Below are 72,089 nucleotides of genomic sequence, written 5' to 3'. Positions count from 1 at the left end.
CCCTTCAATATGCTTATCGAGGAAACAGGTCTGTGGATGATGCAGTCAACATGGGATTGCATCATATCCTGCAACATCTGGATTGACCAGTTACATATGCAAGGATCCTGTTTGTCGACATCAGTTCGGCTTTCAACGCCATTATCCCAGCTATACTCCAGACTAAACTACACCAGCTCTCTGTTCCCACATCTATCTGTCAGTGGATTACAAGCTTTCTGAAAGGAAAGGCAGCAGCTTTTGAGACAGGGGAAATTTTGCTCCAGCTCTCCCCACTACTCTTCTCACTCTACACCAATGAATGCATCACCAAGGACCCCTCTGTAAAGCTCTTGAAGTTTGCAGACGACACCACTGGCATCGGCCTCATCCGAGATGATGTGAGTCTGCATGCAGAAGGGATGTTGAACAGGCTGTCTGGTGCAGTAATTGTGGACTTTAGGAGGAACACCCCAACACTGAACCCCCCTCACCATTCTAAACAGCACTGTGGCGGCAGTGGAGTCATTAGGTTCCTGGGCACTACCATCTCACAGGACCTGAAGTGGGAGACTCACATTGACTCCTTTGTGAAAAAGGCCTAGCAGAGGTTGTACTTCCTTCGCCAGTTGAGGAAGTTCAACCTGCCACAGGCACTGCTGATCCAGTTCTACTCAGCACTCATTGAGTCTGTCCTCTGCACTTCAATAACTGTTTGGTTTTGTTCAGCTACGAAATCAGATATCAGAAGACTACAAAGGAAAGTTGGTTGCCCCCTGCCCCCCGTCAAGATCTATACACTTCCAGAGTGAGGAAAAAGGCTGGGAAAATCCCCCACTCACCCTGCCCACTACCTTTTTGAACTGTTGCCTTCTGGCCGACGCTTCAGAGCTCTGAGCACCAGAACCATCAGGCACAAGAACAGTTTTTTTCCCTCAGGCTATCGATCTCATGAACAGTTAAAACTGTCCCATTGAGCAATAATTATGTGCAATTCTTATTGTGTATTCTATATTTTATTTTCAATTAAAAAACAATTATTACATTTTTTATTTTTTTTTATTAATATCTAAGTCTTGTTGCTGTTTTGTTTTGTTGTGCTTTGGAAGCCCCTGTCACCAAGACAAATTCCTTCTATTTGTAAACATACTTGACAATAAAGCTGATTCTGATTCTGATTATTTATGAAAAATTATTGTCAGCCAAATTTTATAAACGTGACAGTTCACTTTAACTGAACTGGGTTTGGTTCACTTAAAACGTACTATATGTGAAACCACCCTAAGTTAATATAAGGTTGTGGAAACAACAAGTAGAATAATAATAATAATATATTATATATGTATAGCTATACATATAGTTATGTTGTTTAAAATAGTTAGATGAAGAAAGTTTCACACAGCACGACACTGATGACAATGCTTAAAATTTCATGTAAATTTCCCACATAACTTTGTCTAAACGTTTATTTTAAAAAAAAAATCAATGAAAACAAAGATGGTCAGAATATGTACACCGGGAAAACGCCCGTTTGGTTTCAGAAGTCAACCCAATTCGCAGATGAATCACTCTTTTGAGTCCGTTCTTAATACTGGATCGGCTTAGCAAAATAGACTGACCGGTTTGCGATTCAGCACTGAATATATTCCTGACAAACTGATTACTCAGGGAAAGACAACATTGTGCATGTGGTTCGTTAGCATGCACACAAATCCGTATTTTATGTAGGCCTACAGTAGTGTAGTATTAGGTTCTATATGGTAGTATTACATTATACAACAGAGCAAGTAGCACCTTATTTTTATTTTTGACAGGAATGAAAACGAGGTTGTTGGGGATACACTTACAGTCTCTTCAATGGTACACACAGTATCAAGCGCTTTAAAGCTCCTAGATCACATAAAATGTTTCCACAATTTTCTGGAAATATATTTTTTCAATGTTTTGTAACATTTTAAACACCAGTACAACCCATTGAAGAGACTGCAAGTTTACCCCTCACAGCTTCGTTTTAATAATCAAACCTTAAAGATGGTGCTACTGTGTGAATAAGGCCAAAGGTCATACCCCCCAGAGATTTTCAATACACTGTTAACATTCTCAGTGTTTTTAAAATTGGAGAGAGTGTAACGGTCAACTAGCGTGTTACGACATTTAGTCACCTTTTGCGTATACCATTCAAACAAATATAGAGAGCTGTAAACTGACACCTACCTGTCGCAAAATTGTCCCTGTTTTCTCTTATAAAACAGCCATTTTATCATAGTAAACTCCACAGATAGTTCCTTTAAGCATTATTTATTGTAAAACGTGTTGAAGATTTGTGGACAGGCAGTCAGTTTATTAAATAGTGAGCTGTTTTGTCATAAAAGCAGTTTATTCAGCATAATGAAGCATCTCCTCCATAGACATCAATTAAAAAAAAAACAGCCTCTCGTCTCCTCTTCAGTGTACCTCCCATTGAATGTCTATGCAGCCGCTGGTATTGCTGTTTCAGGCTAAGCGTGCAATCTCACCTGTGTAGAAGCGTTCTGATGCCCCCTAGGAGATTTGTTCATTAACGAACGTGTTTTGAACTAATCTTTTAAGTGAACGAATTGTATCAGTTGTGAATGACTTGATGTTTTTAATGAATCATTTGAATTATTGACTCATAACACATAAGGAACTTATATGTTGCCATCTACTGGCATAAGATGTAATCTGCAGAAATGGTGACTGAACGAATCCTTTAGTTAAACTGGTTTTAAAAGACTTGATTCACTGTGATTAATCAAAATCCACAATACATTAGTCTAAAACACTGTTCTCGCACCCCCACATGTTGAAAACCCCTGCTTTTGAGCACACAAAAAGATCACTGATTACATGAATATTTATCTACAATCTTTTGAAACATAACCTGAAAATGCATTATATAGTTTTGGAGCCATAAAAAAAAGATCTTCATTTTGTTCAACATCTGCATGTGCAGCTTCTAAACAACAGCAGGTGTACTGCTTCTGTAGGCATTTTCCCACCAAGAGTATTAAAGTAATACACAAGAACATGTAAAGTGCCATAGTATGACATGTGTGCATGAGTGTGTGTGTGTGTGTGTGTGTGTGTGTGTGTGTGTGTGTGTGTGTGTGTGTGTGTGTGTGTGTGTGTGAGTGTGTGTGTGTCCAGGTATTCCCTACATTGTGGGGACCAAATATCCCAACAAGGATAGTCAAACCTGACATTTTTGACTTTGTGGGGACAATCAGTCGGTCCCCATGAGGAAAACAGCTTGTAAATCATAATAACGCGTGAGAAAATGTAAAAATGCAGAACATTTTCCCTGATTGTTAGGTTTAGGGGTAGGGGTAGGGTTAGGGTTAGGGGATATAATACAAAGTTTGTACAATATAAAGAGTCCATATAAAACATGAAAACCCAATGTGCGTGCATGTATGCATGCGTGTGTTCGTGCGAGTGTGTTTGTATGCAAACAGATTTGGGGTATGTTTTCCTGTTATCTGATTTGCATATAAGGGCAAGGTGATATATTCATGGCTGCACAACAATCCTATATCCTACAGGGCTTTAGTAATTGTATATAGTCAATTCAATCATGCAGTTTTTAGGACTTCTGGCTTTATTTATAGCAAATAGAGACTGATCAAAGCTTGTCATCAACCTTTATTAAACACTGCAGCTGTAAATTCACCCATAACAGTTACATTATGTTGATAAAAGTTGTTATGAACACCCTCAGACTTTTCTCAGGGTGAGAGTTTTTCAGTCACATGGTTTTGGAAATTGCATGACAGTATTGATTATTATGAGCAGCAGTATTTTGCTTTCAGTGGAATCTTGGTGTAGTTACAAACACAATAAGTGGAATGAATGAATGAATGAAACAGATTACAGGATTTATGGTGCACTGACATTTGTTCTACCATTCGTTTGCTACTTGAAAAACCAGATAAAGCTGCTATAAAACAAACATGAAGAACTACTACAGGGATGCAATGAAAAACAGTGGTACAACAGTTTACATTGACATTATTTAATACATTAGGTATCACGAAATAACAATGAACAATAACTGTTTCAGCATTTATTAATCTTGTTATTGTTAATTCATGAATATACTATTGATTGCTGTTAGTTCATGTTAGTTCATAATGCATTATGGTCAATGATATGATGCTCATTATATTCATCAGATCTATGAAGTTATTCAAAAATTTGACACACAAAACAATTACTTGAATTCACCCCTTCCATGATAAACATGTGTTCAGTTACTGAGTTCAAAGTCACATTTGACTTTTGTGATTTTAAAGTAAATAAAATGTCATGTGATGGAACTGTCCGGAGACAGTAAAAAACTCATTCTCATTGAAAGCTGAAATTCTTGAAAAAAAAAAAAGAAAAAAGAAATGTAGTAAAAGTAGTGCATAATAATCTTTTATTAATATAACAAAACAAAAAAAAACCATTAAAACAATTTTGCTAAAATATTACTAATATTTGAAAAACTTTTGCCTACCAAATCAAAGTCATGTGGTCAACTAAGGTGTAGGTTACTAAACAACATAAAACAGAGAGGACCCTTTAAACTCTCAACACCGAGATCACGATGGCAGCAGGAGAGAGCTTGAAATGGCGAGTTTGAGCTTGCTCGTACAGTATGTCAGTCTGGCTTTACATTGCTAATCGAAAGATCCTCTTGCTGGCTGTTAAGATAATGAAAGTTCCATCAGAGCAAATCAGTGGGTATTGTGCTCATTTGACAGGGACGGCTATGACCCTCCGTATTTATTAAACAAATTATGTGTTTGAATAGAGAGATATAAATCTGAATTGACGCACAGCTCCAAGCACTGCTGAATGTTATTATTCCTACCTCATGTGTGCAAAAGTGACAGGTCTGCCTTACAGGTGTTTGGCTTTAGATTGCATTCTGGTCGGTTCAGTTCATCTGCAGCTGACTATAAATCATATAAAATACATGTACATGATAAACTGCAACTACACACAAAATAAAGTTTCAAGAGCATCTTTTTACAACTAGTTTATGTTTTGATTGCTCAACTGCTTGTTAGACATCTTTAGTGTGAACTCTGACTGGTTTTATATATATGGCTGGCTAGCGCCTTGCATTGCAGCTCTGCGGCCATTGGTGTGTGAATGTGAGAGTGAATTTGTGTGTGAATGGGTGATTGGGACACAGTGTAAAGTGCTTTGGTAACCTGTAAAGTTAAAAAAGTGCCACATAAGTGCAGACCATTTACCAATTATACAATTATGTTTTTAAGCCAGATATATGTGTTACCGGACGTTATATTTTTAGCAAGACACGTAAATCACTTATAGCACTTCCTACACAAAATTATTCTGCCATTCCATCTGACTTTGAGAGACTGCCCTTTATTGTCAAATATGGAGTAAATAGATGTTACTCTTTATTTTTTATCGCTGACTCAGTCAGTTTACTTTTATCGCTGACTCAGTCAATTTAACTGGCTCACAACACATAAAAGGGGTCTTTTGTCACAACCTGCTGCTGCAAACCTCTTTAATGTCACTGTCAAAAATGAAAAGATCTAGCTGCTGTTTGACAACTGTGCTGCTCTACTCTTTTGTGTAGAACACCATGAACACAATCGGAGTGATACAAACAGTAACGTGTTTGAGTGCTAATGGTGTGAGACATCAGTGCTCTTGGAATGTCTCTCGTCCAATCAGATTCGAGGACCGGAACTAACTGTTGTATAAATGTATATAAACAAACACATATACAATGTCCAGAGCTGTTAAGCTCCAAAAAGGACAAAAAAGCACCATAAACATAGTCCATTTAGCTAATGCACATTCCAATGTCTTTTGAGGCCATACAATATTTTTGAGTGAGGAACAGACTAAAATTTATGTAGTTTTTAAATTTTTAGAGTCCTGATCTTTTATGAGACAGGCAAACCCAGTGTGACACATCTTGATGCATTCAGGTACAATATGCAGAAATGCAAAAGAAATTAGGGACATCTGGGAGGCGAATTAGCGATAATCACACATTTCTGAATGGAAACGGCTTTAGGGCAGATTTATTTTGCGCTAAACCAAATAAAAAGTTAAAATATTGGAGGAGCGAGGGAGGAGGAGAAGAGGCAGATGGTGCGGGGTAGGGGAGAGAGGGGACAGAACCAGGCACAGTGCAGCATGCCCAGGCAATACAATCAAACTCCCAGCAGACCTGCTGAGTCTGTCATACAACATGTATCTCTCTCTCTCTCTCTCTCTCTCTCTCTCTCTCTCTCTTTCAAATCTCAATCTCTCCCTAAATATTACCCCTTTAATAATCTGTTTTTGTGCACATCTGGATTCTTCAATTAGGAAAATTTCTGTCCCATAAAATGATTTTACAGAAACTAAAATGATTTTTCATTCTTACAGATGATCAAATCAAAAATGTATTTAACTTCATGATTTTTACCCCATGGTCAAAATTTAAAGATTTTTTTATAAGTAATTATAAAGTTCATTGAATTAAAGGTGTTATGTTAGCAGATCCGAAGCTTATCCAATTTTTTCTCCAAAAATACAATGTAGAAAAACCACACCATCACATATAATATCAAAAATCATTTAAAAGTTAATCAAAACTCTGATCAGATCTCTAAGACATGTGAAAAATGTTTTAACATAGATTTCAAGTGGTCAAGTCCCTACTTTTGAATTATTGCAATAACTACAATAACCAGTCTTGGGTGTAGTACTTCTGAAATGTATTCTGGTACTTATTACAAATTAGACAACAAAAATAGTAATCAGTTATGTAATTTTAGGTAATCTAATCTGATTACTTTTTTAATTACCTCTTGCATGTTTTGAAAATCGAATTTCTGACATTCCTTAAAATAAGGGCTGAATATAAGGTCACTTCAACTGCAATGATAGCTGTGAATCATAACTTCTGTTGCCTGTAGCAGTGAGTTGCATTATCAACATTTGTGAGTTTTGTGCTGCATATTAGGCTTAAAGACAAACTTTATTCACCAACTACATATAGAAAGCACAAGTAATTTTTCTTGGTGCAGGTATACATAAAGTAAAGTAGGTGACATGTACAATACAATACACTATAAAGAATGTGCTTCATATGGTAAGATCTACATTAATGCAGTTGAAGTCAAAATACTATTTAATATGACTGAAATCCTGACTACATTAGGCTCCGCCAACGAAAGTCATTTTAAGGGTCGGACCAGGTAGAACAGCTCCCTCCTTAAGGTAACAATTGCAGCCGTTCACTTTTTATAGTGACATATAAGCACTGAAATTACTTTTCCAGGATTTGTTGACAGAACTGAAAACTGGTTTAGCCTGCAGTCTGCAGATCATGGATTTGCATTGTAAATCTGTAATGGCATCCTGTTGTGGAGGTGTATATACTGTATGTTTTATAATTGATTAGATCTCCTAAATCCCATAATCCAATACCTTTCACAATGACCATCTTATACAATGTTTTACTTGTTTATTGACAGATGATCTCCATCATTATTTTTTATTTAAATTTGTATGACATTTAAAGCACACTGTCCTCTCAGCCATCCTTACTGCATAAAATATGTACAGCTCCATTTAAACTTAATGAAATATCCATATTTCTCTGATATAAGGGAACATTAAATCAAGAAAGTGCTAAATCAAAGGTTATGTTAAAGATTTTGGCTCTGCTTGTGGCAATGCAGTTCAGCTGCAGATAGTCTGAATGAGAAAAAGAGTTCAGATAAGGTTAAGTGGTCGTGTTATTCTCATTTAGAACAAAGACCTTATTGAGAACGAATTTGATCTTTACACTGACAGTAGCAAAAATAAAGACTACTTTGTGCGAAACAAACAGATAACAGAGAATGCAAAGCGCTACTCAGATATCTTTCGATAAGCCTGTGGCCATGAACTACACCCCCACTCACCCAACACATACAGTACACATACTATTTAGGGAAGAGTAAGCTGTATCTTCACTAAAATGTTCATGAGTGTGTATGTAGTTTGGTGGGAATACAATTCTTAAACATTACAGCTCTATTTCAGAACACAATAAAGTTCTTTAAATCTAAAAATTTGATTCTGGTAATGCCTGAATTATTTATGGCAGAATTTTTCAACTGGGAGGTCGTGATCTGAAATTGGGTAGCAGGTTCTGACAGAATGGACAGCTAGGTACAGTATGTGCAAATAATAAAATGCTAACCAAATAATCAGACAAAGTTAGCAAAATAAGTAAGTTCAAGTATCAAATTTTGAAATGGAAAAACACATTTGTTGCTGAAAATGGCATTTGTATGGCCTCAAAAGATATGGAATGTGCACAAGTCAAATGGACCTAGGTTTATGGTGCTTTTTTTGTCCAAACCAACCAGTATTTTGTGCTGTGTTTTGTCACCACATGATGTCCAATGTAAAATCTGTGACCTGAGGCAAAACCAGTTGAGAATCACTGATCTAGAATGTAGAGGTCTCCTTACAGGTAGATATGGGGAATAAATGAAGGACACTAGTTTACTATAAGATTACTATGCTTGCTATTCCATTCTGTTTCCATGATGACAGCTGCTATGGATGTATATTGTGAAACAGCAAATGTTTACACAAAGTTGTACTATAAGAACAGACAAATGGGCACCTACAGAAATGTTATCAGGGCATATGGAATGTTAAAACAGAGTATTGCAAAGATTTCCCCTTTTACAGTGGATATTTTCTTCAACCTTTCACCCAGTCCATACTTCAACTGTAGAGCATTTTCCTTTATCACAGTATCAGTTTTCCTCTTAGGCTTTGCCTCAGCAAGTCTGCTTGTGCAGGCAAATGCATTCGCTGCAATTGCTCAACAATGCTTGAGGCACAGCTTAGAACTGGCAAAGTCTGAGCTTTCACAGGCTTTGGAGTTGTCTTGCTCATACCACCCTAGGTGCATTTGAATTGAACCCAAAACATCAACAGGAATAACTGACTGATTGATGTCAACTGCCCCACCACAAATAAGGATTTTGTTAAACTGTAATACTAGTTTTCAAGGTTGGGCACTTGGTCCGAATGAACTTTCGTGATGGGTAAGGAGCCAGGAAATAACAAACACAAGTTATCACCAAATATGTTTTATTTTATATTGTCTGTGTTGCATATGCTATATTTAATATTATCAGTTATACATTTATATTTCAAGCAGGTCTAAATAAATAAGTGCATATAAAATAAATGCAAGTCTAATCCATTTATATTACTCAGAACTTATTCAAATACAGATAATTGAAAAAAAGAAAAGTGTGACAAAAGATTTTAAAATACAATATATTTGAAAAGCACACAGTGACAAATATTTAACTCTTTACTGTACATTCATGTTCCTTCTGTTAAGGGATTGGGGCTCATTAATGACTAATAATTTATTTATAAATACAAAATATAAGGGTTATAACAACATGCTTAAAAAGGGTGACTTTCATGCAAAAGTGAGTAAAAAGAAAAGGATTTTTATCTCAAATGTTATAAATGCTTAATATCAATTATTCAACATTAGTAAGCCATGGACATAAGTAATTAATATAAACACAAAGTGGACTGTAGCAAAATGACATAATCGCTCACCCTCTTTTTGATCCTATTAAAATAGTCTGTTTTGATACATTGGGATATAAATAATGAATTTGGGCATTTTATGTTTCTGATTGATATGAAGTAGGAATAAGTATATCAATGAAGCATTTATAACAGGCAAGTTAAAATGATAACTAGTTGGCAAGTATTGGATGAAAGTTAACTTATTTTTTTGCATGATTTATTATGCATTTGTAAATTACTTATTAGTCATTAATGAACCCCTTTATAAATCCTTTACAAAGGATATAATCTAAAGTGTTACTGACAAATATCTTGGGTAACACTTTACAATAAGGTTCTGTTCGTTAACATTAGTTAATGCACTATGAACTAATATGAACAAACAATGAACAATATATTTTTACAGCATTTATTAATGTTAATGTTAGTTAAAAAAAATACAATTGTTCATTGTTATGTTTGTTCATAGTGAATTAACTAATGTTAACTAATGCAACTTTTGATGTTAAAAAGGTATTATGTTGTAACTGACATTAACTTTGGTAAATTATAAACATAAATGTAAGATTAGAAAAAATAAGATTAGTATATGCTGAACATTATTGTTCATTGTTGGATGATGTTAACTAATGTTGTTAACTTATGTCAACAAATGGAACCTTATTGTAAAGTTTTACCACATCTTGTTTGTTAATTGTTCAGTAATGGTATTTCAAATCATGATCTATGCGCAGTTCTTCAGAATAAGACTTTGTTAATAATTTCATCTAAGTTTATTGTATATCATTTATATTTGTATATTTATTAGGGCTGTCAATTTAACGCGTTAATAACGTGCGATTAATTTTACAAAAAATAACGCGTTAAAAAAATTAACGTAATTAATTGCAATGCTTTCCTGAGAAATACCTGAGAAATGAAACAAGCTTGTAGTACCACCTGTTTACTCCAGAGGGCAGTAAGTTAAACTTCAGCTGTATGAGCAACACACAGTTTATACAGTGAAGAAAACACTTCGGCAGACAACAACACAAGCATACGTTACGTTCTTGCGTTCAAAACACTTGAAGGAGCGCAAATCCGAATTAAGGGATCTCAAGATATGTTTAAAGATTGAGTATTAAACTATATTGAACTTGAAACATTGACCTAAACGTTTTATTTTTATGACGCAACACACCAGTGACGCGACACAAACATGTCTGACGCAGGTCGTATGGTCTTTACCTCACAAATATTTAATTACCAACAAGGTTAAGGAGGTGTCCTTTAAACTGTTACACCGTTTTTACCCAGTCAATCTTTATTTAAGAAACATGCTCCCTGAAATAGATCCAGTTTGCTGTAATGCTGTAGATTAATCTGCCCCTCACCTTTTTTGGGAATGTGTCCACACTGTAGTATTTTGGAGAAAAATACTACGTACCTCTATTTTAACTAGTTTTTCTTTGCTTTATATAGATGTTTTATTTGGTTTCCACAGTTTTGATCATTTAAAAAGTGAATATTTTCTGATTAATCTGTTTATTTTTCTTGCCAAGTTTTTAATACTTAAGTGTAAATTTATGTCTAATAAAGCCCCTATTTGCACTTTTTTGTAAAGACTTGAAATATTATTTAAATACTCTTTGTACCTCCAACAACTCCAAAGCATTGAAAACCATTGCACTATGTAATGAATATAATGTCTTGGCATTATTGTAAAATATATCTATAGTATTGTGTACTATGTGGCTTGTTTAAAAAAAAATAAATAAAGTCTGACGCAGGTGTAAATTGACGGGTCCTTAAACAAGCCCTCATAATAAATCTCCAACTGATTGACAAATTCACTTGTGAAATGGATTGCTGTGAACTGTGTGCCAATGATTGACTTATGATCAATAATATGGTAGTAAACAATACATTGTATTATAAACCGCTTTTTGTATTGTCTTATCAATGATTAACTCTTCTGCTACAAGAATGTAAAGCATTTTAATTATCTGAATATTTTTTTATTTATATTTATTTATATTTTATTATATATATAAATATTTTTTTTATATTTAAAGATAACTATGTATAATTATTTAATCATTATATATTGAATTATTGTTATATGAGGGGCTTTCTCAGCAAATATTTGTATATGTGATTACTCGTGATTAATTAATCGGGACATCATGTAATTAATTCGATTAAAAATTTGTATCGATTGACAGCCCTAATATTTATATATTATGTTTTATTTGTAGTGACATTAACAAAGATGCACATAGTAACTTTAGTATCCAGGGTCACTAATGCAGTATAATTTTCCCAAAAGAACATGTTTTCAGGCTATTTAGGTTCCTTAAAGTAATCTAAGGTCAGATCAAGCAAGAGAAACATGGAAGAACTCAAATAGCATGCTTTGAAAATACCAAATCCAGGGCAGAAATGTAAATCATGCATATTGAAAACTTGCCCTAAGGCCTACACACAGGAGTGACCTTTCTCTTGTGAGTTTTCAGGATTTATGTTTGGAAATACTGACTATTGGCATTTCAAATTTTCAACAATATTTCACAAGCAGCACATAAGTCTCTTGCAAGCTGTGGCCCCATTCAGATGACATATTGTACATATTGTGCAGCTTTTCATCTGTTGAGAAGGAGATGTGGCAATATAGTGTTGATACAAAACAATCATGATAGCTTCTCGTCTGAAATGGCAAAAACTGTGTGACTTGGTGTGTTTCTTCTGTTAAGTGTCCTTGGTGTAATGCTGAAACTGGCCCATTAAAGGCATCTATACATCCTGGCAGCGATTATATTTTAAAGCAACACTGGCAAGCCAACAGATTGCTTGTCAGGGGAAGCAGCATATTATGTTATTATAGCATTGCCATGCATGAGTTCTCCTATAGAATGCATGGCAGAGAGAAACCTTCATTCATTCCTGTACATACAGGATGCATCTGTGCTAGTTATCGGGTAACATTATCACCCTGGGAGATGTGCGAATTGTTCAGGACAATTTGACGGTTATAGAGAGAGAGAGAGAGAGAGAGAGAGAGAGAGAGAGAAATGCTGGCTATTTGCCCTTTTTCACTCAACCTTTCAGTGTTTTAAACAATTTACAGCTGAATGATAGGCCGTGGTGCAAAAGACCACAGTGTGTAAATAACAGATTGATAATGGACCATATCTTGGGCTTTACCATTGGTCTATGTGTTTCTCAAACACAGAAATATTTGGACATATAGCCTATAAAAGTGCATGTTGTTTGGTTTTTTTGTTGTTGTTTTGTTTTGTTTTTTGAGGGATTCTGAATGTCATTTCTATACTGCATATTTACCTAAACACACAAACCAGACAAAATGGAAAATCTATCTTTTTGTTGCAAATGTTTTCCATAAAGCATGTTCAAACATTACATATCATACTCATCCAAATTATATTGCAATCTCCTTAATACATTTCTCTTGATCTTTGCGATCAAAATGCAAGAGGGGAGAAATTTGGACCAAACTGTCTACAAGTTTGCATAGAGAAGATGTGAAATGTTAGATTAATTATTCTTTTGTGAAAACCTGCTGCCTTTGCATGAGCTGTACAACTTATGATCACGTAAAAAGCCATCATGTCATCATAGCATGATCACTCGACTGCATAAAACACGTTCTGCAAATCTGTGTAGACCCAGATCTGTGTGTTTTTCAACTGTAGCTGTCGCACATATATTTCTCAATATGAGGTGAGAAAAATCAAAGCCAAAGAAAGGAATGTGCTCACTCACACACAATATAAGGTGTACTTATGTGCCAGGCTTGATGGTACAAGATGTCAGGTCTGTATTGCCACATCCAGTACAGTCTATGAACACCTATCTCAAAACATGTGTGCAGCAATCTTTTCACAGAACATTTCGACAACGCATTTGATCATCTTACAGACAGAACCTTCTCCCGTTAGATATACAAACCATATCTCAAAGCTTCTCTGTACCTATGAGAATCAAAGAGGGCACACGCTGTTAAACATTTCTGTGATCAGTGTTACTATTTAAGGAAATTCAGAGAGAATCTACTATGAAAAGGGAATGTTGTCAAAATAGTAATCTGAGCTGGTTCAAATGAGAAAAAAAAGTCAATTTAATTCAAGTTGTGTTAATTTTATATGTACAAAATGCTTTTTACAATACATACAGTTGCATATAATTACAGAAGTTAAACATATTATAAGACATAAATATATAAACCATATAATGTCAACATGGAAATTTCAGTTACTTACTCAACAAATTTCATTCAAAAATATTTACTCAACAAAATGAAAAGACTATAGTTTCAAATTGTCAAAATAGTGTCATATACTGTATGCAAAATAAACAAAGTCAATTCTCTTGATGTGAGGTGTCAAACTGCTAAAGTATTTGACCTCTGAGCCCACTGACAAATCTACAGGGAGTATGTAATTTAAAAAGTTGGATTTTCCCTACACTGTTTAGTTATTGAATGAACTGAATGAACAATGGTGTGTTTGAAGAGTAAATTGTACCCCTAAGATCTAGACATTAGGAGTTGATTTAGCACATATGGGGTGGCATTTACCTGCAGGCACATGCAGAGAGATTAAAGGTGACTCATGCAGTATCATCATATGGCCTGTGAATACAAGTGTCCTTTGAAATAAAACCTGAACTTGCACTCTTTCATTATTTGTAACAGTAGTACACAAATGATTTTGAAATAAAATTTCCTAAACTGTAGTTTCTCTATTGTATAATGGACTTATTCACAGACAGGTTTGGGAGGGTTATTTTTCAAACGTGTTCCAATACAGATTACAGAATACATGCTGTAAAATGTAATTTGTAACATATTCTGTTAGATTACTTAAGGTCAGTAATGTAATTTAAATACTTTGGATTACTTCTTCAGCACTGGTTGATTATTTTCACTTCTTTCTACAATAAAAAAATCTGCCAGTACCGTAAAACAAAATACACATGATAAAAATACATTCTCTGAACAAAGCCTAAATATCTTATGCAGTGTTGCTTCTAAAACACCTTGTGCCTTGGTCATGGAATTCCCTTCAGAACACATTACATCCTAATCACTTTGTTACCTTGGGTGGATTCAATATAAAAAATTGTATTACTGAAGATTGCAATTGCTATGCATAAACTGGATTCTGTAATTGTAGTCCATTGTTATCATTAATGTGTCTTATTTTTGTCTACTGTCTGTTTCCGGTGTGTTGATCTTTTAACTCATTTACCTTGTATGGTGTGCTTTCTTGGCCAGGTCTACCTCGAAAAAGAGATCTCAAGGGAGTTCTTGGTTAAATAAAGGTTAATAAATAATAAAGCAAATGTATATTGTTTCAAGCATTTTTAGATATATTTTTACATAAAAACTATAAAACAAAAAAAATGTATATTGATAAATGTTTTTAACGGAATAGACTATACAGTGGCAACAAAAATTATGTGAATTTATGTGTTACTTTTTCTACAGTATTGTGAATGTTAAATGGGATGTGTTCAATAAAGACATGAAAGATTATAATTGTGTGTGTGTTGTTAGTTTAAGCACATTGTGTTTGTCTATAATTGTGACTTTGATGAAGATGAGATCACATTTTATGAACAATTAATGCAGAAAAACAGCTAATTCTAAAAGGTCCACATACTTTTTCTGGCCACGGTATATTTAAGGAAACAAATGACAACAAAATGCAAAGCAAACTCTTCAGTAATCAAAATACTTTTTGAATGTAACTGTATTTTGATTACCAACTATTTTAAATGTAACTGTAGTGGAATAGAGTTACTAATATTTTGTATTTTAAATACATAATCCAATACGTTACTTCCCAACCCTGTTCACAGCATGGTATACAGTTTCTCCCATTCAACTTGTCAGTTTTTACATGTGTGACCATCTTTGTGCGCATATCTGATTGAATGTATTTGTTTGTGGTTTAGGAATTTTAAGTACTTATTTTGATATCTGAATTTTGCTTACAGGCCAAGTGTAACCTTGCATTGTCCACAGCAAGACTCTGAAGCAGATACAACATCTCCATCTTGTGGCCACAATAATGACAACTACAAAGGAAGACATCAAATCATCCATCCCCCCGTTGAGCAAAACTGAATTTCAGCTTTACTTTAAACCAACACTTTTTATGTATTTAAATGACAATCCACTGATAAATTAAATAAAGTCACCAACTCCACTCAAATTCTATAGGCTTATTTTAATGTAAAATTTAATTTAATTAAATTACAAATGTAATTTAATTTACAGACATCTAACTTGTGCTTATTTTATATTATTTACTCAAAATAATCCACATTAAAATGAACATGGAATTCTAAAATTTCTGAAAATTCTTACTACAACAATAGTAAAATTATTTACTATTATTATTATTATTATAAAATTTAGCTACACTAAAAAAAAAATAATTATATTTGGCTGAGCTTGATTTAATCAGGGACAGTAGTTCCACATATTTGAAATGAGTCTTATTAAATTAAAACTCAGATTGAATTGGTCCTCCACCTAGGGTCAAGCTCCACTCTTCAACATGATGATGACCCCCAAAACCACAACAGAACAGAAATTCTTCTAAATCTCAACATAGCAAAACATTAAATACTAACAAGTCTTCTCCTTTATATTAATCTTGCATAAAGACATATTAAATAAACACTTTATTGCAACAATTACTTTCCCTTTCGAGTCCCATGCAAAACATACAGGGAACTAGAAATCCTCTGCCCAGTTTCAGTTAACTAAATAAATATGAATGGCTCTGGCAAATCTGGCAAGACCATTTGTTGTTGAATCAAATCAATTTCAGTTTCTTGGTTACATGAATGTTTTGAGTAATATGAACAAGGGAGGATTGAGTAAAGCTGTGTTCGTGTGTGCGTGTGCGTGTGTACCTAATTGCATTTTTACAACTAAGTGATAAGGTCCCACATGAGATGTGGTCTACTTATTTTGATTGAGATATTTAGATTTTTTTCCAAGTAATTGGATTCAGAGTACAAATGGTAAAGGATTCCAATACTTGGAAGTGCATTCAAGGCAAAGACTCAACTGAGTTGAATTGTGCATTCAAGAGAACTTCTTTGAAGTGTTGTGAGATCAGTAAAGATCATCTACAAGAAGACAAATTTTTAAAAAGCTTCAAGATTTGTTTACAGAGCAAGAAAGAAACAGATCAGAAAGGCCATATAGAGGCTGATTTGATAACAACAACCACACCCTAAAACAAGCCACATCTTTCAGTCTGTTTTGCTAAACACTTTCAAAAGCTCTGGCCCAAGTGGCAAAAGGTGCTGTATATATATATATATATATATATATATATATATATATATATATATATATAAAATTATTATTTTATTTTTTTCAGTATATCTGGCAAAATACTAAAATAAATCACCCATCCTCCCATCCATTAAAAAATAGCAGCCCATAGATATGACAGTGTCCATTTATGTGTAATAAGTTTATATAGAAATATTAGAAGAGAAACTCAAAGCAGTAATTCAAGCAAACAATGCTTCAATAATTTTTTCTGCATACATTTTTAATTAATATTAATGCTGCAAGCAATAAGTAAATATAACTAGGAAAGATTGATCTAAATTGTCTTTTCAGTCTATTCTTAAATTATAGATACATTTACATTTATGCATTTGGCAGACGCTTTTATCCAAAGTGACTTACAGTGCAGTTATTACAGGGACAATCCCCCCGGAGCAACCTGGAGTTAAGTGCCTTACTCAAGGGCCCAACAGTGGCATCTTGGTGGTGCTGGGGCTTGAACCCCCAAACTTCTGGTCAGTAACCCTGAGCCACAACCACTGAGCCACCACTGCCCCATTGATGATTATGATGAGGATATAATACTAATAATAATAATAATAATAACAATTACAAAAACAACAACAACAATAATAATAGTAGTAGTAGTAGTAGTAATATATTTTCTTCATTAAAGGAATATTCCGGGTTCAATACAAGTTAAGCTCAGTCGACAGCATTTGTGGTCATAATGTTGATTACCACAAAAAATTATTTGACTCGTCCCTCCTTAAAAAAAAAAAAAAAAAAAAAAGGCAAAACATCTAGGTCACTTCTGGAGGGTTTAAAGGCAGAAATGTGCAGCTTGTAATTTTATAAAAGCACTTACATTAATTATTCTGTTAAACCTCATGTTATTTGAGCTGTAATGTTCAATATCCTCATTTTTACAATCACTTCAGGGTTTTAATGTTTGTTAACATTACAACATCATGGCTACAAAGCTGTAAATTTGGCCCCATTCACTTCCATCGCAAATGCCTCACTGGAACACAGATTTTTGCTTTTTCCAAAGAAAAGGTGGTGCGAAGTAAAAATTGTTTTTGAAATAATATTCTGCCAAACATTCTGTCGACTGAGAACCCGGAAGACTCCTTGAGTTCGTTTTTGCCGATGAGCTGATGACATTCCTCCTGCCTTTAGAGGTCGCTGTCAAGCTGTTTAACGTAGTATTGTTTTTTTGTTTTTTAAATGCGCAAAGAATCCAGGCACAAACGCTTATTTAAATACCACAACACACCCACATGACATGACGACACATACTGGATAGATTCAAGAGTGCTTGTGAAACGAAACATTTATTTGTCTTCATTGCTCTTAGATAATTACCTCGCAATTCTGTTTGGGGCCATTCAATCGTGCTGTGCAGTTTTCATATAGTAACTGTGATTTTGTTATGCGCTCTAGTTAACCCAATCAAAAGTTACACTTCGTGTTTTGACAATATACAGTGCAAAATGAAAAGTCACATTTCCTTCTTCATTACTCTGTTCGCTGCATACTATGTTTTCCAGGAAGCCTCGTGCAACTCGCACAGCAGAAACGGCTGGAAATTAACCAAGGTAAGTGACGAATGTGAAATTATGTGAAACACTCATATAATATTATATTATATCATATAATATTATATTATATTATATATATATATATATATATATATATATATATATATATATATATATATATATATATATATATATATATATATATATTAGTATTTTCATTGTTATTTTTTAATTCATTTCTATTGTCGTCAAGGTGCTGGGATTTTCTTGGGCAAACTGCGGAAAGTCAGATGACCCCGCAACCATGAAGACTCTTAATTTGTCCCCAGACCCCATTCCTATTCCAGGATATTTAACAGCAGAAGCATCAGGCACCACATCAGTAGAGCTTACCTCTCCTCTTTCTGTAAGTTAAGAAAATTATCATGATTCTAGAAGGCTTGCGCACATTTTGATCTATCCTCCTACAGTTTAGTTCTCTGTAGAACAAGGAAGGTGAAGAGGTTGTCACAATTCAGTAGATTTGAAAAGAGCAATTGTAGGTCATATCTATTTGATTTATTGTAATTAAACAACTCTGGCAACCTTTATTTATTAATGAGTTATTAAAACAAAGAATAATAATAATAATAGTGCAAAAAAACAACAATATCAAAAATCCCAGAAGGCTATAGTAATCAATAGAGGCTATAGCTGCTATACCTTGTACTCTGAACCTCTGAATTGAGTTGTACACCAGGGAATGTGTGACCTAGTTTAAACCTTAACAGACTGGTGGTGTCATAAATGTTTTTTTTTGTTTGTTTTTTTTATTGCTTCAACTTATGGTGGGACGTTGTGACTATCACAAGTGACACTAAACCTGTTGACTACATATTAACTATTTCACTAAACAAATGGCTGTACCATCATAAGGAATATGTTTATCACTGTGACTTAGTGTGAGATGTTGTCGTTGATTTCAGGTGAATGTAACACTGGAAAGAGAAGTTGCTGGTGTGTGGGTAAAAATACCTTGTATAGATGAACTAGGAAGTTGTCATTACCCAAATGTATGCGACTTGCTCGATGAACTCATCCCTCCAGGACAAGACTGCCCTGAGCCTCTGCAAACATATGGCCTGCCCTGCCACTGTCCATTCAAAGCTGTAAGTATGCCCAAATTCATGAGCTTTAACTGAACATCCATGTATTTATTACAAACCTTTCATAAAGAACTAGGCTGTATATAGGTTAAATTTGGGATTGAAATGTTTGGTAGCTGTTGTGTATATTTAATCATTTCTTTGACACAAAAATTGCCATACCAAGCTCTTTCGTGCATTTTATCTTTATTTATATCCATAATATGTATCTCTTTTTCCCCCCCAGGGTGATTACTCTTTGCCATCATCAGGTTTTAACATACCAGAAGTTGAATTGCCTAGCTGGCTGACCAACGGCGATTACAAAGTTCAGGGCATTTTAGGAAACTCTGAAAAAGAACTGGGTTGCATTAAAGTCAGCTTCTCATTACATTCCTCCTTACACAAGTAACACTATGAAAGGGAGAGACCTAGCACCCTTTTATAGCACAGTGAGCTTTTCCTGGCTTTTGGGTGGCTCTTAGAAAGAAAATAGGAGATACAAATATTTTTTTAATCATTAATTATTGGTTGATTAATTAATAGGAATTTACTCATTCTTATTTGAATGTTTTATCAAGTTTTAACTTCTGCATTTGTTCTCCTTGATGCACTAATGCATCAGTGATTTTAATGAAGCTGAGATGTTTGTGAATCAGTTTTCATTAAAAAATAATTTTCCTGCTCATGTCTGTTCTTGGTAGACATTAAAAAAAGTTTACAGCTGTTGTCTGTAGGGTACAACGGGGTTAAAGGCACACGCACCTTAAGTAAAAATCACTTTTTTTTTTACCTGATCAAAAAGTGTATCAAGGTGGGGAAAATTTTTAAATAATATAATTTTTTTTTTTTTTTTTATGAAAAATTGATGGAGCCATAATTTGTGTGAATAAATAAAAGGTTGTTTTGATTCAAATTATTATTATTGTTTTTCAAAGGAGGCGAGGGAAACTTTTACCCCACACTTAATTAAAAAATAAGGCTGTGTAAATATAGGGTTATTAGTGGTAGGGCAACATTTTTCAATTTAGTTCAAATGTGATAATTTCCGGTATTCTCATTAGCTACATACATTTGCAACATAAAATTCTTAAATATTAAACTTTAGACATTGCACACAATGATCATTGATTAGGAATATTTTGCTGTGTGTAGTGATAAACAGGTATTAAATAAAGCACTGTTGCAGTTTTTGTTGCTGTTAAGTTTTTCATATCAAAGATGCCTTTTTGTGGGGGGACTACCATTTCAAATTGGTTCCTTATATGCTTTTCACTTAAATATATCTGGTAAGAGTAAGCTTTGGTGTAAGTCGCCATTTTAAGATGAAAAACATTTATTATAATATGGTCCGTTGTAAAACGGCCTTGGTATAATATTACTTCTAGTACCCTATTATTAATTTTATTATTACAATCTCTTTTTTCATAGGAGGTCGCTATTTTTCCACTATAACGTAATTGTATTATTATTATTACTGAATGCGGAAAGAATAGTGGAAAAACCCGTTTAAATACCACGACACACAGTTGTTCCTCAGTGTTTGTAAAACGTTGATTCGTCTTCACTGCTCGTGGACGATTATCTTGGTTGCAAGTGCCATTGAAAGTTAAGTGCTTTGAAGTATATGGCCTACTTTTAGTGTTTATATATAGCCTACACCATACACCGTGAAAAATGAAAAGCTGCATTACCCTGTTTATGGCTTTGTTCGCTGCAAATATGTTTTGGAAAGGAGACTCGCACAGCATGAAAAGCTCTAAATTGACCAAGGTAGGCCCTGAGTGACAAAAGTGAAATACTGGGATCTTAATAGGGTGTTAATAGAATTTATTTTGCATAAATGTCTTTGAATGATCATGTGTTCATTTCTGTCACCATCCAGTTGCGGGGGTTTTCTTGGGAAAACTGCGGAAAGCCAGATGACCCTGCATTTTTGAAGACTCTGCATTTGTACCCGGATCCAATTCCTTCTCCAGGATATTTATTAGCAAGTGCATCGGGTTCCTTATTAACAGATCTGACCGTACCTCTTTCAGTAAGTTGACACATGTTGTGATCACATGACCTATCTGGCCTACATGATACAATCACATCATTATCTACCTTGTGTTGAACCACATCCATTCTCGTGACCTAGCTTTTACAGACTGCTGGTAGGCTAGGATGTCTTGTGACAAGTTTGACACTATGCATTGTTCACATCAATAAGCCAAAACAACTGAGATATACATAAACAGATGTCCTTAATATACCAAAAGGCTTTAAGTTTTTAAAGCACATTTTCACACTAATTTTATTAGCTCTAAAAATCTATTAAAAAAATCTAACCATTTGACAGCACACCAATTTTAAAATACTCAGAAAATATCCTCTTTATGACACAAGACTCTGTTTGGGGAATACATATTTTAGATGTTTTATAAAACAATTCAGAGGCGTTTCTAGAGACTCTGGGGGCCCCAGGCAGAAGGGACCTGCTGACCCCCCAACAAACAACCATCCCCATAAGGCGCATTAAGCATTAATCCATGCACATAGATGAGAGCACAATTGCATTTGGTCATGCAAGCACAGTCCACAAACACCAAATGGTTAAGATCTGTATGAAATAATTCACAAACAGCTAATGGCAACAACAACACTTTAGCTTATGTTAACATTTTGTTTACTGTAACATTTTTACAAGAAAATTCAATGAGATATATAAAATAACTAGGTTAGTATGTTCTGTCGAAACTGTCACAGTAACAGATATAATATCTTCCAAATATGCATTAGTAACATCTTTGGAAGATATTATATCTGTTACTGTGACAGTTTCGACAGAACAAGCTAACCTAGTCTACTGACAAAGTAACTGTTGTTAGCATCGTTGTTGTTAGCAATTGACAACCAAATCATTATGCTGCTAATGGGATAAATAAAATGCTTGGTATAACTAACTTATTCTATGCAAGGTTCTGTATACACACCACAGCCATTGGCAAAAAAGAACATAGCTTATGTTAACATTTTATACACTTGTAAAAACAAATGAACAGAGATATACTAGCTATGTTTTATGCATCACACGTTTCTAGACAGAGTAAGCCAGTCTACTGATTAACTAGCTGTTGTTACAATTGAACTGACAAATGACAACCACATTTTCTGATGCTTGGTGGGACAAATTACACCCCTTGACATTACTCCTTCATTCAGTGTAACCGATTCTCACTTACCAGTGTACTTTTATTCCTCCTCTTGCTTTCGTTTCCTTTTAATATATGGAGGCCCAAACCTGCAATTTATTTTTTTATTTATGTGTTCATTTATGTTTTATATTTATTTATTCCCACATATATTTATTTCATTTATATATTCCCATATATATTTATTTATTTATACATTTATTTATTTTTACTTTTCTGTGTGCAACATGGAAATGAGGGAGGCAGTCCTTGAGTAGCTCCAGCGCATCATTGGTTGAGAGCTCAATAGTACTTATCACTAGTACTAAGTACTAAGCAAATAAGATTGACGTCCCACCTCAGCACTCACTGACTCGCACAGATTTAGAATATGCAGGGAAACATTTGCCGAGAGTCTAACAATCCAGGATGTGCTTCGATATTCATACCGGCCTACAGCTCTCCTAAACAATAATCACCTCTACTCTAAATTAAACATAGTCATTTGATGCATGGTTATCGACTTAATTCGCCAAGTTGCGCAACTCTCTAAATATATGTGAAGCGTCAGCTATAGATTTTTTAGTTATAGATTTGTATCTTCTTTTTTTTTAATTGCAGAACTTGCATACATACTTAAACTATCAGGGAAATGAAGCATGGTTGTATCTTTTACAATGAACAGTCATAACAACAGAAAACAATATTATGGATTTGCGGACATCAAAATATGAAGTTATATACACAGAAAAAAAAAGAAAAGCATAAGGTTAAATCATATAATTTATGAAACTTGCTCATTTTGTGGTTTTGTTGAAGAAACAGCTCCCCATTTATTTTGTGATTGTAGTATAACCAGTAAATCTTGGATTGACTTAAGCTCTTATGTTTTTAGCCCCGCAAATAGCTATAATTTACACGATATGGCTATGACCTAACATCACATCAATACAAGTCAAGAGTAATCGAGCACACGCTTCAATCTACGATAAACCAATGGTGAGCAGGACCCGCCCACATAATTATCATACAAGAGACAGAAATGTAAGAATAAATATAAGAATGAATACATGTTGGAATATTTAAATATGGAAATAAATACAGATGGGAATAATTAAATATAAAAATAGATGAATGCATAAATAAATAATAATAAATAAAAAATGAAAGAATAAAAAAAGTTTTAAAGAATACAAATAAAAAGAGAAAATAATAAATAACATTAATTAAAAACTAATTATATTTGTTTTATCAAGACATTTATTCCTTTATTTATTTTCTTATTATTACATTTATTTATTTATTATTTTTGCAGGTTTTGTCCTCCATATTAATATGCCTGGACGGGTAAATCCGCTTCATGGTCCGTCTCTGAAACTACGAAACTTTTGACAGCAAGCTCGTAGCATGGCGGCCCCTTTAGGGGGGTTCCGGACGTGTCATTGCAGTGTCTTGTACCATCAAAGAATTTCAGGGGGTTCCATGTTGTCGTTGCTGTGGTCCAATGTAATCAGCCGTCCTTCAGGGGGCCCCCTTCCAGCTCGCCGCTCCAGGCAATTGCCTGGTTTGCCTACCCCGTTGCAACGTCTCTGGCTGTGTCTCGTTTGGTAGGCTGCGTCCTCCTGAGGTTGCATTTGTCCTATGTCATCAAGGCTGTCTCGTTTCATTTTTTTTTCTTCCTTTTGTCTTATTTTTTTATCTATTGTAAATTATTTTATTTATATGCACTTACATTTTACAATTGTTAACCTTTTTTGCATTCCCAATAAAAATAAAAAATAAAAAAGTGAAATGAGACAGCCTGTATGATGTATGCGGCCAACAAATGCGACCTCCGGAGAATGCATCCTTCCAAACTGGAATAAACTTTACATTACAATTTATTTTAATAAAATATAGATTCCCAAACATTGTCTCGTGTCATAAAAATTATTAAACATTGGTGTGTTGTCAAATTCAAATGGTTAAATTGTTTAATAGATTTATAGAGCTAATAAAATTAGTATGACAAAAAAGGCTACCCGTTTTGAAATTTAAGCCTTGTGGTCTAGTAAGGACATCATTTCTCAGTTGTTTTGGCTTCATGATGTGAACAATGCAGAGTGATAAATTGGTTTTATTCAGAATATCAAACAAATGTTAAACATAAAACCAACTTTACCACACGCATCACAAATGACTGTTAAACTGTACGACCAAGTTTCAGCAATTTCAACCGTGCTCTGTATTTTCATAGGACTCCTTTTGATGAAATTATTTATTGCAGGTGAACATTACAGTGGAAAGAGAAGTTGATGGTGTGTGGGTAAAAATACCATGCAAAGATGATCTAGGAAGTTGTCATTATCCTAATATCTGTAAGCTGCTCGATCAACTCTTTCCTCCAAGACAGTGCCCTGACCCTTTGCAAAAATATTGCCTGCCTTGCCATTGTCCCTTCAAAAAAGTAAGTGTCCTGATTAACTTGCTTTTAATAAACATCCATGTGTTTATTACACACAACTGCACTCTCAGAAAAAAAGATACAGTAAAGCTTCAAAGCCTTCTCTGGGGTACCCTTGTTTTGAGTAATAGACATTTGTACTCTTAAAGAGAGAATATTTACGTTTTTTTCTTCATAGAGGAACAAAATATATAAATGTACCTTTAAAGGTACACAATAGGTCATTATGTTACAATTAGTGTATGTACCCAAAACGAGTAATACATTTTAACTACAGCTACTAAAATGTCCACTTGAAGGGACCACCCCAGTAACTGCCCTTTTACATTTAAATGTTGGTCTTTTTTTTCTGAGAGTGTGCCAGAAACACAACATTATGGCATCTTTGCAGTATCTGGTTCAGATTTTGTACTGAAATGTTAGTGCTTGCATAGTTTAATCATGTCTTATTTTCTTCACCAAAAATTGCTTGGTCTAGCTCGTCATATTCTTTTTAATCTTTGTCTTTAATATTAAATCCATACCATCTCCTTTTGTCATAGGATGACTACGATTTGCCATCGTCGGCTATGTACATACCAAATTTTGAACTGCCTGACAGGATGACCAATTACAGAGTACAAGGCATTTTAAGAAGCTCTGGAAAAGAACTGGGATGCCTTAAAGTCAGTCTCTCAATAGCGTCCATGCTATACAATCAACACTGAAGCAAAGCTAAAGTGGTTGCTCTTTGATAGTAAGGTGCTCTTTTCCTGGCTTTTGGAAGAGAAAGAAAAACATTTGAGAAAATGTTGCTTCATTAAAAAAAAGGAAGAAGTTGATTAATCTACGGGAATTTATTACGGGGTTTTTATTTCACAATTAATTATCAGTCGTTGTGTGCATATTTCCTTTAAAGAGATTATTCACACAAAAAGGAGAATTCTCATCATTTTCTCACAAGAATTTCTTTCTTCTGCTGAACACAGATTAAGGTTTTAAGAAGAATATCTCAGCTCTGTATGTCCTCAAAATGCAAGTGAATGGGTACCAAGATTTTGAAGCTACAAAAAGCACATAAAGGCAGGATTAAAGTAATCCATAACTCCAGTGGTTAAATTCATGTTTTCAGAAGCGAAATGAGAGGAGTGGGTGAGGAACAGGTCAATATTTAAGTCCTTTTTACTATAATTTCTCCTCCCTGGTGATATGCATGAAGAATGTGAATTAAAATAACAAAAGAAGAACAATGTAAAAGTGGAGATTTATAGTAAACGTGTATATATATATATATTGATCTGTTTCTCACCTACACCTATCATATCGCTTCTGAAGATATGGATTTGACCACTGGAATCATATGGATTCCTTTTTTTGTTTGTTATTTCCTTTATGTCCTTTATCCAAACGCTTTTATCCAAAGCGACTTACAGTACACATATTACTTAGGATAATCCCCCCGGAGCAATCTGGAGTTAAGTGCTTTGCTCAAGGACACAATGGTGGTGGCTGTGGGGATCGAACCAGCAACCTTCTGATTAACAGTTATGTGCTTTAGCCCACTACGCCAACACCACACCACACCGCATAAGTATCTACAGAGTTGAAATATTCTCCTAACAATCTTTGTTTGTGTTCAGCAGAATAAAGTAAGTCATACACATCTGGGATGGCATATAATGGCAGTAAATAATGAGGGAATTTAAATTTTTAACAAAGAAGCTATTTACTGAATTTGCTGTCATGGTGATTTATACATTATATCCTTGATTAATAAAAGTATTTATTTGCCTAAAAGGTGCTGGGTTTATTCTGAATCCGTTTAAAGTGAATTTTATTACCATGTTTGTTCTTAATAAACATTCATATAATTAACAGTGGTTTTGAAACTGGCTCTGTGTTTTCAGTTCAGTGAAAGGAACACTGGTGTAAGGTGCAGTTTTCAATCCACACACTAGGTGGTATCAAATGCATCTTTTGTTGTCATTGCATTTAGAAGTGTCTTAAGGACAAGTTGGCAGATTCATTGTGAAATTAATTTGCAACAGTGTCTTGCACATTTTATGGGCTAAGAGGATTAAATGCTGTAAAGAGAAGATCTGTATATTTTGTATTCTTACAGGATTCCATTATATGGTCCGTTGTAAAGTATAAGCCAGTTTTTTGTTATCCTGTCAACATTGTTTGCATTCCTGATTTTTAGACTGTCTTTAAAAAGTTGTACAGTCCTAAATCCAGATGTCCAAGTGGAATGCCAACCAGAACAGACTTCCACAGAGAGCTAGACTAGCCATGTTCTTCATTTTTACTGACTGCTAAACACAGATCTACTGTCACTTGTAGACATAAAATTGCAGTGTATTTCCTGGCTTTACTAGGATGGTGGTCATTAGGATGCATCGTATTTATGAAGTTTAGAACTCTCAAAAGTATATAAGCAGCAATGTGTATTATTCTGCATATCATTTTTGCATTAACAATGTTAATTAAACCTAACCTGATACTGAAACTGAACCTTGCTAGATCGTTAACTCTCAGTATAACTTCTAAGTTTAATTTCACCCAACCTCCAGCTTTCTGAGGCCTTAAGGCTTACAGTGCCTGGGGTCGGAGGGGGAGTAATGGAAAGAATTTTATCTCCTGGCTGACTGTGAGGTTGTGTCTGTTTTTGTTTTTTTAAGAGCTGTATGGCACAAAGCATGTTCATTACGCTTTGTGGCATAGACTCCCTAGTACAGTTCATCTGCCATGGAAATATTTGCATACAGCAACACTCTGGAAAAAGGAAAATATATGTAAAATTTAGCTCAAATGATTTACACTCCAGAAAAGGATAGGTAATGACCAAAAACAATCAAACTTTGTTTAATTAGTTCAAGATATTCAAGTATTTCTTCTTATAATTTATTATAATACATTATATACGTAATAAATTACATTTTATAGCATTTCTGTGCCTTACAAACAATATATTTGAGGAAACCTAAATAAATCTACTCCTAAACCTGTTAAAATCAACCTCTTAGTCACAAAATACAAATCTTGTTTAAGTCATTATTTTCTCAAAACTGCATTTCAATACCATTTAAACTTTGCGCTATGGATGAGATGTGTCCTAAAGAGTGTTAAAGAAAATAAGCTACATTTACTTTTCTCTCTTAAAATCATGACCTCATATGTGATAAGCCTGTTAACTTTGGCAAATCCTGTTAAATACAAACATACTGTTTTATGAGATAGCAGTATTTTGTCTAGCAGATGGCTCTCACTGTTATTGATATAGTGGTAGAGTCCATGCAGCTGTCTGTCAATGGAAAGTTTGTCATCACATACACTTCTCAGCAACAACTGCTCTATCGTTTTTAAGACGGATTACTCTGCTATAAATAGATGGGGTTTTGACAAAAAATGAAAGTCTCAAATTACCCAGAGGAACCAAAGTCAATGTATCACATTAGTGCTAATATATACCAAACAAGAGAGCTAAGAGGCCAAAAATGAACAGAGTATCTCTGACATACTACTGTATATACACCAGTGAATGTGATTAGCTCAGATATGATGGTTTATGTTTTGTCCATTGAAAAGTTGGCAGTACTTTATATTATAATATGATGGGCTGTTTCTTACTAAATTCACATTCAGGTTTAACTAATTTCTCATCGAATTGACACAGTCAGTAATAGCAAGCATTTGTGTGAAGTTACCATGCCTTGTTATGTTTACATTCAGCATGTGGATCCTCGCACCTCACGACTGTGCCATGGTTCACTACTGTTTTAACAGTTTCTCTAAACAGAATTCCTCTAAAGCAATGAGGTGACACTTCGGCCACTTATAAAGTAGCAAGACAGTATATATATAGTTATATATACATTTTATGATTATGTATCTGTGCACCTCAGATGACAACAAAATTATATTTAGGAACCTCCCTGTTGTAGATCAGGTCCCTGGTTGCTCGGGGCCTTAAGATTGAATCGACTCTGAATGAAAATAAAAGTTTATCACGCATTCTCAGTGTGGAATTACGAGGTACAAATATGCATCGAAACACCTATATACTTAGGCTAAAGGGTACTTGTTTACTTTTTCAAATAACAAATAACAATATTTAATAAAATACTATGTCCATTGCCCAAAACACTTTAAAAGTTGTAGCCTGATGTGTATCAATTCGTATTAGCCTATGTACTGTATAGAAGCCAGATCCCGGCACTGAATAAAAGAGGCAATTATGACTTAATATATCACAATCGTGAGATAGAAAGTCACAATGTAAAGTGCCTTTATATCTCACAATTCTGACTTTATTTCTCAAAATTGTGACTTTGTTTCTCGCAATTGTGAGAAATAAATTTGCAATTGCAAGAAATAGTGAAAATTACGAAATATAAAGTCTCAATTCCAAGAAATATAGTTGCAATTTTGAGAAATAAACTCAGGATTGTGAGATGTAAATTCAAAAATTAATACATAAAAAATAGGGACAAAATAATAACAGAAGGTTGTTTTGATTACACTTATTAATAATCTAAAAAAACATGTAAAGGTGACAAGATAGACTTTCACCCCTCACTTGGGGTAAAAGGCCCCCACGTTTGGGGTAAAATGGGGTTTTCTGTAATGTTATAGTTATGTTGTGTAAATATAGGGGTCAAATTGTGTCAAGCAAATGCATTTGACACAGCAAGATGACTTTTTTGAGTAACAAATTAAGATAGTTACCTTTACACAATAACCACTTCAGAACAGGGTTAGCCCTTTTAGTTAAAATTTCAATCACATTTGGCATTTCATGACATCTCAAGTAGGCTATGCTTTAAACATATTAATCTCAATTGTGATTGGATTAGTGAAGTTGAGCCCACTTTGAAGATTTTTCATAACAAATATATTTGCCACAATTAAGAAAAGTAGGCCTACATTTAAGTAACACAATTATCCCCTGTAACAGGGGGGCTTTCCCCCTAACATTAGGCTATTTCCTTTCACTTATTGGACAGTTACTAAGAATAAAGTTGTGCCCTTAAATGTGGCAACTTTATTGGTACATTAATGTAAAAGCTGTTTGCATTTAGGCTATGTTCAAGGAAGTTGCGGTTTACAGCAATATACGCATCTGTGCACGGATACACCAAGTTTCCGTGAACTCCGCGTAAATTGTTCATGTAAATGTTGACTGCGTTTTTGAAACGCCTCCTGACGCTGAAGTTCCCGCCCCTCTCCTCCTGGCCTATTCGAATAGATCCGTGGGAGCTGAATATTTGAACGGGTGGAGGCAGCCAAAAAGTTAGGTGATCTGCTGCTGCTACTACTACTACTACTACAGTACCGAATCAGGGGTTAGAATATAGAGGCAAGGCAGAGGAGCATGGGTTGTCACAACAGCAAGGTTTGTGGCCAGATCTCCCGGGAAAAGGTAAGTAATGCTTCGAAAAGCTTATTCAGTATGTTCACAAATAATACAAAGTTACAATGAGACCTGTACCCGCTTTTGAGACGTTTGAAATGTCTTAGTGCAAATACACCACGTGTCAAATGTATCTTTATTATGGGAGCTACTGTTGTTTTGTTCTCTGAAATCACTTGTTACTTCCTCCCTAATGCGTTAGTCGATGTGAAAACTCTTGTGTTACTTTCACGATACACGTTTTTAATTAGAAACAGATCAGGGTTCAGCATATGATATCTGCTGTATTATAAATGTGCTTCTGGCATCCGTTATGATAATGAAAGGAAGTTGTATCCTACGTTTCTGTTGTGTTATAATTGTATGTATATCCCTGTTTATAATCGTTCCGCATTTGTATAATAGAAGAGCCGTTAGAACGTCAGCATAACGTTACATTTAAATGTAAAAGTTTAAATGAGCGGGAGAAATCAACACATTCATTGTGCCCCTTTAAATTTACAATAAAATCTGGCTCTGCTAAAGGCAGGGTCAAGCTTTCATAAGCCCAGATTGTTGAAGGATTTAGACTCAATTTGATGGACACAGGGTCCCAAGTTTCACACTGCATGTTTTAATGTGACCCATAAACAGGCCCACACCAGACAGAATTCGTTTGGTCCTGTTAATCATAGCTGTGTGTTAGTATACTTGGCATGGACAATTGGAGAAGTGTGAAAAGTCTCTGAAGACTAAACAGAGAAAGCTTTACACTCACAATTACAGCTCTATTGGAGTTGCATCAAAAGCGCTTTACCACATGACGGTGAAATGTAATAAAACCAAGTGTTGATTAAAGTTTCAGAACGTTTGGTTCTCGGCCATAGAGAGCCAGCACATGAAGTGATTTTGTGGATTAAGCTGCATTATGTGATGAAAGAAGTTTCTGCCTTGGCTTTGTATTCATTATTAAGTAACCCTACTCTGTAGCCTGCAATATCGTTTCCATGAATATTAGAATATTTGTAGATGTTTTCATCCTTAGATTGTCATGTTTATATTATATTACACATGAGTGACATTCGACAACCAAAAGCAGCTTTGGTTGATTTATGGGTCCCACAATGACATGGTAGAGTACATGTCTTCCTGTCACTTTATACTGTTTGCATGTCATAAAACATTGTTTTGATGACAAATGGCAAGACATCTCAAGTCATTGACAAGGAGGATTTGACTTGGTTGAACGTTCTTCTGTAATTCTTGATTGAGGGTGTCGGCTTGAATTGAAATAATAATCAATTGCTGATCTTCTAACCTGAAATGCAAACAAAAGATGTAGTTTTTGCTCTCAGAGGAGAGACATATTGCACTCTGAGTGTCTAATGCGGTGCTTGATAAATCTTAAATTCACACTGGAGTGGCTCATTCTTTACTCCGTATGGATTTATGAAAGTGTTCTCGTTCCTGACTTTCAGCGCTTGTTAAAACTATTCATTTGAAATAATGTGTATTTTAACTAGTGTTGGGTTCGAGTCCACCTTCGTCGAGTCTGAGTGTTTAAATAATGGAGTCCGAGTCCAAAAGGGGCCAAGTTGGACTCAAGTTCGAGTCCATAACAGGCCGAGTCCAAATGAAACCGTTCATGTATCTGAATTAAAATTGTAACCGTAAATTTAACATCAATATTTTAAGCTCATTTTAAACTTCACAACTAAGAAAAACAGTTTGTCAATCCAAATGTAACAAAAACACCCCTGTTGCATTTCATATATACATTTAAGATCAGTATCCTGCTGAACAGACTTCAAAATGGTTTCAGAATGAAAGTATGCTTTAGGTCTATGGAGACAAAACTGTCCTTCAACTAGGGCTTCACATTTAATCGATTTTATAATCACGAGTGCCACGATTACGTAATCGTTAAAAGTGGCGATTACAAATGTCAACTTGCGTTCTGTTTAGAGAATGTTACGTTGTGAGAGGCGAATCACGGGCCTGTAAGTGGTTCATTGACTGATAATCCACTGCTGCATGTTTTACATTTCATATCATGTCATGTTCATTTCGTGAACGTGTGCTGATTAAGAATTATCCAACAACTTGCAAAGGGTTGATTAGAATCTAGCATTAGTACCGAAAGGAAAAGCATCATCTATGGTGTGGAATTATTTTGGATTCACTAGCGATGATGTCAAGCAGCGCGTTATACTGTGTATGTTATGTCGAACAACTGTTTCTGCAACATCATGCAACACCACAAATGTATTCAACCATCTAAAATTTAACCACAGTGTGCAATACCAGGAGTGTCTTAGCATGAAGGAAAAAAGCACCAAGTCACGCGAGAACTTTTACACAGAAACCCATCACGGAATAATTTTTTAGTGCTTCCCCGTACCTGGCATGTTCCTAAAGGCAAATGGAGATAACTGAAGCGATAACCTATTTCATTGCAAAAGACACTGCGCCAATTAATACAGTTTACAATGCAGGGTTTATAAAGCTCATAAACACACTGGAAAAGAGATATGTCATCCCCTCCCACAGTCATTTTTCTCAAGTTGCGCTACCTTCACTTTATTCAAAATACCGGGAAGGCATGCAGATCTGCAAAAAAATAGTGTTCTATTCCACCACGACTGATTTATGGTAGAGTAGAACTATGGAACCATTTATCAGCTTAACAGTTAATTACATCGATGACGAGTTTCAAATGAAAAGCAGATGCTTGCAAACGTCCTATTTTCCACAAGATCACACTGGGGATGTGATTGCGATTGCTCATGGATTGAAAGAGATGCTTGCTGCCTGGGGTTTAAAGGAGGAGCAACAAGTCTGCATCACTACAGACAATGCAGGAAATATAGTGAATTCTGTTGCTATTAATAAATGGACCAGACTCCAGTGTTTTGGGCACAGGCTGCACCTAGCAATTGGTGAGTTGCCTGCTATTACTTAAGAATATTATAATTTTTATCCAATAAATGTACACATACTATTATTATGCCCTTATGTACTTGTCTAACAGTCCAGGGTATTTCAACTCCTGTCCTGGGGACACCACCCTCCAACAAATTTTTAGATGACTCACTAATTAAAACACCTGATTCAACTCAGCTTTTTAGTGTTAAATAGTGAGACGTCTAAGACGTTCTGGGAGGGGGCAGGACTGGATTTGAAAAACCATGATATAGGCAATAATAGTGTTATTGTTTGACAGCAATGCTATGTAAGCCCATAAATTGCAATGATAATGCATTTAGTGATAGAACAGTAGCATGAAACAACTTCAGTATAACTCCTGTGTATTGTAATGATGTTATTTGATGATTAAACTATCACTATAAACATGTTTTTGCAACTATAATATAAATGTTACTGTAATTTGAAATTTTGTCTGTTTAATTGTAAATAAAGTATATAGCTTCGTGAATGTTTTTAGAAAACGCTTTGAAAGATGGACGAATTGACCGTGCACTGAATATGTGCAAAAAGGTTGTGGGGTGCTTCTCCTGTAGCTGGAGATGAAGGAGGGCCTTGTCCGAGGCCCAGAAAGAGCTTATGTTACCTGAGCACAAACTCAAGAGGGAATGTCCAACAAGGTGGGGATCAAAACAAGCAATGATTGCCAGGGTGCTGGAACAACAGAGTGCCATTTCTTGTGATCTGTCCATGGACAAAAAAGTCAGACACCTTGAGGCAGACAACAACTCCCTTTCTCCTCTTGCTGAATTCACTGATGCTCTTTCAGGAGAGCAATATGTAAATGTATCATATGTGAGGCCTGTTCTTCACTTGTTCAACAATACAATCTTGGCAGAGAAGGAGGGAGAAACAGAACTCTCAAAATGCATCAAGAGGGAGATCCTGGACTACCTGAATAAGTAGGATGATCCAATGACAGAAGGGGTACTTGACATGGCTTCTGTTGTTGATCCCAGATTCAAGCTTAAGTATGTCAATGAAGACAGAGTTGAAGCTGTCAAGATTAGTTTGAGAACTGAAATGGCATCAATATCTACAGTCATGTAGGTAATTATAATTGTAGGTTGGGTGTGCCATGTAGGCTAATATAATTTAGTTTGGGCCATTTTCAGTATTAATTTAAATGGGCATTCCTGTAGTAGTACATGACTAGGGATGCACCGATCCGATACCTGTATCGGTATCGGCTCCGATACTAAAGCTTCTAGACTGATTTGGTATCGGTCCGACGAGCCCAATCCAAATCCGATACTGTGTGTTAGTCATGTTCGTTACTGTCAAGCTCAAAAAAATGACATAAAAGAACCATAAAAACACAATTAAAGTAGTTCATATGACTCTTGCATTTTAATCAAAGCCACATGTGCAATAGCTCTGTGAATCACAAAAGGCTGTGTTTTATAAGTAAATATATAAAATGCACACACAGCTCCAGCTTGTCAGTGAATGTGCTGCTCTGTTTACACACTTGCGGCTATTTTTAGCATTCATTTGAGCACTACTCACGAACAAAATCTTGGATGTAGATGCTCAAAAGTTCAGTTCACTTATAATATGCATTTAGAATGGCACCGGAGGTCCGTTTTTACCAGAATTTGAAGAGAATTAAACTCCTCTGAAATTGCCTATAAACAGATACATACAGGACTTCCTGGAGAGTTCAGAATGTCAAAATAAAAGCATGAGAGTTTAAAAGTTAAAGGCGCTCGATTGAGATATATTTCTATTACAATACTATATTTTTATTATAATAATATTAAAGTTGAATGGGTTCCAAAAAATAACTGAATGAAAAGTGAGCTGATATCTTACAACTAAATTGAACAAAAAAGAGATCTGAATCCTTTAAAGTCCAGATACAAGCTGAAATCTTTTTTGCAAAAAAATACAATCTACTACAGGCTTATACTGGAATTACTGTTAATTTTACTGCTACATTATCCAGTATACTAGTTAACAATAAAGTTTTTCTTAATAAGCTATACATTTATATTGAAATAATGTGAAGTTAGAGGTTTGAGTTTCTTTACATATTAAAGAGCTCACCCAATTAGTTCCACACAATATTGTAAATATATTCTAAACTGATTATGCAAAAAACAACACTGGTATCGGATCGGGATCCGTATCAGCCAATACTGAGATTTCCGATATTGGATCGGAAGAGAAAAAGTTGTATCATCGCTATATATCACATTATCTTTTATGAGTGAAACTACAGTTTTGCCTTTAGTTTATTAAAAGCCTCAACCATCTTTGACTGTGAGTGAGGAAGCAGATGACCAAAATGCACCAGCACTAAAGAAGACCAAAATACATTGGGTAGTTTCTTTAAAGTGGATGAGGAACACAGACCAGCATCTTCATCTTCTCACTCCATTCTGCAAGACATGGCCATAACTGCTGAGCGACAGTCTTAATTTCTCTCTGCTGCTGTTGATAGTGAGGAGGATCCTTTGGTCTGGTGGAAGGAACGTAAAAAGCAATTCCCAACAATCTACAAGTTGGCACAAAAATATTTGTGCATTCCTGCCAAGAGTTCTCCCTTGGAAAGAGTATTTAGCACTGGAGGAAACATTGTGACTTGTTTGCGTGCATCCCTAAACCCTGAAAGTTTGGACTGACTTGTTTTCCTGGTAAAAATATTTTAAGTGTCAAACCATTGGAACTTCGTATTGTTAATTCCTGAAAACCTGAAGTGTTTTTATGGCTTGTGTTCTTGGCCAAAATATTTGATAAGGCAAACTCTGTGGGGATTTTTTCTTTCCACATGAGTTTTTCCATTGTTTTTATTTTGGATAACATTAATATACCATGCATATTTTTGCTTTTGAATTTTTTTATTTAAAGAAGAAACCAAACCAATGTGTAGTTGACTGTGGCTTAATGCTATAGAAAAACAAAGTTTTTTTCAGGAAGCATGTTATCAGCTTGCTTTTTATTTGTATATAAATAATATGGCATGCAGTGGTGTCAAACAATGGTATAAAGAAATTCAAAACATCATTCAATGTAAATTTTAATAATCAAAATAATGAACAATTATGCTTTTTGTCATAATCGTGCAGACTTACATTTAAATTATTTGTTGCTTTTTCCCCTCCACTCAAACATAGACTAAAGAAAGTGAAAGCTGCGTTAGTCATTACAACCAGGGAATATTGTTTCGAATGTTAATTTAGTTTTATTTAAAATTATCCCCATCTAAAGAAATAATCATCTATACTGAGATTTCTATCTGAATCAAAAATTTAATTGAGCTCTTCTTTAAATGCAAAAACATGAATAATCTTTTTGAGTCATAAATTTAACAGAATTGTCCTTCAAAAGTGTCAGAGATATGGGCAAAAAAAAGATGATGTGCATAAGTTACCCCGGGGTTTACAATAAAAATTAAATAAACATTTAAAATAACAACTTCATAACCAATTAAATTAATCTCGTAACATGAAGTCCGAGTCCAAACTCGAGTACCCCAACTCTAATCCAATGTAAGTGCCCCACTGGAACCCAGATTTGTTTTTGTAATAATCAACATTATGCCACAAATGCTGTTGATTTGAGAAATATCTTGACATTTAACTTGCTTAAAGTTACCTACTGAGGAAAAATGTGTCAAGTTTTTAAAGGGTGCCGTGTTACGGCGAATGATTTATAGATGATGTCACAGTTGTGCAATCTTGAGTTCATTTCTCACTGGTTAAGTAAGACTGGTTTGGAATGTAACAAATATAAATGTATATGACACCTCTGTTAAATGTAATGTGTTGCATGTGTAGACCATGAGTTTGTCTTCTAGTTTTTGAATTATTGTCCCTGTGTCTGCTAGCTTTGGTTTCAGTGCAATAAATTAATCATTTATTTCTCTTCATTCAGAAGAAAAACAATGTAAAAGAAGGTGATAAGCAAATTAAGGAGGTCATCAGCCTTAAAGATGGTAATGGTAAGTGGATTCTCTGAATCATATTATTCAAATGCATTTGGTAATATTCTGAACACAGGGTTCTTCGCAATCAAAATATTTTATAAACCATTCTACCTATCTAGCAGCATATCATGATCAAATGTGAGCAGAGTATTTCATAATGTCCCAGTTGAAGCCTCAAATGCTTGTTTAGAACTTGTAGATCCAAATGCATAAGCTATAGTTATTATGTATTAATGTGTACTTGTGTATGTAAGTTTTTTGAATGTTGCATGAATTCATTGTGAAGCATGTTGATGTTAGCGCAGGGTTTGGTTGTGGTAATGTTGGGTTGCATGGACCTGTTCAAGCTCTTTTGTTCCTGGCCCTGAGCGATCCTGGCTTGCGTTCATGAGATATTGTTTCAGATGTACCCTAGAGCAAACAATGTATTGTTTAATTGTTCTCTGCTAGGTATACTCTCATCTGACAAGCAGAACTCTAGCTTGGAGAATCGATTGGAGACTTATGATCGGCAGCTAAAGATACTAAATGCAGTTTTGAGGGCTTCAGGAGACCATGAGAGAGACAAGCTCCTCAATGACCATCCTGGAGACATTTGCACATTGGTCTATAGCATTACAGACAAGGTAGAGAACCCCTTTAGTTTAAAGCAATAGTTCACTCAAAAATGAAAACTCTATATTTACAGAATTCACACATTTCCTCTAGGGATGCACCGATATACACTCACCTAAAGGATTATTAGGAACACCATACTAATACTGTGTTTGACCCCCTTTCGCCTTCAGAACTGCCTTAATTCTACGTGCCATTGATTCAACAAGGTGCTGAAAGCATCCTTTAGAAATGTTGGCCCATATTGATAGGATAGCATCTTGCAGTTGATGGAGATTTGTGGGATGCACATCCAGGGCACGAAGCTCCCATTCCACCACATCCCTAAGATGCTCTATTGGGTTGAGATCTGGTGACTGTGGGGGCCATTTTAGTACAGTGAACTCATTGTCATGTTCAAGAAACCAATTTGAAATGATTCAAGCTTTGTGACATGGTGCATTATCCTGCTGGAAGTAGCCATCAGAGGATGGGTACATGGTGGCCATAAAGGGATGGACATGGTCAGAAACAATGCTCAGGTAGGCCGTGGCATTTAAACGATGCCCAATTGGCATTAAGGGGCCTAAAGTGTGCCAAGAAAACATCCCCCACACCATTTCACCACCACCACCAGCCTGCACAGTGGTAACAAGGCATGATGGATCCATGTTCTCATTCTGTTTACGCCAAATTCTGACTCTACCATCTGAATGTCTCAACAGAAATCGAGACTCATCAGACCAGGCAACATTTTTCCAGTCTTCAACTGTCCAATTTTGGTGAGCTCTTGCAAATTGTAGCCTCTTTTTCCTATTTGTAGTGGAGATGAGTGGTACCCGGTGGGGTCTTCTGCTGTTGTAGCCCATCCGCCTCAAGGTTGTGCGTGTTGTGGCTTCACAAATGCTTTGCTGCATACCTCGGTTGTAACAAGTGTTTATTTCAGGCAAAGTTGCTCTTCTATCAGCTTGAATCAGTCGGCCCATTCTCCTCTGACCTCTAGCATCAACAAGGCATTTTCGCCCACAGGACTGCCGCATACTGGATGTTTTTCCCTTTTCAAACCATTCTTTGTAAACCCTAGAAATGGTTGTGCGTGAAAATCCCAGTAACTGAGCAGATTGTGAAATACTCAGACCGGCCCGTCTGGCACCAACAACCATGCCACGCTCAAAATTGCTTAAATCACCTTTCTTTCACATTCTGACATTCAGTTTGGAGTTCAGGAGATTGTCTTGACCAGGACCACACCCCTAAATGCATTGAAGCAACTGCCATGTGATTGGTTGATTAGATAATTGCATTAATGAGAAATTGAACAGGTGTTCCTAATAATCCTTTAGGTGAGTGTATATGTGACTGCAAAAATCTTTTAGAAGAACAGAATACTATTGTTTAACATCAATCATTATGCTTTGATATTTAGTCATTTTATATATATACTGTATATATATATATATATGATCTTCTGTTTATCTTTCATTGTGGCTCTTTAAAATTTTGCCCTGTCCTGTGTTTAACTGATCCAATCCATGTTCAATGGAAATTATTTTTTAAATGATAAAAAGCTTGTGGCAGGGCGGAGGTTGGGGCCGGGACGTGATTCCCTTATCAGGCTAATCAAGCCTCCGAGAGGGATAAAGGCTGACTGTGGAGGATTGTGCAGGAGAGAGAGATTGTTTACGGACATGTCCATGTTTGTGTCTTTTGTCAGTTTATAATTAAAATGTAATTTATATCGTCAAGCCGGTTCTCACCTCCTCCTTTCCATTGACTGTTTTACAAAGCTTTTTATACTTCTTTGTACATTTTAAAAACTGTTATTTGATGACAAAATAAGGTAAGTGGCAAAATATTGGTATCGATCTATAGTTATGTCAAAATCTGTATTGGCCAAAAAGTTTCATATCGGTGCATCCCAAATTTCATCCCGAAACCGCATGACTATTTCCTCAGTGGAACACAAAAGTTGCATTTTTAAAGAATATTGTGGCCTCTCTTTTCCTTGTAATATAAGTAATGAGAACTTACTAAACTAAATTTACGTTTCAAAGAAGTGTTCCATACGACTCGTGTACCATATTCCAAGTTTTATGAAGTCATAATATAATTTTTTTTTCACTGATAGTCTTCCCCTCTGAGTTTTTTCCATTTAAAAAGCCTCATCTGAATACTTTATCATGCTCTTTATCTTTTCTTTCTTGTGAATGGAACACATATCTTAAGTTCATGTAGTTTCAAGTTAAAAGCCAATCAAGAAAGACTAGTCTTCTTCCCAGATTATGTCAGCAGGTTATGTATTATAGAGTTGTCCACGGTAATAAACAAGCCATACCAGCAACGTGGCAAATTCTGTGCATATTTGTTTTGATGTCTGAACAGGGCTTTGGAATCAGTGCTTTGATACATCTGTCCTTGTGTTAACCTCTGACTAACAAAGCTAAATCTGTTTGCAGGGAGGGATGTTATTCATTACCCTGTGAAGAGGGCTGGTTTTTGTGTTTAAATATACTGTGGAACAGAACTTGTTAACATTAAAAAAAAATTACAATTTTTGTGTTTGTTCAGTACTTGTGCTAGGATTTTTTATATCATATATCGACCTATGTAATATATAGTTTCGACAAAATTTGACTTTTATTAGTTCAGGTCAAAAGGCACTCAATCACTGTTATATTTACATGCTCTGCAGTACATTATCTTTTCTTATGTGTTAACAGGTAAAGACTGAGATAATGGCTGATCTAAATGATATTCATGAAAATCAGATGAGGAGCACATTAGAACAGCATCAGAGAGCAACAGAAGGTCAGAGCATGGGGGGCCATCTAATACAGACTAACAACAGCTGCCATACAGTTACCTTTTTTGTATGTGTATGTATTTGTGTCTGAGTCTCTTTGACGAGAAGGGATCTGCCAAGAGCGTAAATGTAAAACCTATTTATAAGTTGTGGGGTTCAAAAGTCTGAGACCACTAGCTTTCTAATTTAACAATTTTTCATTATCAATTTTGTTATCTGCGATTTGGCTGATAAGGTGGTATTTTGTCCCCTGTTCGTTTTAATGACATGAACTTCTCAAGTGCAAAACCTTATGATCCATATTTATCCCATCATGATTTGAGAATGTTTCACAGAGCATCTTGTGTGCTTCAATGGAAGTAATTAAATCTGCCCTTTAGTACAAAGAAGTTAACATGGTCACTAGCACAAATTTGTTTTCATTTGATTAGTGACCTAGAAGTAGTGCAGATTCTTAAAGCTAAAGTATGCAATTTGTGAGAAATTAGCACCATCAAATAGAATTGCAAAAATAAACAGTGTTTTCAAAACAGCTTTCCGAACACGTCCCTCATCTACTGTTGTTCAGATCCACCCCAACTCACATCATTGGTTTAATTAACATTAATCGGGTCACTCAAAACAAACACAGGAATTTTTATAGTGCCATAGAGACACATTGTTTGCTATTTTTGAGAAAATTAATCATGCATTGCTTACTTATAGTTGTCTCTGCATATTAAGCTGGGATGGGAGAAAGTATATTAACACTGAATTGATTACATACTTTAGCTTTACAGATTTCTTCATTTTCGAGGAAATTAATCTATGAATGGTTTACTTGGTTTTCTCAGCATTTTAAGCTGGGATAGGAAAAGTATTTTAACACTGAAAAAGTTACATACATCAGCTTTAAAAATGTCTCCATTTTATGTTATTACATTTCCGAAAACGTTAAACACATCAACAGAAGTCCCAGATTTGCGATGGCAGTCCAAGACTTTTGGAACGCCCTGCATATCCTAGAATTTTTTGTTTAGTAATTTCTGTCGTGATTATTAAATAAACCTGATCTCGGATATTTGATCTAACCACGGCTATTAGAGATTACTTCGATTGTTGTGCACTCTAAATTCCAATCGCATTTTACTTTCCAAAAGGAGAATGAATGGCGCATTTGAGTGTCTCATTCAATTGAACTCACTGAGCCACACCACGTACTGCACTGAGTGCAGATCCTGAAGAGCTCAGAAAGATTAACCACTTCCGAAACAGACTTGAAAAGCTGCAGAGGTTCGTGCCATATTCCAGTGAAAATATAAAGGAGGATTTTAGTGAACGCAAAGCGCACCTGATTCACTTTTAATATACCGGGTTAAATACAAGATAAATTCAATCGACAGCATTTGTGGCAAAATGTTCATTACCACAAAAATTATTTTGACTCGTCCCTCCTTTAAAGTTTTTTTCAAAAATTACAGTTACATTGAGGAGCTTACAATAGAAGTGAATGTGAGTGTTTAAGGCAGAAATGTGAAGCTTATAATTTTACAAAAGCACACATTAATTCTTCTGTTAAAATGCATGTATTATTTGAGCTGTAAAGTTGTTTAAAGCTTTAGGTTTTGTTGATATTGTCATGACAACAAAGTTTAAAATTGTAATAACTTTTCACAGAAAGGTTTGCGAGCGATTTTGGTCACACTAAAATCATGTTAACGTATATTGCTTGCGTCTTGTGGCTATACTTTTGAAACGTCTATTTTATTTTATGTATTTTAACGTCTACAAATTGGCCGCATTCACTTCCTTCACAAGTGCCTCACTGGAACCCAGATTTTTGCTATTTTTAAAGAAAAGTAGCAACAAGTCAAAATAATTTTTTATGATAATCAATATTATGCCATAAATGCTGTTGGTTGAGCTTAAAACATATTGAACACAGAATATTCCTTTTAATTTAAAGCTTTTGTAATGGCAAATGTTATTTTTCGCTGTGGGTTTACTCAGACACAGAGGAGCCCTGTGTCAAGCCCTCTTTCTCTATTTATAATGAGATTATAGAATGAAGAAACACAGAATCTCAAAGGTCTTTTTCATGTGAAATAAGGGCTCTTGGGTTAAATCGGAGAGCAAAGATTTGTAGAATTTTGGACATAAATATTTTCCTATTGCATACTATAATATAATTGCTGGTCCCTTATCAGGATAATTAAGCCTCCGAGAGGGATAAAGGCTGACTGCGGAAGGTACACCACCTTCCGCAGTCGGCCTTTATCCGTCTCAGAGGCTTAATTAGCCTGATAAGGGACTGGGTGTGTATAATCATGACCCGGCCCCACCCTCCGCCCTATCACAATAATATAATGTCTATTCAGGTTCGCTAGGTTCCAACAACAACAGTGTAAATGCAAAATGGCCTAAGACTAAAGTTGACTAAAAAGAGAGCCATATGTCGATATTTTTTTATATTATTTCATAAAGCGTTTTTTTATAATACATAAAATATTCGTACGTTTTTAAAGCCTTAAAGGAAATTATGTAAAAGTATAATATGAATAAATGACGTAAGGTTTATGAAAAACACAAACACCTAAGGCAAAAGTATTTTAATTTGTATGACAATTAATTTTCATAATCGTGAAAGCCCTAAAACTGACAATTAATCGTTATAATCACATTATTTGTTTGGCAATTAATTGCCAGACAAATTTTATAATCGTGACAGCCCTAACGAATTGTTTACTCTGCAGAGCTACAACGATTACACAATGAAGAGAAGAACGTTTTAAATGAAATGCACACAGCAACTGAGAATGCTTTGAAGGTAAAGCATGTGTCTATTTGGAACCCCCACAGTTCCTTGCTGCCTTATTAAATTGTATTGAGAACTGATCTAATATACTGTGCTTACCAAGTCAAGGCAGTTATACCAGAATTGTCTTTGAAGTGATTGGTCTGAACTTTCTGTGAACTCAGGACCAGATTGAAGGGCTGACATCAGAGCTGAAGCTGTTCAATGAGTTAAAACACCGAGCTGAGGAGTCTACGCTCAGGAGAGACCTGCAGAGAAATATTGAGGTTTGTTGTTATCACAATGGAGATGTATTATCAAAGCACACTTCAGATAGCTGTGATTCCAGTACACTGTTTACTCATTTCCTTCATTCATTCTTCCTGTCTCAGACTCATGGCAGCCCTGGTGCATTCTGGGAGCAGGAGCAGGAGAGCCTGTTATTTGTCATTGAAATGAAGCGTGAACATTTACAGAAGCAGGGGAATAAACTGCTGCTCATGGAAACACTGGTACACACTACTCTCCTCACAAGTTCTTAACACTTTAGATACCGTAAGTCTTTATTTTGCTTAAAAAGAAAGCTTTTCACTTGTCAGTTGAAGGATGGAAAAAAGGAATCTTAGATTTACACTCACTGAGCACTTTATTAGGAACACTATACTAATAAAGGGTAGTGCCTCCCTTTGCTCTCTAAACAGCCTCAATTCTTCATATCATGGATTCCACAAGATGTTGGAAACATTCCTTTGAGATTCTGGTTCATGTTGACATGATTGCATCATGCAATTTCTGAAGATTTGTCAGCTGCACATTCATGCTGTGAAACCACATCCCAAAGGTGTTCTAATGGATTCAGATCCGGTGACTGGGATGGCCACTGAAGAACAGTGAACTAATTTTCATGTTCATGAAATCAGTTTGAGATAAATATTGCTTTGTGACACAGTGCATTATCATGCTGGAAGTAGCCATTAGAAGATGGGTAAATTGTGGCCATGGAGGGATTCACATGGTCAGCAGCAATACTCAAAAAGGCTGTGGTATTCAAGTGATGATTGATTGGTATTAATGGGCCCAAAGTGTGCCTAGAAAACATTGCCCACAATATGTGACTATTGTCACAAGGCAGGTTGGGTCCGTGGATTCATGCTGTTGGCACCAAATTCTGACCCAACCATCTGTGTGCCTCAACAGAAATCGAGATTCATCAGACCAGGCCATGTTTTTCCAGTCTCCAACAGTCTAGTTTTGGTGAGCCTATACCCACTGCAGCCCGATATGTTCTTCTGCTTTTGTTGCGTATTCGCCTCAAGGTTCGATGTGTTGTGCATTCTGAGATGCTGTTCTGCTCACTACAATTATACAGAGGGGATATCTGAGTTACTGTAGCCTTTCTGTCAGCTTGAACCAGTCTGGCCATTCTCCGTTGACCTCAAGGCGTTTTCGTCTGCAGAACTGCCGCTCATTGGATGTTTTTTTTGTTTTTGGCTCCATTCTAACTTGAGACTGTTGTGAGAAAATCCCAGGAGATCAGCAGTTACAGAAATAATCAAACCAGCCCGTCTGGCACAAACAAACATGCCACGGTCTAAATTACTGAGATCAAATTTTTTTCCCCATTCTAATGGTTGATGTAAACATTAACTGAAGCTCCTCACCCAAATCTGCATGATTTTTTCCTATTGGACCACTGCCACACGATTGGCTGATAACAAAGATTTAATGTTAAAATGAACGTATAGGCTAAACTGTATATTTTAGATGTTAAACTGGTCACATTTCTCTTTCACCATTTTTTGTTTTAAAATGTTCGTCACCTTTTTGTCTACTCAAATGAGTTAAGAGCACAAATATCTTCTCAGTTAATATGGTCATGAAAAGTGTAAGTATAATATTTATAAAATAATTTTAAAATGCTATTCAGAATGGTTTTAGATGGACATGTCAGTTTCCCTAAAATATATCAACTACCAATTTTGAATACAGGATTCCTCCCACAGTCATGGAAAACTGGCAAAAGTCTCATTTTTAGATTCTACTATGCTTTAAAAAATACCTTGGCTAGATTTTGCTGTTGTGTAGACTAGAGTAAAACTGGCTCGCAAGCCATTATGATGTCCAATTTGTGAGTGAATCGTTCTTTTGAGTCGATTCTCGTCAATGTATATAGGTCAAAATGGTTCACAATTTGTTTGAATAATTCATTAGCAAATCAGTCTAAATTAAATAGATTTTTACAATTCCATATACAGTAATCACAATCACTTGGACAATTCATGGAAAGTGTGGGAATAGCATTGGTCAAAAAGGGTGGAAAACTGTTAATAAACATTTTTCTTTCATAAATTCTTTTTTCTTTTTCTTTTTGTAAAAAACAGTCTCCATTAGTATGGTCATAAATTTACATGCATACTAATTATAAAAGCAAACTACTGTTTAAAGTAGTTTTGGAGTACTGCATAACACTCTGCAGGACATGTCAGCTTGAGTTTACTGTCAGAGAAAGTGTTTACAAAATTGGGAACGGGTGCATTTTGTTTGTTTATTCATGTTGTTTATTTGCATGTTGCAAATTAACTTTTTTTTTTTTTTTAATGCACTAGTGACCAGCTGAGGCTGGAAGCTTTGATGTACTGATTATTTAAAGATGTTCTCAGCAGTTTGTATAATGTTCTGTTTATTGTTCCGTCCTGATTGTCAGGTTGAGAAGAATCTCTCACTGGAGGATCAGCTCCTGCATGTTTTACAGCAGAATGAGGACTTCAGGGTCCGGATAGACAACTATCAAAGCCTCATACAGTATGACTAGCCTTAATGCTTTCACTCTGAAAATTGTTGATAAAGGCTAATTATTTAAAGAAGAATTATTTATTTCATGACCATTTTCCCCCCTGTCTCCGAGCCTTAGAATTAAATGGTCTGTTTTTATGTTTGCTACACACAGTGAATTCTATTCTTGCACTGACCGCAAGTATGAGATTGAACATTTGTTAACTCAACTATTTGTGTATAGTGCCATCTGGAGTATTATGATTACATTTGCATTGTCATTTACAAGATTAACCAATTATGAGTAAGAGATTTGTTTTAATATTTATATCTGATGACAAAGAATTGTATTGTTTTCTCTTATACTTTTCTTTTTTTAAAGACAACTCTCCAAGGAGCAGAATGAGCTGCAGGAGGTGCTAGAGAAACAGTCTCTGAAGAACCAGAAGCTCAGCCAGGAGAAAGAAGAGCTACTCTTTAAACTCCTACACCGCAGAGACTCTTCTTCATTTCACCTTACATCCATTGTACCTGCAGAGGTGTTGCCAAGCTGACCACATAATTAACCATGACCTCCGTTTCCTCCTGTGATCATGCGGTATTGAAACTGACTTACAGCATTTATCATTTCAACTGGCAAAACAAATGTTTGTATATTTTTTATTTTATATCAGTAATGTTTGATTCCATTTTTGGAATAGCTAAGAGATATTAGAGCCAAAGACATAATTTGAGCCAGAAGCACTTGTTTATTTAATTTGAAGCTTTGGGATCTTTTAATATGCACTTGCACTTTTATATCAGTGTTTTTATTTGTTTGAGAGATAATGACCCTCGACAACTTTGAGTACCAATACACTTTCTTCCTACACCTTGCACAGTATTTTTTTTCTCTCTCTCTCAATCGTGCAAGTCTTCAGTAATAGGTCAGTTACTTGGGTCATTTTCTAATAATTTTGGCTTAAATAGAAATGTTGGCTCACACAACCAATATACATGTATTTCTGGCATAGAGAACAGAGGTCTTATGTACTTTTACATTTATAATAATGGTCAAACCAGAATTTGTGTTCACAACATATGGCCTGCTCGCTGCTAAAAGCATTTCAGATGCAGATGAAATGAGCTTTGTTGCCTGTGTGCCCTTATTTTTTTATTACATTTTTTACCATTGTGAGACATTCTAAAAGTTCTGACAAATACATAAATGCCTTTGTTGTAAATTGTTTCCTGGAAAATCAAGCAATAAAAGCTGCATCTGAGGGACTGGATTTGTAACTTCAGTGCAGTTCTTCTGGAACTAAATGTTTAAAATAATTGTTTTAGTAAAATCCAGCACAGATAAATATGAGATAAAAGTAGTGATTATGAGAGATTGCATCTGATTTCTACAGAGCACTTTTATCCTGGACATTACAATCTAGTTGTTCCAGAATGACTGACCTCTTAAAACGTCCAATTTGTAATGTCAATATACAGACTTTGACCCTAGGGGGCGCAATTACTCAACGTAAAAACATGGCCTGCATTTTCGATCATGGCCTGCAAGAACGGCAGGATGTTTAACCGCTACGTAATTCTTCTGTCAAGCAATTTGTCTTTCAAATGTTTGGTTAATATCTTTGTTTTTAATGTCACGGGTTTCTTTATGTACTTCGTAGGCATTTGTGACGTCTGAATAGTTAACTGTTCAGAACGAGTTATTTTTCGTCTGATTGACAGAATGCAGTTAAAAATGCGTCTTTCTTTTTTTTGGTCAGCAACTTACCCTTTTTGCGACGTGTGTAAGGTCACTCACCACACCACTTTCACTGTTGCGTGTAATGAGACACTGACTGGTGAGTTTGTTTCTGATGTTGCCCGGCTGATTGACAGATTGAGACGTTTGCTCCGTGGTGCCCCGTATTAGACTACACAAGCACTTCCCCGTTAATAGTCTGGCTCTTGAGCGGATGTTGGGATCACTGCTTCCCTGACTGTTCGACATGTTTGGACAATACCTGCTTGGCCAGAAGACAAGCACAAGTCAGCCTCCTGTGGTGATGTCAGGAGGTTCCCAGAGCATTTAACAGCCACCTGGGAGACTCACTCTTGAGTGTTCATTCCAACCGAAGATGATGCACATCTGAAAACAACATCGGACTTTCTGTCCGGTCTCCGTGATGGAGTCAATAAAACAACTTTGGTAATGCCAATCATGGCACACAAGAGCAACACTGCTAAGCAATCTCTTATCGCTTTGTTTGTATCTAAATAATATATGTATTGAGTGTTATAATTGGCCTATTGAGTTTGCTGTCCAGATGCAATGCTGGGGTGTAGGGCAGCGATTAAAGGAATAATCCGTGTTAAATACAGGTTCAGATCAATTGACAGCATTTATGGCATAATGTTGATTACCACAAAAAATGAGTTTGACTCGTCCCTCCTTTTTCTTAAAAAAATAAATAAATCTGGGTTCCAGTGAGGCATTCACAATGGAAGTGAATGGGGCCAATCTGTAAAGGTTTAAATAAAACGCATGTTTCAAAGTATAGCCACAACAAGACGTAAGCCATATGCTTGTTAACACGATTTTCGTGTGATAGAGTAGCTTTATGACCTTTTCCATGTAAAGTTATTTAAAAAAAAAAATAACCACCTCGTGGCCGTGATGATGTAATGCCGTAAACCCTTTAATCACGGTAAACGACTTTTAAAACGCATTACGTCTTAAATAATACATGTGTTTTAACAAAATAATTAATGTAAGTGAATTTAAACTCTCTAAGTCTTTAAACCCTCCAAAAATGGGCCCCATTCACTTCTTTTGTAAGTGCCTCGATTTTTGCTGCTTTTTTATGTAAAGAAAAGGAGGGATGAGTCGAAATATTTTGCTTTTTTTTTCCAATCAACATTATGCCACAAATGATGTCGATTGAGCCTAACTTGCATTGAACGGAATTATTTTATAAAGTAAGCTGCTTTTATGGGATTTGTAAATACTAACCTAATGTGAAGGTTCTTTTTAGGTTTTTATTTTGTATTACCATAAGCTTACCTTCCCATAACTCTCTGGGAACCAAAAATTGTTAGTTTGATTCGCATTGTTTTTTTATTTTAACACATAGGCTACTAATTTAGCTTTTTTGTTGCCTAGATTGGATTTAAAACAAATTAAAATGTCATAGGTACGCCTCACCTACATATTTATGTGATTATCTAATCAGCCAATCGTGTGGCAGCAGTGCAATTCATACAATCATAAAGATAGGGGTCAGGAGCTTCAGTTAATGTTCACATCAACCATGGCATGATTGTTTGTGCCAGATGGGCTGGTTTGAGTATTACACATAACAGTCTCTTTACTGGTGCCAAAAACAAAAAAGCATTCAGTGAGCAGCAGTTCTGCAGACAAAAATGCCTTGCTAATGAGAGAGGTCAACAGAGAATGGTCAGACTCTTGCTGACAGAAAGGCTATGGTATAACTCAGATAACCCCTCTGTACAATTGTAGTGAGCAGAACAGCATCTCAGAATGCACAATATACGTTGAACCTTGAGGCGGCTGGGCTACAACAGCAGAAGACCATGTTGGGTTCCACTTCAGCCAATTAACAGAAAGCTGAGGCTGCAGGTACCTATAATAAAGTGGTTGTGAGTGTATGTCCATCTATAAAGCATGGTAAAGAAAATTAGTTAAATACTTTTTTATTAAGAAGTCATTTAAAATTATCAGTTTTACTGAATCAGTTTGTGCTTTTGAATTTTAAAATTACATATGACATAGCAAATGGTGAAAATAAATGAATCATTTTTAACATTTTAACTTAATTAATTTTTTCTTAAAACTATATATAAAGAAATACATATACGATCGATGCAATAATATTTGTTAACATTAATGAGTGCTGTTATGAAGTGTTGCAAGTGATAAATTCCAATAATTTTATAGGCCTAACAATGTACCTTTTTAAATAAGCTGATGAGTAATATAATTGATATATATTAAATAACATCTGTCCCGCTTAAAACCAAATACAAGTGTATAAAAGCAGATCTTTTTAAGGGAGAACATTTTTTAAAGGTGTAATCCCGTACTCCTCTGAGATGGCGGGAAGGCGCGCGAGTTTTTATTTGTAGCTGCTCACCTGAGTTATAGCACCGTCCCTTTGTGACATCATCAGCCACTCGAAGGTAATACAATACCTGTCTTTGGTTCCATTATCTGTTAATTACCCAACAGAAGCGTCTCCATATAGTAGGCTACCGAAAATAATGTGTTGCTATACATCTGCTGCTCCTGTGTCCTGCTTTGATAATGTGCGAAATGTGCGCTCATTCGAGTGATTTATTAAATAACAATTTTAATAGTTTATTCAAGCAAAGGTAACATTTGCATTGCCATGGGTGGAAGCAGACATGAATCTTCTCAAAAAATATGATTGCTATTTAAGGCTGCTGAGTTGTTCCTTATCACTTTGACTTAGAACAAAAAAGGTGAAAATTGCACCCCGGGGAAAACAGCTTTGATTAAAAGGTGTGGGGTTGGTTATCACCCTTCTTTTTACACCATAATCAGCTTTATTTCCTAAACTTGAACAAGCTATTTTCAACCATGACAGATAGACAAAACGAATTTGGGCCGGATCATTAAAAAAAAAGCATGTTTATTTTTTTATGTATTTAAATGTTTAACCCCACCTTGGAAGTTGTCAGAATACATTTAGAGTTGCATCCACTTTTGATTACAAATGTGTTTTTTTTTACTAATCCCAATATAGGCTACCTAACACGATGTCTCCCGATGTATTTACAGTCTATATGTTACATCATTGATTTTCCGGGTTCAAGTTAAAGACGTATTGTGTCTTACCACAAAAAACTATTTTTTGACTTCCCATTTTCTAAAAATGTCAACAACAACAACAACAAAAAAAAAAAAAAAAAAAAAGGGGGGTGTTGGTTCAGTCAGGCACTTAAAATGGAAGTGAATGGAGCCAATCCGAATGTACACAATACACACTGTTTCAATAAATACTGATTTCGGTGTGGTAAAATCAATTAATTTTCTGACGGTTATATCCTGTTACATCTTCGTTGCCATGACGATGTAGTAAACCCTCTCATCCACACAAATAACGATTTAAACATAATTGCAGGTCATGCAGTTTTAACAGAATTAACTTGTGTTTTTGCCTGCCTTTAAAGCTAAAAAAAAAAATCGGCCTCATTCACTTCCTTTAAGTGCCTCGTAATAGCCTGACGTCGATTTTTTTTTTATTATTATTTTAAGAAAATTATTTTATGTGGTAATCAACATTATGCCTCAAATGCTATCGATTAATCTTACCTTGTATTGAGCCCGGAATATTCGTTGAACTTTTTAGGACTTGAAATAATCTGGTGGTGTTTGATCTTCAAGACACCATAACGATCTGTAAGATTATCTTTTCCCATAGACTTTATTAGATTTTTGACGGGGATGAAGTCCGAAACCAGCAAAAATAATAAATTAATAAATACACAAATACATATATAAATAAGTAAATAAATTAATATATCTGTGCAGAAATGAATATATAAATAATTAAATGTGCGACGAGATATACAAATAATTAAAGAAATGCACCTATTAGCCTAATTCAAAATGATATAATATAACGGTTGGGGAAATGCACAAATGTTAAAAGAAAATATAAAATACAAAATTTTCTGTATGTAGTTCCGTATTTATTTTTCCTTCGTGCAACATGTTAATGAGAGGATGTCAATCAAACATCAGTAGGCGGAATTTATGACACCATTGGCTGATCATTGTAACAGTGCTTCGCTTGACTATGACATTAATAAGGATATTATCGAATTTTCACAATCAATCAATCAATCAATCAATCAATCAATCAATAAACGTTTAGCAAATTATCTCGCTATTACGATTTTCCAAATTACTCGATGCCTCGCGGAGCAACTCTGCTTCTTTTCATCATATACTGAAACTGCAAACTCCCGCCAAAAGCCGTTGCACTTGCTTTCGACAGTTTGACTGTGAAGCCTGAACACATCTGTTGACATCCTCTCATTAGCATATTGCGCGAAGGAAAAATAAATAGCCTACGGAATAGCTTGCAGAAATAAATGCATTAAATAAATATAGAAATGTGGGATTACATTTTGGCTTTCCTTTAACAGTTTACATTTCCCCAACCATTTATTATATTATATCGTATTATTTTTGCATTGAGTGGTGCGTTTATTTATTTGTATATCTCCTTGCACATTTAATTAACCATCCATCCATCTTCAACCGCTTATCCGAAGTATTCGGGCATTTAACTATTTCTATATTTATTTATGCATGAATATATGGATTTAATTACTTATTTACTGATGTAGGCCTATGTGTGTATTTATGTATTTAATATTTTACAGGTTTCGTCCTCCATAATATAGAGGCTGTGAGAGACAAAACTATAGCTACAGTCTCTTCAATGGGTGATAGTTCGGCAGGTGATGAAACATTGGACAAACAAATAAAAAAAAAAAACTGTAGACAAAATCTCCAGAAAACACGAGATATCCTAGATACGATCTAGGACCTTTATAAGTACATAGTGAATTATTATTTAGCGGGTGAGCGTCTGTTCTCACGTGCGTAACAGTTTCAGCGTACTAACTGAGGAAACCACTAGAGAGCTCTGTGCTGCAGGCATGCTTGTTCTTCCCACACATTTGGCGCCATTCCTATGGTCGCTTTAAATAAGATAAGATACAACATGTTTGCTCTGACTACTCGTCAAATTTGTCGGGAATGATAGCGCCATGTGTCTGGTTGGTTGGTTAATAAATCAAGTGATTTCAAGGTTAATGTGGCTCCATAAAAATGATGACGTTGTCAGGTGAATGAATAGGCCTACATTTATAGTATTTCGATTAGTCTATATTACTGGCACAGGCCCCAAGGGATTCAAGAATTTGGGCTTTAGCACATATATTTTAAATGTTATGAATTGAGATTCACATTATTTTAATGCAGAGAAACACTATTCATCATGAGGTACCAAAGTAGCTATATGTGTAAATAAGCTCATTTGACATAAATTGTTACTTTTTTTCTGTATGGCAAAAATTATAGCTGATATTTATGCACTAAAATGCAATTTGCTTATTTTATTTTATTTTAATCTTCAAACAAGTTCATTATGGTTACCATGGGTGAGATTATTTTCAAATGACCAAAATGTGGAAAACAATTTGATTGACAGCCTAGATGAGGGAGTGAATTAGTTTTTCTGTGTCTTTGAAATATGTGCTCAAGGTCATTAGAAACTCCTTCATATCCCTCATATGTCTTCAGTTGCCCAGATATATGGTGAGTTATGGCATTTTTTGCATAGCTCTCATACAGGTAAAAACACGCAGAATAGATTGAGTTTAGTTAATGGTACACCACCCCTGCAGCAAGCCGTCCCCTGGAACAAAACAGAAATTATTGTTTAAAAGCTGACTACACTACTACTAGCCCCTTTGGCAAAGTTGGAAATTAATGTAAATTAATTCCAGTAATGCTGAGTAAACATAACCATAAAATAATTAGTAAAATATCTATAAATTCCTTCAAGATGGCTGGTGGTCACAGTGTACTAAAGCCACAACACTATGTTACCCTCATTGGTTTAGAGAGCACTGGTGTGCTCTTTAAAGGTATCTGCCTAATGAGGCTGTATAGGTGATACATACGTACATATACATCACAGCCAGACTTATTACTTGAAACAGAAGTCTGTGTGCTCTATTGAACGTCCACCAGGGATCTTCCTCCTGTGTTGTTGTTGTGTGTGTGTGTGTGTGTAATGGCACAATATACCACTGCGTTTGACTTTGACGAGTAATCACTAATCATAACCCGCAAACTGGACACTTGTTTAACGACACACATGGATGCTCTCCTTTCCAAACCCTTGGCTTATTTACATTACCAATATTTTTCAGGATTAATGGCTTGTTGTTGTCTCTTAGTCCTTTGTCTGTGGGCACATTACGGTTTAGAAAACTCAGATGTGATATTGCTGCCAATATGGGGCCAGATCCCCCCGTAGCTGGGCTGAGAGCAGGTAGATGCGTAAATGACAGATCAATGGCAGTTGATGGACATGAGATTCAGCCTTACTACATTCCTTTCATGCATAACGTCCAAACTGTATTCTCTCTCTCTCTCTCTCTCTCTCTCTCTCTCTCTCTCAGTGGTACATGCCGTGGCAATTTATGTCTCTTATGATGTTTCTTATGATGAAACAAATTTGAAGTCAATCATCATAGAGGATGCATTTCAAAGTCAGTCCTTTGAGCAAATGTTTCCTGCCACAATCCATCAACCTGTTAGCACTTTAGCTGAGTCATGCAGAGTAAAGGAGAGTCATTTACTTCAGAGCAATTATACTTGTGCATAATGTTTTCTTTTCACAATGCAAATAAAAGACTGTTACCAAATATACAATATTGAGGTGTCCAAATGTAATATTTTAAGAATCAGCCAACAGTTAACTGAAATTCCACAAGCATGTCCCTTGCTGTTGTGTAATGTGCATTTCAAAGATTACGCGATCAACATGAGCTCAAACAACAAAAAAAATCAAAGTTCTGAATAAAGCTGAAGAACATCACATAAGATCAAAACAAACAGTGCTTCAGCATGAAAACAGGAAAACAAACAGAGAGTTGTACAAAGGCTTAATTGTGCACACCAGGGAGCCATTTGGGCTGGTTAAAGCCTTTATTTCAAGCCCCATCACCTTTAGGGATTTCACTGGAAACATACGCCACCACAGGAAGACCCCAGGGGCAACAGAGACACCCCCTTCCCTTTAGCCCATCTCCCCTTTACAAAGGGAGAGACACCCTACCTTGACACCTGTCAACACATTAGGTGTCAAATAAACTACCTTTCAACCTGGGCCAGCAGGTAAGCATCTGAAGTCCTCACTTGACAACATGGATCAGTGTTCTTAAGTCCTTGGGCACAATACTAATGGGGCCTGAGTGATCTGCTGCCTACTTTTTGACAACATAAAACTGAACTCAGACGTATGGCTTATGACAGGCTGTATCTCATTTTTAGCATCATTTGGCACTGATCATATTATCTTAATTTTGAATATTATCAATACAGTATATGCTAAATCAAGTTTCTTCTGTTAGCAGATTTGCATTGGAAGCTTTTTCCCAGAATTATTGTTTAAAGGGCCATACAGTGAAGTTTCCAGCTGTCAGGATTGCAGCAGTATGACAATAAATCTTCTTTTATGGCTACTTAGGTGGTAATATATCTTTGAAAATTCTACAGGTGTCTTCTCAAAGTGGTCTAGATCAGATAATGCCACTCTGACGTCCCTCATCCCTTGCTTCAGGGTCAGCATAGCAGAGATTTATTGTAACAAAACAAGAAAGTAATTATATAGAGGCCCCCAAAATTATTTGGATGTATAGTTAATAGTTTCAAAGTAGTAGGTCACCCAAAAATGGTGATTGTCTCATCATTTACTCACCCGTTTACTCTCAAACTCAAGACTTTCTTTCTTCTGCAGAACACATAAGATGTTGTAATGGAGATATGATGTGAATATTTCCATGCAATGCAAGTCAGTGAGGTCTAGGGCTGTCAATTGGGCACATAAACTAAGTTCAAATTTTTACTTCGGATAATATTTGAATTTTAAAGTCAGCTTATTTTTTTTTATTTACGTTTTCTTAGTACACAAGAATCCGCATTAAATACATTAACATACATCACCATTATATTACTGCAAATAACAATCCTGGCTGTTAAACAAAAACAGCATTCCATTTTCAACTATTGTGCATAAAATAAATAAAAAGTTATAGCATGCCCATATTTTCAAATGTTGAGTCAAAAGGGGGAGAAATTCGGCTGAACTCGGTTGTTAAGCAGCTCAGACTATGAGCTCAGGCCAGGCGCTGTTCAAACGAGACATATCCAGCTGCAGACCCGCAGCACCACCAGTTTCAGAACCCCAGCGCCAGAACCTGAAGTGAGGGGCAGAGTTATTGACAATGAGACAAGCATGGCGGAGAGCATGGTGAGTTGTGTAACGTTTTTGACATCATGTTGTGAAAAATTATCGCATATATTAAGTTCAGCGTTTATCTGCTAAATATTTAATTTGTGCATAACTTTATCATCTTAATGAAGCTTGAATATGTTGTCATACGTTCGATAAATTTTTGCGTGTTGTAAATGAGCCTTGCGGTAACGTTTTGAAGACATCTTGTGAAGGTGTTAAAGTGTTTGTTCCACGTTCCTCTGTTATATGCATTGTTTGTGAGTTAATGTTACCTTATAGTTGAGGTTTTTTTTTTACGTTGAGATTATTGTGTGGTGCTTGTAGAGACATTTCGAATGAATGAAGACCACAAGGAAAAGGCCTGCAACAATCTCCTGGAACAGTCAGAAGCTTCCAGAGAGCCCTTTTTATTTCATTTTGTGTTCAGGGATGACATGGAGTTATTTTAGCAAGAATGTAAGGACAAAATGGGCCTGAGAGTGAATTCCTCATTTGATACATTTTAAGTTTAATTTATACAGGATTGTCATGATAAAATGGGCCTAGGGGTGAATTGGTCATTTGTTGTATATATTTTTATTGTTTCTTTTAAAATTATGCTGAATTTTTTTAGTTTTTTGACACGTTTTATTTTACATAAAGAAAAATGCATGCTGCACATCAGAGCAAAGTACTCTCCAAAACGTTAGGTGGCGCTACTCGGTTTCGAACGTAAGCTCCGCCCCTCACTTCAGGTTCTGGCGCTGGTGTTCTGAAACTGGGGTTCTGAAACTGGTGGTGCTGCGGGTCTGCAGCTGGATACTATTGGTTCAAACAGACAGAACACAACAGACTGCAACCGAATGCGAGGGTCTCGAGACACACATTTCAGTTGAACATCTTTCCTGACAAAGCATTTAAAAAAGGAATTGATTAATCTGAGAAACACTGATAAGAGAGCAAGTCGTAATAGGCAAAGACCCCCACCAACAGTAGGGGCTGTTTACACCGAACAGTGCGAACACTTTTGCAATCATCCATTTGTTTATCTATGTAAATGCTTGCTTGACAGACATCTTTGTTTCCCTTTGTTTTTGTTTGTTCGGCATCGTGCAGGAGCGCAGTTTTTTTTTTTCCATATGATATGTCTAATTAAAAAGAACGTTAAAAAATCATAATGTGCCACCTGTTTTCTGTTCAACTGTATTTGTTGCCCTGTGTCTAGCCATTTTTACCGCATGCATGTAACCGATCTGAAGTCATCGTCATTGTTTGGCTCACATCCAAAATATTAATACACAGTTTTAACATTCAAATGTAATTTGTTTTTCTTAAATTCGATGAATATTCTCATTTAAATTTGATAGCCCTAGTGGGGTCCAACACTTTTAAACTCCAACATGGACATACATACAGCATAAAGTTAATACATATCATCTGGTTTTGGGTGAGAACACACTATAATGTAACGACTCGGTTACTAACGTAACCTCGGTTCCCTGAGAGGAGGGAACGAGTATTGCGTAAGCTGCCGTGCTTGTGCTTGGTCAGTTCGCTTCAGTCGATTGAACCTTAAGAACTCTCATGACGGGGCGCCTAATATATAGCCCTAGCCACGCCCATCTTGGCGGACTCTGAGCGCGCGAGCGCGAAGCGCGCGCACATTGGTCGCGCGTTCAGAGTCGCCCCGTCATTGGTTCGAGCAAGTTGCCGCAGCACAGCCAATGACCGAGCTGCCTCGCTCATTGCTGTATGCTGTGCAGCTACAATGCGTTTTACATAAAGACTTCAATATTTCTCGAGAAACTGAGTTTTCCCATAGCGTAAGCTACTTACGCAATACTCGTTCCCTCCTCTCAGGGAACCGAGGTTACGTTAGTAACCGAGTCGTTCCCTCTCGAGAGGTCTCTCCTATTGCGTAAGTAGCTTACGCTATGGGAACACCATGCAAAACGCCGTGCGTGCTGACTTCGCTCTATAAAGCCAGAGGCGGATGCCTGAGCCTTAAAGAGCAACATGCAGGTTGGACACCCCTATATAGCATAGTGTATGTTGATGATAAAACAACTAGATTTTCTGAACTGGAGTAATATATATTTAGCCATTAACGATATTTTGAGATAAATTGTGATAAAATAACTTCCGGTTAGTGCTTTATAGACGCGGAAGTGACGATGGGCGAGGGAGTCTGGTCAAGTTCAAGCTCAGGTTACAATGGATGCGAATGAAGAAACCGAGTTCTCCGGTGTGGACGAACATGCCTATGATGGCCCACAGGCCTATAATTATGAGCAAATTAAGAGTTAAAATAATTAAAAGTAAGACTTACTCTGCTAAGTCCTCGTTTTCGTTGCACAGAATGTCTGCTAACGTTAGCACTTTGTCCTCCAGTCCAGCCCGCGCCAAAATCCGGTGTAAACTTTGACGGTGGACTTGATTCCATCGAGTGCACCGAGGAACAGCATCAGTAATCAGCCTCACGTGGTCCTTACTCCGAAATCCCATCCGAGACTCCAACAAATCTCCAGGTCGATAATTCTCCGGAGTGAAATGTGCGCCACAAACGACCGAGTGTGTGGTAACAGACGCGGCAGTGAAGTCTGCTCTCTTCACCTGCACAAAACACACTCAAGACCGAAAAGCCTTGTTTTTTCTAGAAGGAAAATGATGGACACGATGTCCTGACAGGCTGGAATTCGTGCAACCAGCACAAACACAATAATTTACCATTATGGCTTCTCTAAAACTTTCTGTACTGCTCTAACTACATCAACACCCACAATGAGAGCTGACCGCGAGCTCTTTTGTTTGCCTCGCCCTACGTCATATGGCGCGTTGATAGCGGGAAAGGCGTATTCCAGAGCCTAGCACATTTTCATCAAAATCTCTACATCAAATGAGATTTCATTAGTAATTTCTACATATGTGTTTTTAAAAGACCTCTGCAGACAATATAAAGTATTAATTCAGTTATAAATTCAACCTGCATGTTGCTCTTTAAAGCAAAGTGATTATCCAACACGCCGGCCAACGGCGAGCTATATAATGGGAAAATACAGAGCGCCTTTGCCCCAAGAAGGTCCATGGTGGGGTGCTCATTGTAAAAACACAAGCACATAACTTATGTACTGATTTTTCTATGTATTGATATGCATAAAAAATCCTCTAAGTCAGTCAGAGACGGACCTATAAGGGAGGAGATAATGCTCAGCATATACATACTCCAGTCCATTCTACAGTCAGGCTGATAGAATGCTGGAATGCAATGAGGGGACCTGTAGGTTATAAAACCTGATAAATTTCGAAGGCGAGGCCTAGCCTGCCGCCGCACAAATATCTTCAATGGGTATCCCACTCGACCACGCCCACGAGGAGGCCATGCTCCTCGTAGAGTGAGCTCTGACGCCTAAGGGGCATTGAAGGCCCTTGGCTTCATAAGCCAGCGCTATAGCATCCACTATCCAGCGCGATATTCTTTGCTTTGAAACTGCGAGACCTTTAGTGCGGCCGCCAAAGCATACGAATAATTGTTCCGTCTGTCTGAACGGGGCAGAACATTCCAAATATACTCTGAGCGCCCTGACCGGGCAGAGTAAATTAGCGTCGCTTTCGTCTGCTGGGGACGATAGCGCTGCCAAAGATATCACCTGTACTCTGAAGGGTGTGGAGAGCACTTTAGGAATATACCCGTGCTTTGGCCTAAGGACAACTCTGCAGTCGTTAGGTCCAAATTCCAGGCAAGCAGCGCTTGATGACAGCGCGTGCAGGTCGCCCACTCTCTTGACTGAGGCGAGCGGCAGCAAGAGCGCAGTTTTGAGCGAGAGCTGTTTAAGGTGCACGGTTCGGAGAGGTTCGAACGGGGCACTCTTGAGTGCGTCCAGGACCGTGGCCAGGTCCCAGATCGGCACCGAGGGGGGGCGAGGGGGGTTCATCCTCCTAGCGCCTCTTAGGAAACGAATGATTAGGTCGTTTTTCCCTAATGAACGTCCTTTATCAGGATTGTGTGACGCCGCTATGGCAGCCACATAGACTTTGAGCGTGGAGGGTGTGCGGCCCGCCTCCAGCAGCTCTTGCAAGAAGGCGAGTACACTTGGTATCTCGCACGATTTGGGGTTCAAGCTCTTGTTATCACACCAGTCACTGAACACTTTCCACTTTTGGGCATATAAGCGTTTCGTAGAGGGTGCTCGCGCCTCCGTGATGGTTCTCAAAACTCCACTGGGGAGGTTCTCGGGAACCCGTTGAGGGGCCATGCATGGAGGGCCCACAGATCGGGGCGGGGATGAAGAATCATCCCGTTGGCCTGCCTGAGGAGGTCTAGCCTCAGCGGAATCGGCCATGGGGCAGATTGCATCATCTGCATCAGTTCTGGAAACCACGTCTGGTTTTTCCAGAGAGGGGCTACCAGGAGCACTGCACATTTCACTTCCCTGATCCGACTGATGACCTGAGGTAGCATCGCGATCGGGGGAAAAGCATACAAGGGGCGGCTCGGCCAGACTTGGGCGAGCGCGTCCGTGCTCTTTGAGAAGAAAAGGGGGCAGTGCGCATTTTCCCTGGAGGCGAAGAGGTCGACCTCCGCCTTGCCAAAGGTTTGCCATAACCACTGAACCGTCAGGGGGTGGAGAGACCATTCTCGTGGGAGAACCTTGTCTCTGGACAGCATGTCCGCTCCCTGGTTCAGGACGCCTGGTACATGCGCTGCTCTCAGCGAGCGCAAGTGGTGCTGTGACCATGAGATGAGCTCCCTGGCCATAGAGTGCAGGGAGCTCGACCTGAGTCCACCCTGGCGATTTATATACGATACTACCGTCATGTTGTCCGTACGGACCAGGACGTGTTCGTTTTTCAGGTACAGAAGCAGGGCTCTGAGAGCCAAGGCGACTGCTTTCATTTCCAGACAGTTTATATGTAGGCGCTTTTCCGAGTTTGACCAAAAGCCGGAGACAGGCCTGCCCTCGTAAAGGGCCCCCCATCCTATTTTGGAGGCATCTGTCGTGATCATTTTTCTCCGTGTGTTCACGCCCAGACTCACGCCGGTTCGATACCAGTCGACGGCTTTCCAGGGCGTCAGGGCTTTTATACAGCCGTGATTTGCTCTGATTAAAAAGTGGCCCGAGCGCCACGCATGAGTGGGGACATGGCTCTTGAGCCAGCGTTGGAGAGGACGCATGTGCAACAATCCTAGCTGGAGTACAGCTGATGCCGAGGCCATGAGACCGAGCATCCTTTGAAATCGTTTGACGGGGGCGCGCGTGCCTGGTCTGAATGATGTTGCAAGGCGTCGAATAGAGAGCGTGCGCTCTGATGAGAGGCGCGCTGTCATCTGCACTGAGTCTAGCACTATTCCCAGAAAGGAGATATTCTGGCTGGGGGATAGCACGCTCTTTGCAAAATTGATTCTCAGACCCAGGCATTCTAGATGGCTGATAATCCAAGATCTGTGCATCGTTAACTGACTCTCTGATTGTGCTATGATTAGCCAATCGTCGAGGTAATTCAGTATTCGCACTCCCCGCTGTCTCAGGGGGGAAAGTGCTGCGTCCATACATTTCGTGAATGTACGGGGGGCCAATGATAGGCCGAATGGTAGTACTGTGTACTGGTATGACTGTCCCTCGAAAGCGAATCTCAGAAAAGGCCTGTGATGAGGCGCTATCGGAATGTGAAAGTAAGCGTCTTTCAAATCCACTGATAGAAACCAATCCCCGGGGCGAACTTGCGCGAGGATATGTTTGGTCGTTAACATTCTGAACGAGCGAATCATTAAAGCTTTGTTCAGATGTCTGAGATCTAGGATGGGGCGGAGGCCACCGTCCTTTTTCGGGACGAGAAAATAGCGGCTGTAAAAACCTGCCTCGCTCATAGAGGGAGGAACAGTTTCTATAGCGCCCTTCTCTATTAGTTTGAGCACCTCGGTGCGTAGAACATTGTGACACATCTCTCCTCACTTTCGTCTCGACCACCGCTGAAAAGCGGGGTGGTCTGCGAGCGAATTGAAGCGAGTAACCGTGTTTTATTATGTTCAAAACCCATTTTGGCATGTCGGGGATTTTTTCCCAGGCTTTTGCTCGCACAGATATGGGCTGAATGCTGGCTGGGGGCGTGTCGCAGTGACGTATGGGCCCCACCGGCAAATTGCCTTGTGCTAACACTGAGCTTACAGCTGTCAGAGGCGCGGGCGCGCTGAGCAGCCTTGTTGAGTGCCGAGTGCAGGGGTGCATGTGAGATTACAGGCACGCGCGCTATCTCCGAAATGCTCGCAGCATGAGCTGGAGAAATGTTTGAAACTGTATGGACAGTGTTTTCGGGTGGGGGTGCATACATCGTAATAGGCACGCGCGCCACTGTCATAAAGCTTCCCGCTCTTAGCGGGGAGTTTCTTGGCTCGCGCGTCGCATCCGTGATGCTTGCGGCATGAGACAGAGAAATGTTTGAAACTGTATCGACAGTGTTTACGGGTGGGGGTGCATACATTGTAATAGGCACGGGCGCCACTTTCATAAAGCTTCCCGCTCTTAGCGGGGAGTTTCTTGGCTCGCGCGTCGCATCTGTGATGCTTGCGGCATGAGACAGAGAACTGTTTGAAACTGTATGGGCAGTGCTTATGGGTGGGGGTGCATTTACCGTAGTAGGCACGCGCCACTTTCATAAAGCCTCCCGCTCGCGGCGGGGTTTTTTTGGCTATGCATACAGTGTTTGTGTGTAGGGGTGCATGCAGGACAGCAGGTACGCGCGCTACCTTTATAGTATTTCCCGCGTTTACTGGGGAAGTGTTTATAACTGTGGGAACAGTGCCTGTGTGTAGTGGTGCATACATGACAATAGGCACACGATCTACATATATGGTGCGTCCAGCTGGAGCTGGGGAAGTATTCGGCACTGTTTGGACAGTATTGATACGTGGGAATGCGCACTTTAGTGTGGACACGTGACCCCTTAGTGACACAGGCAGAAAATGACTCTTTTTGTGATTTCTGTGTGTTGCCTTTAAAACAGCGTTTGATTGCAGGTGAGCGAGTTCTGTGACTGGCCCATTGACTGCTGTACAGACATTTCCAGCTGCCTGTAAGGGGACTGGGTAATGTTTCACACGTTTTAGGGATAGTGGTCCGGCTTTTGCGAGACACACACTCTCTCTTTTTCTTCCTATTGCTAGGAAGACTTACGAGGCTCCGGGTTCAGCACGATCTTGGGCTGAGGACCCCGTTGCTCAGGCGGCTTCCTTCGGTTAGCGGAATGCGAGCGGCGTCGAGCGTCCGTTTCAGGTCTGCTCTTTGGCTGGGAGACGGGAGGCGCCACCCTGGCTCACTGCTGCTGCTGAGGCGGTCTCTGGTGGCTCTGAGATGAGCTGGAGCGCTTGGGCAGGAAGTGACGCATAGCCTGCGAATCCTTCCGAGATTCAGTGAAGCGTTCAGCAAACTCTTTTACCGCCGGTCCGAACAGGCCGCTTGGAGCGATAGGCGCGTCAAGAAATGGCGCCTTAGCCGCGTCCTTCATCTCTGTTAGCGTCAGCCACAGATGGCACACAAGGACAGTCAGGTTAGCCATGGCCCGGCCGATGGATTGGGCGGTGGCCTTTGTGGCTCGCAGGGCTACGTCAGTGGCGCTGCGCAGGTCCTTGAAAGCCTCAGGTTCAGGTCCCGACTCGTCCATGGTGCGGAGAAGTTTGGCCTGATAAACTTGTAAAACAGCCATGGAATGAAGCGCTGACGCAGCTTGGCCGGCGGCGGCGTATGCGCGGCCGGCGAGAGCTGAGGTAGATTGGCAGGGCTTCGAGGGATGAGAAGCTTTGGCTTTCCATCCAGCGGTGGAGGGTGGGCACAGATGGTTGGCCACAGCCTCCTCGAGGGGCGGGGTTCCCTCGTAGCCTCTTTCTCTCGCGCCGTCCACCGAGGAGAGCGAGGAAGAGAAAGAAGGCTTCAGGCGAGCAGAGTGCGGGGCTTTCCACGACTTTTTGAGTTTGTCGTGAACTTCGGGGAAGAAAGGGGAGGGTCTCTGTCGAGGGGCCTGCCGGCGCCCCTGCAGGAACCACTCGTCCAGCCGGCTGCGGGCGGGTTCTTCCGGAGAAGACCAGTCGAGCCCGAGGTCTTCCACGGCTTTGGACAGGATGTGGACAATCTCAGAGTCCATGCTGGTGCCCGTGCTCGTGTCCGCTAATGTCGACAGCGCGGGGTCGAAGGCCGAGCCCGGCCAGTTGTCGGATGCAGCGGCAATAGAAAGGCTGTCATCCTTTTCACCGTCGTCCCCTGACGCGCCGAACGAGCCGAGACCCACCGCTCTGTTGGAGGGGTGCTGGTCCGCCTGCGTGAAATGGACTGGTGGCGGGGAGATCTTGGGTAGTGGTGAAGCTACAAGCGGCCCGGCGTGACGTCACTGAATTCCGCGTGCTCTGGCAGCCTCTGTGAGCGGCGCTTTTTCTTGCGCGGCTCGAACGGAGGACACGGCAGCACGGTGGAAGCAGGCTCGTTTGCGGCGAAGGCGGCAAAGCAAGCGCGCAGCTCGGCGAGGCCCAGGGGGTCACATTCGGGGCATCCGCCCTGAATGAGAGCAGCTTCTGCGTGGTCAGGTCCCAGGCAGCGAGTGCAGATAACGTGACGGTCCCCGTCAGGAAGAGGGCCTCTGCATGAGGCGCAGGTTAAAGGCATTTGGAACAACGCCTCGAAAATTGCTCTTTTACTTAAATCAAAAGCGTCGCAGAGGCGAACACTTGTAAGTAAAAAAGGATATCAGTGATGCGCGCCGGATGGCGTAGCAGAAGGCTTCGAAGGCGGCTGAAGGCGGCGGCGTCCTCTTAGCAGTCCTGCTGTAGGCTTGTCAATGGCGGGCGAAAAGACTCCAACAATCCGGAGGATCCAGCGAAGAGAAGGTCTTCGCTGAAGGAGATTAAATCTAAAGAACTCTCATGACGGGGCGCCTAATATATAGCCCTAGCCACGCCCATCTTGGCGGGCTCTGAGCGCGCGAGCGCGAAGCACGCGCCCATTGGTCGCGCGTTCAGAGTCGCCCCGGCATTGGTTCGAGCAAGTTGCCGCAGCACAGCCAATGACCGAGCTGCCTCGCTCATTGCTGTATGCTGTGCAGCTGCAATGCGTTTTATATAAAGACTTCAATATTTCTCGAGAAACGGAGTTTTCCCATAGCGTAAGCTACTTACACAATAGGAGAGACCTCTCGAGAGGGAACTATACTTTTCACAATAGAACTTGAGTTTTTGCAGTCTCCAAGTCACGATCACGATTTGAAGCTTGATTATACTTCATCGACCAATTTGATCTGTGAAGAAAGCACCTTACAAATGTGAGTTTAATTATTCCCAATCACCCCACACTGCGTGAATATATTCATAATTTGAGATATACACTCACTGAGCACTTTATTAGGAACACCTGTTCAAATTATTCATGTGATTATCTAATCAGCCAATCATGTTGCAGCAGTGCAACGCATAAATCATACAGATACGGGTCAGGAGTTTCAGTTAATGTTCACATCAACCATCAGAGTAGGACAAAATGTGATCTGAGTGATTTCGATCATGGTATGATTGTTGGTGCCAAACGGGCTGGTTTGAGTATTTCTGTAACTGCTGATCTCCTGGGATTTTCATGCACAACAGTCTCTATTCTATAGTTTAATAAAAAATGGTGCCAAAGACCAAAAATATCCAATAATCTTGAGCTGACAGAAAGACTACGGTATCTCCACTTTAACAATCACTTTGTAAATTTTTAGTGAGCAGAACAGCATCTCAGAATGCACAACACGTCGAACCATGAGGCGGATGGGCTACAACAGCAGAAGACCACGTCGGGCAGTTTGTTAGGACGATAGTGTTCCTAATAAAGTGCTCAGGGAGTTTAAGTATTGAACTGAGTTTGGCTAACATGCTAAAGCTAGCAGCAACACGTCGCGTGTGTGTTTAAAATGTCACTTCCATCAGCTGAAAAACTGTGAAAATACTTCCATAGGGATGATACTTCACTTTGAATAATTCATACACCACATGACTGAGCTCATAGTGTTAATGCACAGTCAGTAATTTGGGACACGGCTTCTATTACTATATATCTGGGGCTAATCAATAATTCCGAACCCAGAGCAATGGCTATTTATTCATTTATTTGAAAAGAGACAACTGCTTGAAGTGCAATAGAGTAATACTAAAAAACAGGTTCCTCTCCCTCATGAATATAATAGCAAGTCTCTTAACAGTTACTATGTACAACATAAATAAGAAATAAGCTTGTTGGGAGGTGAAAACAAGTCTGGCTCCAACATGGTCTGCAATCATTCTATTAGTCACAGAGGCTGCATAACAGAAATTTGCAGTTCAGTTAAACATTTTAAAGTTCAGCTAAAAGTTATCCATCTTGGTCGTTAACTTCATTAGTATACCCAAATAAAGCACTGAAACATCACACTTAATAAAGCACTTTGTTTGAGGTGTTTCAGCCACTACTGTCTTTACTACCTTTTCCAACCCTATCTCATGATTTTGCCGTGAGAGTGTGTTGACTTTTCTGGCATCTATTTGTTTGACATATTGTTATGCCAGTTAATTTGACTGCAGGATGCCTTTGTGCGTCACTGGTGTGTTTTTAGAAACATGAAGTGCAGATGGTAACATGCTAGTTGTCAGTCGCCTATCAGAAGGAAACAAAAACATACCATGTCACAAACACTGACAATGAGCATTTGTTTGATGTTGGAATGGTCCCAAAGCAAATAAAAAAACAATGATGAATCAAAGATATTGACATAATGAATGTCATGTTACTGCTAACAGATACAGAGAGTTTCGTAAATTCAAGATTCATCTCTTACACAGTATGAGGAAGGATTTTTTTCCCCCTGTGGGATGATTTGGCAGGCACTGCCCACAGAAGGTACAACAGGTTTATGACGTGTTTGAAATCTGAAATAACAGCTTAGAGAAATCAGCGCTTGGTATATTTGTGTGGTATATGCTTTTTTGTTTTAATATTGACATGTTCAGTCAGGAAATTAGTATGCCATTATCCCCCAATGAATGGGAAAATTCTCTTTTGCTTCATCTGTAATGACCTTTCAGCATGTCAAGACTGCAGACAGTTGAAAGACCGCATTTCTGCATGCTGGGTACAGGCTGACAAGAGCAAATATCCCTTAATGCTTGTAATTCACTGTAAATAACAGTGACAAATGACTATTACCAAAATCCTCCCATGTATTTTGGGAAGTGTGAAATCTCACCATGGCAGGGGAAGCTGAGTCACTCCTTTATTTGTCTTACATTCACTGTAAGACAAATAAAGGTAAATGTACAGTTGTAGTGAGGGGAATGCTGCAAGTCCAGACCTGAATGACATATACCCCTTCATAGGCAAAAAAAATGATTATTTACCCAGTGATGTTTACATTAAAAACTCCTCAATGTCAGGTGTTTTAGCACCTGTCAGAGTTTTGTCACCTGAGACACCACAGTCTGCCTTGTCTTGCTTGAGGCCTAAACATTTTGAATGAGACATTTTGAAATAAAAAGCTGTATGGTTGGATGATTTAAATTCCAGGAATGTCCTTAGTTGTGATGATGCATTTTATAAACTCATTTGAAGTTACAGACAAAAGTTTGAAAATATTTTGTAATACTGGTCTTTGAATAGATTGTCCCTCTTAGATTTCCTTTTTACGGTTAGTACCGGTTCGCAAATCATGACGTACCAGACAGACTAGCAGTCTGTGCATTGCTTGGCGACACTCAATAGTTGATCTATTGAATAGTTGCGTTTGGCTTCATTTGGAAATTTTTGCATATACAAATACAAAATAGCATGCCAACAAGTAATAGTCAACAAAAGTATGTAATTTAGTTGGTCTTTAGACTTAACCTTATACCTGGCTAAACCTAAACCTATCTCAACTAGGGCCCAGAGATAATCTTTTCTACATTATAATTGTGCATTGTATAATTAGACCTGAAAGAATCAGTCAGACTTTGCCTCAAGCTACACTGATGAGAAATGAATGGAATGCCACGTCTCGCAAAGAGAGAGTTGGTGATGTGTCTTGATTAAAAGACCATTTAACAGTTAAACACTGCACATTAGAACTTTAAATTATCAAGAGACAAAAGCCTTGGTCGCAGACTATGCTTTTACATAAAAAGCATAAGCCAAGCCTGTGTGACATAGTTACTGACAAGCTTTATCTTCCATCAGACATTTTTTCATCAGTTTAAGTGTATTTTCTTGTTGGGTGACCGAGAGCATATTTCTTTAGCAGCGGGGGACATTCGGGTTCTTGTTCCGCATTTAAACTAGGAAGTAATCGTATTCATATAATAAGTGACAAGCGCGATTCAGAATTTACATTTCTTCCTCCAAGATTATATTTATATTCTACTGACGTTTAGGTTTAGGGTTGAGTTTGGGGATATAAAGTTAATAAAATATGCACTGTATTACATCCTTCACACTTAAAACCCACTCACTTTATAGCTTGCTTTTGGCGCCCCTCTGTGGACATTTCAACTGGAAATTGCAGCTCACACATCCCTTTACATTCCAAAACACTTCCAGCTTCAGCCACTGGGAGCAGTGCTTTGAATTTTGGCATTTTGACAGATTGAGCTTAGCTGAAGAAATGTCAACCTACTGTTTCCGAATTCACAGTAAAATCAGTCTGTGTTCTTCAAAAAATAGATAAAAAAGTTGCATGCGTTTGAAATATGTGGGTGAGTAAATTATGACATTTTTTTTCTTTAAAGCTAAAATCAATAAAATACAACAAGTGCTGCTGTGCTGTCATGGAGAGGGGAAATAAACATTAAACATTATCACAACAGCTAGCTTTCATAACAATGGTGAAAAATGGTGGCTGATAATAACACTTAAATTTGTGGTTGCTGCACTGGCCATACTGGAAACAGTGGCTCTGTTTAGTTTAGCTAGATGTAACCCACGCTAAACGGCCACACGGGCAAATCGTTGAAGGCATCAAGCATGTGAAAACTAACGCTGCCATAAAATTAAAAGCCATTCTGTCATCTCCTTCTACAAAAGTAGATGTCAAAATCTGCTGTTCACATAGAGGACCAATAACTCCCTTGTTCTCTGTTGACCAAAAATAAGTTTGTGCACGTGAGAGAGAATGAAAGAGATGGAGTGTGAAAATCAGTCGTATGAAGTTCCCTACAGGGGGGGGGACTGAGTTAACGAAAAGCCTTGGCCGTTGGAGGTAAAGAAATGTTAATCCTGAATTAAACGATCTGGCACTTTACAAAATACGAGACAATTACACGGATAATTATACCAAGCCTTCACACAGTGCCCGTGGGTCACAATTAGCATTATACAGGCTTCACACAAGGAGCACTCGAGCGTCTCCAGGTGTGCCTGTTACAGTGCACAGACCTACTGGGGAGGTGAGGAGTGCATGAATGTGTGTGTGCGCACAGGTGGGAGAGTGTGTGTGTACAGTATGTTCATTGGGGTAGTATATTTACTTTTTTGCAAAAAGAAAGAAGCCTGGCATTATAGTCTTGATCATTATTAATCTGTTCGAAATTGTGTGGTTGTACTTTACAATAAGTAAAATGCATTATCACGTTAAAGTTGATCAGGAGGAGATTTCTGGATGATTAAATTAGAGGACCTTTTACAGTGGGTTTCCACTAAGAAACCGACTGGTCTTTGGGACATATCTGAATTGATTTAAAAAAAAGAAAAGAAAAAAAAAAGGTCAAATCAACATTTTAACTTCTGTGCAGAAAACATGCCAATTTTAGTTATCACTACACATTCCGAACATGCTAATTATTCAGTATATTTGCAGTGTTTAGGTCACTATAACAAAACAAACCCTGACAGGGTGATCAAGATGCGAAGCAGGGGATATTGCATGGTTCCGAATGGGTTTATTTTTGATAATGACTGGCTGACTGTACATTAACTGCTTTTTTACATGGCTACTTACCTATTAAGTAGCCATTTGATTTGAGCTGAAAAAAGCGATGAGAGAGACATGAAACTAGCACAGTGTTCGAAATCGGGAGCATAGGATAACGGTCAGTTACAGTTTAGTGGCCGTTATACAAAAATATTTGACCATGGTATGCCGCGTGACCAATCAAGTATTCCAGAGAGGCGTGAAATAAATTATGTTATAACATTACCTAATTTACTGGTATGTAACTGTCACACTGCTTATTCATAGTTACCAGTACATTTCTAAAAGGCGTTTAATTGTATGATTCCTCTAATAGGGGCCTTAGAGGCAGATCTTATAACATCTTTTTTATTGGATGTTACAGCCACCTCAAGACTGCCATCTGTACAGCCAGCTTGGCTTCTCTCATTAGATCACCATTATCTATTGTGGACGACATGTTCACAGCCAAAACATCTGTCTTTTCATAGTGTTTCATCAGTGCACTAAAATTTAAGCTCATACTCTTTAGACACAAATGGAGTAAATTAACCTAAATAAGTCAATTGTTGTTATTTTTGCCAGCAATTACTTGTCTTTTGGTTAACAGTTTCTGACAGCCTGATCTCATGAAAATAACGTGACTTTGGCAAAAGTTTATCAAAATTACATTAAATGGTACATTACAAGAATCGTGGCAGTTCATGGCTGCAAAGTTGTTAAGGTTTTAAATATGTTTTAAATCGACAAAACTGACCTCCCTAACCTAAAACTTAAACCTAACTGATAATGTCATAAAAGCAAATGTGAGATGAAAAATGTAATTGCTTAAGCAACCATGACACTTTTGGCTCACGTGTCAACCTGCATGCTCTTCTGGACTCATACCCAGGGGAGGAAAGAGTACTGAAAAATCATACTCAAGTAGAAGATCTGTTACTTCCCAAAAAATGTAGTGTGAGTAGAGTAAAAGTAGCTGTCCTAAAAACTACTCTAGTAAGAGTAAAAGAGCAGCTCATTTAAAATGTACTCATGAGTAGTGAGTATTGAGTACTTTGTTGCAAACCAATGCCCCATTATAATTAACTCTGTATGCCAACTTTTAAAATACATCACTTATCTATGATAAACACTACATGAATCTGATTCCAAAAATAAAAGGGAGACATGATAACAGAAATGAAAAGATTAAAAAGTTATTTTCAGTACACTGATCATCATTTATATCGTAATGTATGAAACAATTACATTAAAATCAGTTTATGTGTAGGGTCTAAATTTCCCTTAAAGGGCACCTATTATGGCATTTAAAATGTTCCTAATATTGTTTTGGGAGTCCCCAACAACAGTTTTACATGCATGCAATGACAAAAAACAAATTTGTTGTCTTATAATATGCATTTATGTTTACCTGATTTGCTCACCGACTCCCAGATGATTTGTTCAATGACTCATTTTTCCAAACCCCTCCTTTGCGTGATGCTAATCTGCGGTGATTGGTCAGATGACCCAGTCAGTTGTGATTGGTATACTCTGTGCAGAGATTGTCGGAAACGGAACGCCCATCACCGCTTTGTAGTAAAAAAAATCAAAATCAGAGAAGGAATTTGAGTTGATTTATGTTAGCGATCATAGCCCAAAGTTCGGTGGTAAACACCCAATCAGTTATTGTTTGCGTTAGCCCAACGCATAAACATATTGGTAAAGCACTGCATTAGCTTACTACAAGTT

At 37.6% G+C, this 72,089-nt stretch overlaps 3 protein-coding genes across 3 annotated transcripts; all 3 read left to right on the top strand.

Moving 5' to 3' along the window:
- The first annotated feature begins 18,112 nt into the window (after nucleotides 1–18,112).
- LOC127660056 (ganglioside GM2 activator-like) lies at nucleotides 18,113–20,759 on the top strand. The gene is made up of 4 exons (XM_052150117.1): nucleotides 18,113–18,498; nucleotides 18,695–18,847; nucleotides 19,407–19,589; nucleotides 19,813–20,759. The coding sequence occupies exons 1-4, from the start codon at nucleotides 18,394–18,396 to the stop codon at nucleotides 19,975–19,977; spliced, it is 606 nt and encodes a 201-aa protein (XP_052006077.1). The 5' UTR covers nucleotides 18,113–18,393; the 3' UTR covers nucleotides 19,978–20,759.
- A 64-nt stretch (nucleotides 20,760–20,823) lies between these two features.
- LOC127660133 (ganglioside GM2 activator-like) lies at nucleotides 20,824–26,957 on the top strand. The gene is made up of 4 exons (XM_052150227.1): nucleotides 20,824–21,338; nucleotides 21,451–21,603; nucleotides 25,005–25,184; nucleotides 25,724–26,957. Exons 1-4 carry the CDS (start codon nucleotides 21,243–21,245, stop codon nucleotides 25,886–25,888), a joined length of 594 nt encoding a protein of 197 aa, XP_052006187.1. The 5' UTR covers nucleotides 20,824–21,242; the 3' UTR covers nucleotides 25,889–26,957.
- A 3,453-nt stretch (nucleotides 26,958–30,410) lies between these two features.
- Nucleotides 30,411–47,698, top strand: LOC127660030 (coiled-coil domain-containing protein 69-like). The gene is made up of 9 exons (XM_052150081.1): nucleotides 30,411–30,582; nucleotides 37,417–37,483; nucleotides 37,919–38,094; nucleotides 40,783–40,870; nucleotides 43,598–43,671; nucleotides 43,824–43,925; nucleotides 44,031–44,150; nucleotides 46,343–46,440; nucleotides 46,793–47,698. Exons 1-9 carry the CDS (start codon nucleotides 30,535–30,537, stop codon nucleotides 46,962–46,964), a joined length of 945 nt encoding a protein of 314 aa, XP_052006041.1. The 5' UTR covers nucleotides 30,411–30,534; the 3' UTR covers nucleotides 46,965–47,698.
- The last annotated feature ends 24,391 nt before the right edge of the window (nucleotides 47,699–72,089 follow it).

Source organism: Xyrauchen texanus, chromosome 19 (assembly GCF_025860055.1).
Source record: "Xyrauchen texanus isolate HMW12.3.18 chromosome 19, RBS_HiC_50CHRs, whole genome shotgun sequence".
Classification (NCBI taxonomy): domain Eukaryota; kingdom Metazoa; phylum Chordata; class Actinopteri; order Cypriniformes; family Catostomidae; genus Xyrauchen; species Xyrauchen texanus.
This window is presented reverse-complemented; position numbering and strand designations above follow the sequence as displayed.

Bases quoted from the DNA above. Each gene is read 5' to 3' on its own strand.
- LOC127660056 (XM_052150117.1), top strand. From the start codon at position 18,394: ATGAAAAGTCACATTTCCTTCTTCATTACTCTGTTCGCTGCATACTAT. The intron at 18,499-18,694 runs GTAAGTGACGAA...ATTGTCGTCAAG, and splicing joins ACGGCTGGAAATTAACCAAG to GTGCTGGGATTTTCTTGGGC. The intron at 18,848-19,406 runs GTAAGTTAAGAA...CGTTGATTTCAG, and splicing joins AGCTTACCTCTCCTCTTTCT to GTGAATGTAACACTGGAAAG.
- LOC127660030 (XM_052150081.1), top strand. From the start codon at position 30,535: ATGGGTTGTCACAACAGCAAGGTTTGTGGCCAGATCTCCCGGGAAAAG. The intron at 37,484-37,918 runs GTAAGTGGATTC...GTTCTCTGCTAG, and splicing joins CAGCCTTAAAGATGGTAATG to GTATACTCTCATCTGACAAG. The intron at 44,151-46,342 runs GTACACACTACT...CCTGATTGTCAG, and splicing joins TGCTGCTCATGGAAACACTG to GTTGAGAAGAATCTCTCACT.
- LOC127660133 (XM_052150227.1), top strand. From the start codon at position 21,243: ATGAAAAGCTGCATTACCCTGTTTATGGCTTTGTTCGCTGCAAATATG. The intron at 21,339-21,450 runs GTAGGCCCTGAG...GTCACCATCCAG, and splicing joins AAAGCTCTAAATTGACCAAG to TTGCGGGGGTTTTCTTGGGA. The intron at 21,604-25,004 runs GTAAGTTGACAC...TATTTATTGCAG, and splicing joins ATCTGACCGTACCTCTTTCA to GTGAACATTACAGTGGAAAG.